At 32.4% G+C, this 72089-nt stretch overlaps 3 protein-coding genes across 4 annotated transcripts; 1 reads left to right on the forward strand and 2 right to left on the reverse strand.

Moving 5' to 3' along the window:
• Window positions 1-240: 240 nt before the first annotated feature.
• l(2)k01209 (lethal (2) k01209) lies at window positions 241-26888 on the forward strand. The gene is given in 15 exon segments (XM_067288059.1): window positions 241-476; window positions 11000-11283; window positions 11370-11476; window positions 20111-20281; window positions 23771-23842; window positions 23944-24133; window positions 25273-25334; window positions 25422-25438; window positions 25532-25607; window positions 25609-25725; window positions 25788-25850; window positions 25923-26045; window positions 26157-26322; window positions 26391-26489; window positions 26559-26888. Coding segments are annotated over 15 exon segments (1668 nt in total). The 5' UTR covers window positions 241-402; the 3' UTR covers window positions 26606-26888.
• Rae1 (ribonucleic acid export 1) lies at window positions 26877-44040 on the reverse strand. The gene is made up of 10 exons (XM_067288069.1): window positions 43907-44040; window positions 28758-28969; window positions 28586-28678; window positions 28410-28496; window positions 28241-28327; window positions 28101-28172; window positions 27923-28030; window positions 27662-27841; window positions 27398-27592; window positions 26877-27034 (listed from the first exon to the last, which is right to left on the reverse strand). The coding sequence occupies exons 2-10, from the start codon at window positions 28953-28955 to the stop codon at window positions 26948-26950; spliced, it is 1107 nt and encodes a 368-aa protein (XP_067144170.1). The 5' UTR covers window positions 28956-28969; window positions 43907-44040; the 3' UTR covers window positions 26877-26947.
• Window positions 44041-49093: 5053 nt separating this feature from the next.
• LOC136989748 (vesicle-associated membrane protein/synaptobrevin-binding protein-like) lies at window positions 49094-53962 on the reverse strand. 2 transcript variants are annotated; one of them, XM_067287999.1, is made up of 8 exons: window positions 53780-53962; window positions 53568-53720; window positions 52825-52928; window positions 52689-52760; window positions 52565-52618; window positions 49430-49516; window positions 49295-49351; window positions 49094-49218 (listed from the first exon to the last, which is right to left on the reverse strand). In XM_067287999.1, exons 1-8 carry the CDS (start codon window positions 53829-53831, stop codon window positions 49135-49137), a joined length of 663 nt encoding a protein of 220 aa, XP_067144100.1. In that variant the 5' UTR covers window positions 53832-53962; the 3' UTR covers window positions 49094-49134. The 2 variants fall into 2 exon arrangements, with proteins under 2 accessions (XP_067144100.1, XP_067144101.1); XM_067288000.1 differs by lacking the exon at window positions 53568-53720.
• Between the last annotated feature and the right edge of the window lie 18127 nt (window positions 53963-72089).

Here is a 72089-nt window from a genome sequence, read left to right on the forward strand (position 1 = left end):
TAAATTACTTATAAATTCGTCTCCGTTATCATTTGTATCGGAATTTTTTTTTTATTTCAAAAATAATTTAAATCTTTTTTATTTTTATATAAAATTATTGATTTAATTAATAAACTAAAAATTAAATCATGTTTGGGAGAATTCAAAAAGTTTATAATTTAAAAAAATAATAATTTAATTTTTGTTATATGTTAGCGACTTTAATCACTAGATGACGCTATAAATATTTGAAAGAAGGAATGTGCACGCTTTCTTCGTCACGTGTCGAGGTAGATTAGTGTTAAAAAATAACAATAAATAAATAAATAAATAAAGAGAAAATCAGAATGTGTTGCTACGACAACAGTAAAAACATAAACATTTTATAACAAAAGTCGTTATGTTGTTATAAATACAATTAACATGCCACCCATCGTTCAGAGCGAGGAAGAGTCGACGACAAACAATAAGTGCAGAGCAGTTACACATGGAGAAAGGTATGACAATGTAAAATTCAAATTTTAACCGAAAAGAGAGTAAAAAGTGATATCATTTAACATAATTCAGTTGATTTTTAATTCATTTTTATATATTACTCCCAAATACACACAATATTTATGACCTTGATATACGAACAACGTTGAATTACAGTATTTAGATTTAGGGAGGAAAGAAAAATGTTTTAATGGCTTCTTTATATTCATTGAAGTTTAATAAGAAAACAAGAATATTTTAACAGTTCTATTGTCTTTTAAATGAGATAAATTCGTATTTATTCAATAACTTAACGCCATATTTTACACACGTTAAAAGTTGGAAAATCTTGATAATAAAATAGGTGAGTTAACAGTTTCTTTCCTTTATTTTAATGTTAAAATATGTCTGATGTCGCCGTTGACATATTTGCGGTTATTATTTTCCAAAAATATTTCTTTCCATGTCAATAGTTTCCATATTTGTTATATTTATACAAAGCGTTAAATTTAAATAATTAGTTTTTAATGATGTTAAAACTAATGATAAACCATGCATGCTACGTGGGAGATTGTAAATTGCCTTTGCTATACATTTTTTTTTTTTACATTAAATAGTTGCGTATGAGTTAAGAATTGAGTTTCCCTTAAAAAATGGTGAGGTTAAATAATTTAAAATATACTAAAAGTCCATTATGTGAACTTTAATCATTATTAAAGTATTTTAAAATGATAAATTGTTTTACTTAAAAGTATTAATTGGTAATAAATTTTAAGCATAAAACTTGCTGTAAATTAATATTAAGCATGCAAATTTAATAGAAGTTACTTTGAAGTAATTAGGTTATTCAGTTTTATATTTATATATTGTCAAAGACTACTTATGTATTTGAACAAATTCAAAAAGTTTTTATTTAAAATAAATATATAGATTGAAATTTGAATCATTTGACTCATATCTAACAATATTTTGATAATTTAATCTGTATATTTGTATATAGTTTAATGTATTATAAAATAAATAAGAAAGATGAATAATGCTATAGAATTACAATGCTTAAACAAATAATTAGTACTTAAACAGTTTAATACACAAAATGTTTCTTTTTTTGTTTGTATCCTGTTTGAAGGGATTAGAATTAATAATAATTTAATTGTTTTTTTAATTAATTTAAAAAAAATAATTTAATCATCTATAAAAGATTTTGATTCAGATAAATTATTTATTATTTTTTCTATTCTGGAATATCATTTTTACCTGAAATAATCTTAAAATAGATTTAAAATCTTATTATTTTTTAATTATTTTATGCAACAATTCATTAGTTTCTAAGAAACTATTAAACTCAATTATTATATTTTGGAATTTTTGGTAAAAAAATCAAACATTGATTTTGATTTCTTTTTAATTGATTTTTTTTTCAAAAATTTTATCCAAAAAATATTTCTGGATCAAGTTTTTGGAGTTATCCACTGGTTTAAAATAATTAGAAATTTATTTTTTCAGTATTTTATCATTTTAATTTTTCATTGAGTTTTTGGAAATTAATTGAATTTTTTTATTTTGATAAAGTCAGCATTTTAAATGGAAAAAAATGCTCAAAAATTTATCATTTTCAATACTTTAATGCGTTGTTTCACGATTGAGTTTAAAAGTAAGAGAATAATATTTCACCTAGTTTCGCAATATAATGTAAAATATAAGCTGACTCATTGTTGAGATATGAATTCTGTTTTTTTTTTTTTTAAAGGAAAAATATTTTATTTGAGTCAAAGAATGATATTACATCATAAAAATTTAATAGTTTTCGAATAAATTTTTTTCTATTTAGCAAAATTACAATGTAAACAAACTCGTAACGCCGATGCGACTCGGTGATATATATTCATGTCGGGAAGAATGGAACTCGAAAAACTGGTGTTTCTCGCATCCTTGACCTAGCTAAAGTTTACCTCCGGGCTAGAAATTATAATAAATCTTATCGGAATAAATAATCTAAGAGAAATTTCAATCAAACCGACATTAATTACTTAATTATATATAAAAAAAGACAATTAATTAATTGTAATCCGCCAGGCGGTGCTGGTAGGCAATGGCGGATCGTTTCTGTTTTGATCCACCGAGTTCGGCCAGCTCGGACAGGTAAATAAAAGGAAAATAAAAAAATAAAAATTTATAAATAGGGATAAGAAAAGTTTATCGACGATTGGAATTCGTAATATTTGTTTTGGATATAAAATTGTTGAGTCTGGCGCCATTTTTTTAAATGTTGATTTAAAACTATCGTTTGGTTACGTTTTTAAAAATCCGTTTCGATCGATGTCTATGAATTTATTAAATAATTTTTTTTTTTAAATAAGAAGAATTTTAGGGATTAAGAATGTTTTTTTATAATTAGATTTTGAGGAAATTATAAATAATAATTTTAAAAATTATCTTGTTACGATGAAAGTGTAAATAACGAGCCATTTAGAAATGGTTGCGTAATTAGATCATTTATTTTATTTGTTTATTTTTTTAAAAGAAATTTTGGATTGCTAACACACAAATTGGGTTAAAATTAAAATATTACGTTTAAAGAATTAATTAATTCTATGTCATTAATTTTTTTTATTATAAAATTTTGGGGATTTTCCTAACTTAAATTTTTAATTCTTTTTCCTAAAATTTAAAAAGTAATGATGTAAAATATTGTTATTAAATATGTTTAAAATATAATATGGAGTAATCGCATGAGTGGTGTTTAGGGAAAATGTTGTTAACTTCTGTGCTGTGCACCAATTTAACTGGAGAAAATTTCATAGTCTACTTGGTTTTTTGTGTGTTCAATGTGGAATTTTGTGTTAAATGGTGTATAATATTTGTGCTTGTTGTATTCTGTGCAATGAGTGTGTATGCAAGAAAAATCTTAAATACTCGCATTGAACAGTTTCGTCTGGTTCATATTGCTTGAAATCAAAAGTTTTTTTTCCCCCACACTATTTTATTATTACAAAATTACACATCTACACATATACTTATATGATTTGTGTAATATATAATCGATATAACACACTTGTATATATTATTACTAGTATATAAATGTATAGATAAATACATACCACAGTGCATGGTGTATTTTTTCTTCTGTATAGATGTTATAAGTATATAGCAGAAAAATTTAATTAATTTAAAAATTACTAAATATTTTTTTAAAAAGTTTAAATATTTTAAAAAATTATTTAAATTTATATATAATTTTTTTTTTCAAATTATAAGATTGCCATAAATTCAGTTCATCTATGTTATTTTGTTTAATTACTTACTGTCTCAAAAATTTAAATAAGTACTTTTAACAAGATAGAATGGAATAACTACAAAATATTACTTCAAATTGGACTTTTACATAATCTTTATTGCTACTATATACTTGAAATGCATTGTTTTAAATAAGCTTAAACCATATATAATTACTTGTGTGGTATATTGAAATAATTCATTATAATTTGCTGTTTAAATATATTAAATAATTTGATACAAGTTATCATCTTATTGAGAGTTGATTTAAACTAACTGTTATGACCGTTTATGTGGAAAAAGGAAATAGTCTGTACAGTACATATCTTACTCAGTTGACAATAATAATTGAATATATTATTTTTAATCATCCTGTGTAGTCTTTATAAGAAGTTATAATTAATAATGAAATAATCTAGCTGATACTAGTGTTTTTTTAAAATAAAATAATATTGGGTTGCAAATAAGTCATGCAAGATTTTGATGATGGTTACATTTTAAAGTTTAACTTAAGATGGTGTTTATAACAACTGATTTGTGTAAATAGGTCAAATTGTACATGTTCTGAAGTATTATTTGTACACAAAATTAGTCAGTCCTTAAATTAGAAAAGTTGTTTTTATCATAAAAGCAACAGAAAATCTGAAATAATTTTTTTACAGTAAAATATTTTTAACTTTTGTACTTCATGTTTGTATATAATAATTTTTGTACTGTGAAAGATATCTTATGAATTCCACAGAACTTGTAAATGTTTAATTTTTTCAAAGCAGTGATCATAAATGTTCAGATGCCATTTTAAGTAAATGTTCATTTGTCAGAATTTCTTGTACTTATGTACTTAAATTTTATATTAATACATTATTTTGCATTAATAGAAAGTAAATAAAATTTTAAATTTAGAATTTAAAATATCCTGTTTTTTTTCAATATACTACTAAATGTTTCATAACAAAGGTTAAAATAATGTGTCACATAAACTGGTTATGACTGCTTTAGATACTCTCAAACCTTTACCAGTAAAAATTATTTATCTAACATTGTCAAGATAATCTAAGCACCATCTTCAAGATACATTATATGTTTGTTTTATCTTGTTTGTATTTTAATTTATTCACATTTATTTTACAAGCTTTTGCCAGTATCCTGATGATTTGTTCTATCTACTAATTTGGGTATTCTTTTCAAATTCAAATGTTAAGTATTCCATCATATGTTCTATACAACTAGTAGCCCGGGACGCCCCCTAGTGGGCATTTTTTACATTTTCCACTTAATGCGCTTAATTTTTAAAAGTTGGATACATATTATTTTAAGGTTTAAAGCATGTAATATTTAAAAGTTTGATGCACTTAAAGAATTGTATATATTTATATATATTATCTTAAAAACTAATCTTAATAAATAAGATTAGTATATATAGCCTATATATATATGTACGATATTGATAATATATGTATGTGATAATATTATGACTTATATATACAGATTACTTTAACAGGTGATATATTGTGCCTTATGTCGTTTTCTGCCACCTTCCCTTTGCCACATGGTGAGTCCAACTCGTGGAGAGGTGGTGTGTAACTCAAGGTGTATATCTGGGGTTGAGTGGATACTGTTACAGATGCTACAGACATGATGCAACAATGGCTTATATATATAGATGTATCCTGAGATGCTGCTTAGACAGCTGAAAATATTAAATAATTAAACAATAATTTTTGCTGGTAAAGATTACAGAGTAGTTAAAGAAAGGTTCTAATAATAAAGATTATTATTATTATTATTTTATTTTTAAAAATTATTTATGAAGTTTCCACATTAATATAAAATAATTTATAATTCATAATTTAGAATATATTGTAAATACACTGAAATTATTAGTTTCAATATATCATATAATGCTTGAATATTTCTGGAATTAAATTGGGATTCTTGATTTAGCAAACCTTATTTAATCAAAAGCATTTTTTTTGTGATAGTTAGATTTATATATCGGGTCTTAAATATACAAGATAAATCTATTAATGAGATTTGTGAAAGCTTAAGATTTATTTTGTATTTGTTTTTGAATATAGAAATTTAGTTACAAATGAATAATTCATTTGTGGAAGTTTGTTAGTATGTTGACAATGTATAAAGTCTGCTCAAAGATGAAAACTGTGCTGAGCATTAAGTAATTTGGGATGGATAAATAAGCCTTTAAAGAGCAATTGACTTCAAACAAATGCCAGAATTTGCTAAATTTAATGATCTTTGACATTTTTTGAATTTAATCTTTAAAGATTAATTACTAAAAATATTTAGATGTAACAAAAGATTTGATTTGCAGTATTGAATGTTTGTAAGAATGAAGCTGTTTAACAATTAATATGAAAACATTTCTAATCTATAATTTAAGTACTGTACAATAATTACAGGTCTATTACAACCTTTTAGTTGAGTAATTTTAAAGAATTGTGCGGTGACTAGTTATTAACATTTTTTAAATCATAAGTTGTAAGAACACTAAAAAAAACTGTGTTTATAAGCTGTGTAGCTACCATCTAATGCATCACACTGTCTGAACAACAGTTGAGATGCCCAGCAGAATCATCTGCTGTTCAGATCATATGACTTGTATTGTGGCTTAGAGAGAACATTAGTAGTAGTATCAAATTGATCCCATATATTGCTGCACCAGTTTGATAAATTGGAATATGATTGAAGAAATAGAAGTCTTGTTTGGCAAGTTAACTCATTCACACAACACTAAAATTGGATATTATAGCAACTTTTTCAAATTAAAATATGCTTTTGTACAGTTTAATTTTTTGTAATTTGGAATTCTGAATCAAGTTATGTTTAGAATCTATTTTTTAAATATGAATTTGATTCTGAAACATATATATCATTTTAAAACTAAAATATTGGAGTCTAACAAAAATGTGTAAATTTTCACAAACAGTACTGAAAAAACATAAGAAAAATTAGTACTAGTTTTGAAAGTGAAAAATTAAAATTGGACTTATTTAACCTTTAATTTTTCAGTGGATTTGAAAACTGTAATCCAGTTTTCAAGATTTTTTTCAATAATTATTTAATTTATTATAGAAATCTTAAGCTGTTGCATTATTAAAGAATGCTATGATTTTATAAAAATTGAGATGAAGATAAAACAAGAATGTTTGTCTTCATAACTACTTAGTATTTTAACAATGTTGGATTGTTGGATGCAACAAAGCCATTTTCTGTACATGGAAAATCAAAAATACAGTAGTGAACCGAAAATCGGAATCAATTGGGGACTGGGGTTGTTCAGATTAGGGATTTGTTCCGATTACGGATTATGTACGAAAAAATATATTAACCTGTCCAATGTTCAAATTTTTCTCCGTTGCGTGTCACTTCGTGTTGAATTTTTCTCCGTTGCGTGTCGCATCGTATTGAATTTTCATTGATTTTAAGCCTAACGAAATTTTTATAATAATCGAGGCTATCGTATCGTTAAAAATTATTTCTGCATTTTGTACAAACAAAATAAATATATTGAAGAATATAAAAACATGAAAATTATACTTTAGCAGTAAATTTAGTATCAAAAACGTTTGATTCAGCACGACACAGTCCGACTGAAAATTGTGCTGATTACCGGCGATCTGATTTACGAGTTTCCACTGTATATGAATATGAATCATTTTAATTGTGTTTTGTAGGCACCTGTAGAGCTAACTTCAACTTTTTGAAGTATTTATTTTAAAAAAGGAAGTTTTCACTTATTTTTATTCACAGATTTATAAGCATTTACTAGTTTTACAATTGGTGTGAATAAAACCAAGCTTTTGCTTTTACTATCTTTTTTACCTTTAGTAAAAGCATTTAACTTTTATTCATCAAATTCTGTTAAATGCTATAAAAGTAGTAGTAAAAGTATTTATTACTATACTTTCCTGATTGTTATATATAACAGAGAAAAAGTATGGCAATCGGTCAAAAAATGATTTCCTTAGATTTTTACATTTTTGAACTCTGGGGATCTTGAAACATTAAGAGATGCAAAAAATAATTGGGTTTTTTTTCTGTATGTATAGATGTTTATGTGCATGGAGGGCATGATTTTGTTCACTCTCTTTGAAGCTTAATAACAACTATATATTTATCAAAAATTTCTAAAATTTTATAGGGAGGCTTGTTTCTTAGGGGGATTGATGCTGTTACATTTTGATGATTAGAGGTCAGAGGTGGGGAGGATTGTGTTTATCTCCAGTAGGGTTGGACTTAATGACAATTTTACTTGTTATTAGCATTTACAATTTTCTTACTGTCCCTACCCTCAAAATTAAGCTTTGTCACATTTTATAATAATTAAAAATATAAAGTTTTTAAATTAAATATAACAACAGATGACTCCATCAAATGTTGCTGAAAAAATTAAGCAACTTGTTGCTGGATTTTTTATTCAACCAGCCCATTGTGGGGCCTTTGTTGCTGGACCCTCATGTGAGTATCAATATCAATCACTCCAATGCAACATTAAACAAGCTGCATGGGCCATAAAGAATAAGTGACCAGGCATGCTATCACATAGTCTGATTTTATTGCATTACAATGCTCGACTACATGTTGGAAATACTGTGCAGGACTCTTTAGCACAAAAAGGTTGGGAGGATCTGCACCACCCTCCGTAGCCCTAATCTGTCACCATGTGATTTTCATTTGTTTGGACCTTTAAAAAAAGCTCTTAAGGGACAATACTTTAACTGTGATACAAAAGTCAAGGAAGCAGTCACCCAGTGATTCAAATACCAGCCAACATTCTTCTTTGAGGACTGTCCCCAAGCAGTGGGATGCATGTCTGAATGCTTACATGCAAACAAAAGTGCATTCCATCTTCCTCATACATTACTTTGTTTAATTATGCCATACAAACGAATATGCTGTTTCATTTGTCTTAATAAATTACTCAAACTGGTTTCATTTGATCAATTGTAATCACTTACATAATAAATATTATCTTAAAGTTGATCTGATCTGAATAAATTTTTTTTATTTCCTTAAACAAACCCTTATTATTAAATATTTATCAAATTTATAATAATATAAAAGTAAATTGTGAATTAGTTGTGTATATATATATATATATATATAAACAAATAGATGGGCCAAAAAAAAAAATACTTAGTCTACTAAATATATCTGTAAAGTCATATTTAACCAATTAATGATTGTTTGTTTGTATTATTATTTGCTGAGAGAATATTTTTTTTTCTTCCTAAAATACTTTATAAAAGTGCTTAACAAGCTTAAAATTTATGTCTTTAAAATTCAAATATTTTCAAGTATATTGTCATCTATCTTCAGGAATATAATTGGAACAGACAATTGAAAAATTGTTTAATTTTTTGTTTAAATTTAACTTCAAATTTCACATTTCACAATGAAATTATGTTTTTATTACATACAGATCATATGAAGAATTTACACAGTATCTGGTGATTAAATGTTTCTTTAATACTTTTGAAAGAAATAAATTGTTTTTTATTAATTTTAATTAGAATAAATCTTAATTTTTTTTTATCTAATACTTTTAAAAATTATTTTTGGATTTACCTTTTTCTATATTTTAATATCAACTTGAAAAGTTTTCTAATAATTAAAATTATTAATTTTATATTAATTGTATTTAAATTATTCCAAATAAATTATTAATATTAAAATTATTAAAATGAATTATTAAAATTATTATTAATTTCTTTTAAATTAATATTTTAAATTCTTTTAAAATATTAATTTTAAAAGATTAATTTTAAAAGAATTAAATATTTATTTAATTAAATACTAGTATCTGTTTTGAATACAACAGCAAAAAAAAAAAAAAATCCCTTTTTCTGTAACTAAGGTTGGAATAAATTACTTGAAAGTTAAGTAGTGACTTTACAATGTAGGTGTAGTGGAGGTGTGAAATTACTAGAAATTTTTACATGTGGTTGTTTGCTTGCTTTCTATGGGAAAGTGGCAGATTGTAATAACCTGTTCAAATGCAGATAATTGTTCAATTTTTACTTGTCATAATAATTCTAAATTATATTTTATTCCATTTCAAATACACCCTGATGTACTGCTGTCAGTCACTAGTTATTTTTTGCTTGTGCAGTTGGCAAAATATTTACAATTGTTATTAATATGATAAACTAGCCTGTAAATCAAGTATTTTACTGTACAGTATGTATATACATACATAACCTAGTAATCTGACAATCTGCTGTAATTGGAGATCTGCCAATCTGATATATGTTGTTTTCTAGAGACTTTACTGTAATTGTACTTTTAATTAATTTTTTCTGTTGTTAATTAAATATATTTAATATTACTTAATTAATAAATAAATAAATTACATCATATATATACATTATAACTATGGGTTATTGGGCCAATGTTTGAAATGATCAGTCAAATGTACAACAAAGCAATCATTATTTTATGTTCACTGATCTATATTGTAAAATACAATAGATTTTTACTATTTATGGTACTGAATCGTCAACTAGATAATATGATTAGAAATTAAAATGATGTTATATGTACTATACACACACTGATATATATACAGTAGAGCATCAATTATCCGACTTAATTGGGGACTGAGGTTGGTCGGATAACTGAAAAGTATGAAAAAATACATTATTAGTATAGTGTATTAGACCTGGTTTAAATACTAGCCTCCCTTTCATGGTCAAGCCAGTGCTGCCAGCTAAAACATGCAAAAATTTAACAAAATAATATTAAAGTAGCCAAGACATAACCAAATATTGTAGTGCCACATCACTAGTGGACATTTGAATTTGCCGACTAGAACGCAGTCAGTTAACAGATAAGTCGGTTAATCGGGGGTCGGATAATCGATGCTCTACTGTATATCAGTGTGTGTATATGTGCAATGACTTTTTTTTTTTTTTTTTTTTTTTTTTGGCTGTTGTATTCAAAACATATAAATATTTATTTAATTAAATACCAGCAATTCTTTTAAAATTAATATATTAATAATTTATTTGAAATAATGCACATACACAATATATATATATATATATCAGTGTTGTATTATGTACAATACAAAACATTTTATATATAATATATATATAATGTTTTGTACATAATTCAGTTATTAAAATATCAGAGTTGTATAATTATGTTTATGAGCATTATGTAAGTGTAGTCAGTTGATAAAAAAATATTTATTTCAAGTTCTTGTAGCAATTTTTAACATGCTGAAATTTTTTTATTACTTTTCTAGTGGTAGCAGTGATGAATATGTATATGAAAGTAATACTCCAGATTCGAGAGATGAATTATTAAGTCCGACACCATTTTCCCTTTCCTCCCATTCTCCTGTTCTGTCACCTCGACCTCCGTGTTCTCCTCACCGTTTAAAAGGGAAAAGAGAGCGTACATGGTCCATGACGAAGTCGGGTTCATCTAGAGAACCGGTATTAAGGACACAGCAAAGAACAATATATACAGCTGGTCGGCCACCATGGTACGACACTCAAGGACAGTTAGTAGAGCCGTTCGTTATTGGTGAGATTTTAAATGTGACATTTTTTATGCAGCATATTGAAGATTATTGGTTGCATTTTATAGAAAATCTTGATCTATTGCTCTAGGTATTTGTGGGGGAAGTGCTTCAGGAAAAACAACAGTAGCACGTAAAATAATTGAAGCACTAGATGTACCTTGGGTTACATTATTAAGTATGGATTCTTTTTATAAGGTAAACTTTGCAAATTTTTTTTAAATTCCAAATTTAAATTTTTTTAATCTGATCTTTATAAGTTTGCATTAAAAAAAAATAGAATTTTGTAAAAACTATTTTGAAAGAATCATAATGATAAATTGGAATGTTCAACTTCTCCAGGAAAGGTCAAAAAAGAAAATTTGTGATTTATTTATTAAACATGTTTAACAGGAGCTATTACTATTATTACTAAATATGGTATTATGTTTAAACAACCTTTTTACTCCATCTTGAAAATATCTTTGCACAAATGAATAAAACTGAATTTAAGATCTTTGACTTCATATACAGTTTCTGTGGCTATATTTTTGTTGTTACTTCATCCTGGGTTATGGTAGGTTAGTTTAGTTAGTGAGTAATTTAATGTTTAAAAAAACATAAATACATAAAAATAATAATAATTTTGGGGTCTTGCTCGCTTGTCCCTTTTGGTCTGTTCGTCTCGTCTAGTTTGTCATTGTGTTCGTTTGCTTTTCACATTGTCTGTCTAGCTGTTAAGTAGTATTAAGATTTGCAATCAGTTTTATTAGTATTAAGTAGATACAGTCAAACCTGTTTTTATGCGGTCTTTTTTTGTGCAATTTTTTTATTTGTGTGGTATAGTCGGCGACTAGTCTCATGCGTTTTGTCATGTCTCATGTTGACTTATTATAGCTAAATAAACTTATTACAGCATAAATGAACTTATTTTAGAAATATTATTGCATGAATATGCGAAAAATGAAATAATTTATTTTTTAAGTCAACAAAACACCACCTGGACAAAAATATGTAAAACAGACGATAGACAAGACGATGCAGTCAAGTGCTGACATCTGTTGTCAATAAATTCTGTGTGTGTTTTAATTACGTTAATTAAACCTTCAAAGTACTTTCACATTCCTGGACCATTAAGATAAGATTCATTTCAAAGCGTAAATTGAAGGTAAATGTACTGTATTATTCTATTTAGATATAAAATTTTAAGATTTTTATTTTATGTTTAGACATAATCCATGAAAATGAATAAGGGCAAAAACAAAGCAAAAAGGAAGGTAATTTCCTTAGCGACTAAGACTATGATTTTAAAAAGAGTTATTTTCTATGTGAGACTTTTTTTATGCGGTCCCTATTCACTGCATAAAAAAAATATTTTTTTAAATTTGTGTTGTGAAAACTATTTTTTATAGCCACTCGTGAAGTTTCATGCAATTTTTTTTGTATGCGGTCCCTATCCACCGCATAAAAACAGGTTTGACTGTATAAGTCTTCCTACTAACAGTCACTTGGCACTAACTTCTACACTTAGCTATTTGTTGGGGGCACTCAATTATTGGTGTCCGCCACACTCAGGTTTTCTTTTAGACCCTTTGGGGGACTATGGCCTTGCAGTCTAAAAACTGCATGCCAACATCAAACATAGAGGGTACTGTAGCCTTATGTATACCGTTCAGAAGGGTCCTACCTTTCTCTACTATCTCCTCCCCCCTTTCCCTTACCCTCTTTTCTGCCAGCTAAACACTTCGTGTATGGCTGTTGTCTTTCTTGTATGTATGTATGTTTGTATGTTACTTCAAAGTGAATACACTTACAATCTGATATGAATGTAGAGTTATAATAAGGATATAAAGTATATGAATGTCGTCAAATTTTAGGATTTACTAAACTTTAAGAATTGAAACTTTTTGACCATAGAATATAATATATACAGTGTCTTCTTCCAAAAAGAAGTGTGCATTGTATACCAATTAATAGAGCATATGTGGCCACTTGCATTCAAACATCTTTTTGTCTACTGTCTCTAGGAAGTGCTGTAAACAAAAATGGCAACTCTGCAACAGAGAAGGCATTTCTTGTTCTGCAGTCCACAAATTTGGAATCAGTTGTCATTGTGCAGCAAGAATGTTTGCCTTATATGGTGGATCATGTTGAAATTGTCTGGCAAAATTCATATTGAACAATGATGAAGGATTCTGAACTGTCAGACAGTTTTGCAAACTGTGAAATACAAAAATGCTTTTACTGTTGCAGAGTCACCATTTTTATTTACAGTGTTTCCTAGAGGCGACAGACAAAAAGACATTTGTATGCAGATGGCAGATGAAATTCGACATATATACAGTAGAGCATCGATTATCTGATTATCGATGACCCCCGATCAACCGACTGCGTTCTAGTTGGCAAATTCAAATGTCCACTAGTGATGTGGCGCTACAATATTTGGCTATGTCTTGGCTACTTTAATATTATTTTGTTAAATTTTTGTGTGTTTTAGCTGACAACATTGGCTCGACCATTAAAGGGAGGCAGTATTTAAACCAGGCTTAATTTTCTATTTTTTTCTTTATTTTTGTATTTATTTTGTGCAAAATAAAGAAATAATTTTTAATGATACAATAGATTAATGTGCATTGGATACTTCTCAGGTGATAAACATTGATATCATTTTAAATTACTGTAATTTTTCTTTTTGAAGGCCTGTATTTTCTGAACTTTTAAATATTTCAACTTAATTGTTTGAAGTTAAATTTTGTTTTACTATGTTTTTTGAATTACACATAACAGAAAAAAATTAAAAATTAACTTAGGATGATACCTCATCATATAACAATCACTCCTTTAGAAATCCAAATATTAACTTACTGGCTCAAAGGTCTTTGGGTCACTCAGGATAAATTATCAGTACAAACTATCTTCATTCCTGATACATGCCATCAAGCCCATTGAAAATCAGCTCTCTCTCATAATGGGTGAGTTGGAGCTGGCCATTTTGACCAAAGTTGAAACATGTGAAACCAAACAAAACCAAAACTATCATGAAATTAATGAAGTCAATAAATAAATAAAATGGAAATGTTTTATAATGTTAATCTTAATAAATAAGGAAGATGTTCAGAGATGAACGATTTTGTTGACCAATGTTAATATTTTAACTGATCAACAAATCATTTTCTAGAAAAGGACATGACGTGAAGACGTGAGTAAAACTTTATAAATATACATTATAAATATATCTTATATAACTCTATATCTGGACTGCTGTATGTTACTATGTATATAATTTGTCTCTGTAATCCAAAAGATTTTTGGTAGACGGTCTCACAGCAAAACTTTAAGTTAGGAACTCTCTTTTATTCCTTAAAAAATGACACATGCATTTCGGGTTGGTATATTCATCCCAACCCCTCCTCAGTGCTAATTTTTCAAAGACAAAAAAAGGGGAGGAGGTATAATACCCAATACATGAAAACAAATACATTACAAGATGTCACACTTACTTACTCTTAAAGTAATAGTTGTGTATGAGCTACCACTACATCAACACACCAAACCATTTGCTTTCCATTAAAAATGCACTTGAAGTGTTTGCATAACGTCACTTCTAAAAACCATTGTACATTATGACTATTTTTGTAAACAACCAGTATATACAATAACTAATACAATACATACCTCTAAAATATAAATCACATGCGAACAATCAAAACAACTAGTGATACACCAGAATACCACTTTTAAATCAATTGCAACAACAACACAATTCCATCACTATATAGCGCCCTCTATCATTTTGTACCATCTAGAATCTATTTGCATTCCATCAGAAATATTTATTAAATTATTTTGGTTTTTCTTAATTTCTAAATGTTCTTTAAATTTACGTTTATACATATCCCGTTCATGATGTAGAATTTTAATATTATCGCAATTAATTTTACATTTATTACTTTCTGTGTGTTCATACCAAGGTAAATTTTTATACCTCAACCTGATAGCCGCTTCATGTTCCTTTATTCGTATATCTAATCTCCTACCAGTTTCTCCTATATAACTACATGGATTCATACAGTTACACTCTATTTTATATACAGTACCTGTCTTATTTAACTGATCTATATTATTAAGGTTACTTCTATTAATATATCTAGAAACATTATCTATGATCTTATTAGTCAAAGTCGGGGCCAAACATATATTGTCTTTCTTAAGAATTTTACTAATATTTTCAAATATATAACTTATAAAAAACCTTGTGATGTTAAAAAAAACCACGAATTACAATTCTTACATTCCTGATTATATAAATAAGAATACATACCTGATGGAATTAAAAAAGATTTATACACGTATAACAGAAGAATATAATATTAACCTTAAATTAGAAGAATTAGATAATAAATTCATTTTGAATGATTACCCAAAATTTAAAATGAATAAGTGGAGAGCTGATTTTTTGAAAAATAGATTTAATACAAAATATAAATCTGAAAAACAGTATAAAAAATTCCCATACATAAAAGATATATTTGAAAATATTAGTAAAATCCTTAAGAAAGACAATATATGTTTGGCCCCGACTTTGACTAATAAGATCATAGATAATGTTTCTAGATATATTAATAGAAGTAACCTTAATAATATAGATCAGTTAAATAAGACAGGTACTGTATATAAAATAGAGTGTAACTGTATGAATTTATGTAGTTATATAGGAGAAACTGGTAGGAGATTAGATATACGAATAAAGGAACATGAAGCGGCTATCAGGTTGAGGTATAAAAATTTACCTTGGTATGAACACACAGAAAGTAATAAATGTAAAATTAATTGCAATAATATTAAAATTCTACATCATGAACGGGATATGTATAAACGTAAATTTAAAGAACATTTAGAAAATAAGAAAAACCAAAATAATTTAATAAATACAGTCAAACCTGTTTTTATGCGGGGGATAGGGACCGCATTAAAAAAATCTCACGAAACTTCACGAATGGCTGTAAAGAATAGTTTTCGCGACACAATTAAAAAATATTTTTTTTATGCGGTCAACACGGACCGCATAAAAAAAGTCTCACATAGAAAATAACTCAAAACCGTACGAAATAGAATTTATTGACAACAGATGTCAGCACTTGACTGCATCGTCTGGTCTATCGTCTGTTTTACATATTTTTGTCCAGGTGGTGTTTTGTTGACTTAAAAAGTAAATAATTTCATTTTTCGCATATTCATGCAATAATATTACTATAATAAGTGCATTTATGTTATAATAAGTTTATTTAGCTATAATAAGTCAACGTGAGACATGACGAATCGCACGAGACTAGTCGCCAACTATACCGCACAAATAAAAAATTGCACGAAAAAAACCGCACAAATTAAAAATTCGCATTAAAAAATCGCACAAATAAAAATCGCACATAAAAAGAGCGCATAAAAACAGGTTTGACTGTATTTCTGATGGAATGCAAATAGATTCTAGATGGTACAAAATGATAGAGGGCGCTATATAGTGATGGAATTGTGTTGTTGTTGCGATTGATTTAAAAGTGGTATTCTGGTGTATCACTAGTTGTTTTGATTGTTCGCATGTGATTTATATTTTAGAGGTATGTATTGTATTAGGTATTGTATATACTGGTTGTTTACAAAAATAGTCATAATGTACAATGGTTTTTAGAAGTGACGTTATGCAAACACTTCAAGTGCATTTTTAATGGAAAGCAAATGGTTTGGTGTGTTGATGTAGTGGTAGCTCATACACAACTATTACTTTAAGAGTAAGTAAGTGTGACATCTTGTAATGTATTTGTTTTCATGTATTGGGTATTATACCTCCTCCCCTTTTTTTGTCTTTGAAAAATTAGCACTGAGGAGGGGTTGGGATGAATATACCAACCCGAAATGCATGTGTCATTTTTTAAGGAATAAAAGAGAGTTCCTAACTTAAAGTTTTGCTGTGAGACCGTCTACCAAAAATCTTTTGGATTACAGAGACGAATTTATATACATACCAAATTATAAAATTTATATAAGATATATATATATAAAATCAATTCACTGTAATGAACTCAGAACAAGATTTATTATTTTGTCATTTTTACATGTATTAGGTTGTTCTATTAGTCTTTTCCAAACTTTCTAGCTAGAGAGAAGTTTTCAGTAATTTTTCTTATGGCTCATCATGACATAATATAAATATATTATGTCATGAATACTTGACAATTTCATCACATTAAGATTAAGATTGAAATGTTTCAAACATTAGAAAACAAGCAAAATTTTGAATATAAACAAATTCAAATTTTTTCTGTTTTATATTAATATCCTCTGAGGATGATGACAATACATTTTCAAAAGTACTTGTATGAATTTTGTTTAGTTAGTGTTAAATTAAAATCATTCTAACTCTGAAAAACAGTCAGTTTTCATCACAACTATCATTTAACATTATTAAATAATCATAAATATGATACATAATAAGATATTTAATATGAATAATAATATTTTTTTAAAGCATCAAGCTTTATTTTATATTATCAAAAAATTAATAAATTTCTGCTTTTGATAGACTAGCATTATTTTTGTTTTTCTCAGATCCGTATTCAGCTGTGAATCATACTGGTGAATGCTGTTACATTATATTTTCTTTTTAGTAGCATTCTTTGTTCTGAATTTTTTTTATTATTTTATATAAGAATTTCATGAAACATCTGAGTTCCTAAAATAACATATTATCAAATAATAGAAAAAAACTTACAACAGCTAACATCTGAATAATGATGTAATTATTTATTACATTACATGGAATTGTTAAGAAATCTTGTTATATGATATTTTATTTATTACTGTTTATTTATAAAAGTTACTAGTTTGTTATTAGAAACTAAATCAAAACATTTAAAATATAACTGATATTTCTATTTGTAACATTATATTTGTTTTGAAGATGATCTCATCTCTTTGTTTTTGTTTATAATGTGATGATTCAAGTTATTGGCATCTAAATTTATTTATTTATAAATGTACTAAAAGTTGATACAGGTACTCCTCACTTTACGACCTATCTGCTTAATGACCACTCGCACTTACGACCAATCGAGTTTCGATCTGTAATTCGGGGAATCCCCTTTCTCAGCTTGAGTGTCGGTCAGTGGCGAATGGTGACATGCGCACTAAGCTTACTATAATAGACTTGCGCTACTATAATATTCTTATAGTACTATAATAGTCTTTTTATGAATAAATTTGAAGTTTGTTGCATAATTTGTGTAATTTTACAACGATCCTATATTCCCGGCGCAAGCTCCTCGCTTATCGACTAATTTGCGTAACAACAGTCGTCGGAACGGAACTCGGTCATAAAGTGAGGAGTACCTGTAATGAATATCTGGAAAAAATCCCCGTAAAATATCTCAGGCTAGCTAAAAGAAATAATTTTTAATTATGTTGCACATGCTATAATTTGAAAGCATGTGGAATGCTGTAGAACATTTTACATTTTTTTTCCCTGCTTTTTTGAAAATGATAATGAACAAAGATGTTTATGCCTAAGAGTGTACAACTTTTACACATTAAATAAAACATTAGGAAAAGCTGTAAACCATTTTGTAAATGAAGGAAACAGATTGTATTTTGCATTCTTCAATGTTTTGAGAGAGAATTATGACCACAGAGAAGAAAGATTTTTCACTTTTCTACCAAACCTCTAACAAAAGACAAGTTGGAAGGATTGAAGAGGACGTTCGAAGACAGTGAAGATTTGTAGCCCCAAAACTAAATATTTTACATCATTGGTTCTATGAGGCTTTGAAAACAAAAACAAACGAGCTTCTTTCAATATTTAATAATTCCTGGCAGAACAGACAGGCAAAGGACAAACTATGGAAGTTATTGCAAAAGTTTTTAATTTTGGATGACAAATATTTTACCCTTTGTACTCAACAATCCATGATAATGATGGATTTTTGAGCAATTTCTGAGTCAGCCATTTACAAAAAGTGGAGAAGGCAAGAACTCAGATTGGCTGATCAGTCACATTAAGTGCTGTTTGAAAAATGTGAACAAGCTGCATACAGAAACTTGCATTGCACATCTGAAGTTGATTTGATTGCATTTCACAATGGGAACTTGTAGAATTACAAAAATAAAAGATAATATATAGCTTTTCATCAGTTTTTAAATGACTATTTAGTTCATAGAAAAAGAAAACTAAGGTAAAAACTACATTACAGAAATTTGTGCAGATTTTTCCAGACACCCATTACCTTTTGTCATCCTTTTTGAAAAGATTCAAAACATATGTGACAAAAGTTGTTTAACTACTTTTCTTAACTCTACAAGAAATTTTGTATTAGTAAGAGTTAATTTTTGAGTAAACATATTCTTTATATATATATAGTTTACTGATTATTCAAAAAAATTAATTTCTGCTGAAAGCTATTTAAATTTTATTATATCTCACTACAGATATTTTCAATATACCATATTTATTGTAATAGGAAAATAAAAAATTTTTAGCTAATAATCATTGATTTTTCAGCAGTGTAATTGTGTAATTTTTAATAATAATGTGATAATTTTTAAAAATTACTTTTACTAAAATACATGTTTATAAATTTTGTTGAAACAAAGAAATAATTATTAGTATTTGTGATTTTCTGTTTTAATTTTTTAACCATTTAAAACAAATAGAACATGTAATACTTTAAGATCATTCTTTATGCTGTTACTTTTAGCTCATTTTTAAACATATTTCCTTTTTTATATTGACAGCAGGCAGATAATAGGAAAAACTTTTAATAAAACCAATTTTCATAACATTTATTATTACTTTTATTTTTTAAGGTTTTGAATGAAGAACAACATAAATTGGCCCATCAGAATAAATATAATTTTGACCATCCTGATGCATTTGATTTTGACCTGTTGATAGAGACTGTAAGAAAGTTGAAAGAAGGCAAAAGAGTTGAAGTCCCTATTTATAACTTTGTGTCACATTCCAGAGAGAAAAGAATGGTAATTGTTGTTTTTTAAGAATTTTGAGAATGAAATTATAACTTGAAAATTTCTCATTAAGCATAATTAAATATTAGCTTAATAATGAAAGTTCCTTACTGATTGAATATTTAGAACATTCAGAATTTTATTGTTTTGACAAAAAGTATTAAAAGTACAGAAATCATACAAAAACACTGTATAAACTAAAAATATTAATATTCAAATTTACTTCATATGAAAAATTTGTAAAACCAGTAATTTACCATGTTACCTTGATTCAAAGACATGGTTTTCTTTTACTGCTGGTTTGCTTGTTCAAAATGTCTTACATTTGGAGGCCAAGAACAAGTCAAGTAGTCATTGTTAGTCAATTATGTGATAAGTCTCTCATTGATATGATCATAAGTTTTTTCTTTACTAAACAGCAGAGCTTTTATTCAGCTAGAACATTGGTATGCCATACCAGCAGATAGCATAAAAAAATATTGATAGCTAGTAGCAGCAGTTGCTCAGTAATTGTTTGTTTAGTAGTTCTGGTGATTAGCATGACAGAAATGAATTGGGCTAATTTGAAACCAAAATAAATAGCAAAGGAGGTAGAGATTTTCCCATTTTGTCTGGTAATTGCTTGTCCTGCTGCATTCTTATTGAGAAACAAGGTAAAGAAAAGCACTAGTGATATTTTGAAAGGAAAAGATAAGAAAACTAGCAAGGGTTCAACTTTCCCAGCACTTGACATTAAGGAGACCATTAGGAAGTCTGATATTTTTCAGTTATGCTAGGATATAAAATTTAAGTAGTAATAAAAGCTTAATCATAATTCCACAAAATTACTCCTTTTAACATTTTTTTAATAAAAATTTTTAAGTTTAAAAAAACACCATTATACTAGAAAATTCTATGGTGCCATTTATTATGAGATGTTATTAATTAATAATTTAAAAGTTATTTTTTATTATAAAATGACAAAAAAAATGCGTAATACTGAGTAGTAGAGATGAGTTTTTCAAAATAATGAAAATTTTACTCATTATTGGTACAGTAGACCCCCCTATAATGGTAGATACATTCCATGTTAATCTGTGTTATACAAGTCACTTAAATATATGAGCCAATCACAGCCCGGCATGTGTGCAGTTTAGGGGCTACGGCTGTTTGAAAGGTTTTCTTCCATAAAATTAATTGATTCTAGACTAATTTGACTCAACATTTCCAAATTGTGTATAATGTTTTGGGAATAATCCATATAAATTATGCTATAAACAAAAACTTGTAGGATTACTTACCGAGTGTGCACCATTCGACGACGCCATTGCTTAAGTTTGTTTTCGTCGCGGAGCAGCTCATCGAACAGCGTACGCGTGTTTCCTGATCAACAAATTTTTCACAGAAAAATAACTTAACTTTAGAGACATCATTAATAAAAATATAATTTTTATGGCCATTGAATAATAAATGTTTTTTAGTAGGTCCAGTGCTCATTTAAACTCAACGGTTTGTACAATATCCGCTATTGGTCCAGATTTGACCAATCCTGTCATGACACGAGTTGGCAATGATGTTTTAGCGTGTTATATGAAAACGATTGCAATTTTTTAGCTGTGTTATACGAATCTGTGTTATATGAACCCATGTTATAGGGGGTCTACTGTATTTACAATAAGTCCAACACCACTCGAGGTAAGACATGTGATCCTTCTGTCCTCTCATCCCCTCAAGTTCCATACTCCAAAATTTAATAGCATCAATCCCCATGCCAAATTTTGTTTCTTAATCTTTACCTCATTCTTGAGATTAAATGAATTAGAGCCAACACATACTCGAAGAGTTCTTCCCCTTTTTTGACTTTTACTTTCCTGGCTGTTATGTATATGTCATGGACAAAGTGATTAATCGGGCATTATGAATAATGACCAAAAAGGACATGCAGTGTGATAAATATTGATTCATTTATCAAATTGACCGGTCATTATGAATATTGCTACCACCTAGTCAGGCAAAGTGATAATAATACATTGAGGAGTGATCATCTAACATACGCTAGCCAATTGGCGCTCAGTCGCGCGTGTGTATCGTGTTTAGTACCAAATTTTAAATTTGATAAAAAAAACTCCACTTATTTCATTTAGAAATATTTATTTTTTGTGAATTATTTCAAAGTACTATTAACTGATATTCTTTCAGTAAGTTAGAAGTAACTTCCATTTTTGACTCTCACTTTTTCTATCATTAACAAATATGCTGATTTTGTAAAAATTTAATTGTTTTCACCTTTTTCTGCTATTAACTCATTTAATCAGTTGTTCATGTCACTTAATGATTCCTCCATGATCGTTACTTTTGTCAAAGAAAAAAGATTAACTACTGGTCACATAAATTTAAAATGCATACTAAATGCAATACACATGCGCAACTAAGATGTAAGTTCTGATTGGCTAGCGTATATCGGATGATCACTCCTCAACGTATTATCACCACTTTGCCTGACTAGGTGGTAGCAGTATTCATAATGACCGGTCAATTCGATAAATTATTGAAATTTATTACAATGCCCGATTTTGTTGGTCATTATTCATAATGCCCGTATTAATCACTTTGTCCATAACATATACATAAGAAGGGAAAGTAATGGAATCTTGCAAAAAACTCAGAGGGTCAAATTTGACACATCTCCATGTTTTGAGACCCCCTGAACCCAAAAAAGTAAAAAATATTCTGGGTATGTTGGCATCTATTTTGCTGAATATCTCAGGATGGTGGAAGATAAAGAAATGAAATTTGGTATAGTAGCTTCTATACAAGGGGCATTGACCTTTTACAACTAAAATTTAATAGTATCAAAGAGATGGAGAGATAGAGGGTGGTCACATGTCACATCTTGCTAGGGATCCCTTGCAATCCATAAATGCTAGCTAATAACAAGTAATAATTTACTTGTAATTAGCTAGCATTTATAGTGTTTATAAAAACTATAAATGCTAGTGTTACCCTCAAAATTAAGTCTCTTGCTATTTTATAATAATTAAAAATATGAGATTATATAAAATTTTTATATGTGGCACCATCTGTTTTATGTATTTTGATTAATTATGTATTATTAATTTGTTATTTTTAAAATAAAATCTCGCATAACTTTCCTAGCTTTTATAACTCATTGGTTGATATTTTTTGGATTTGGTGTATCAAAACAATACAAGACTTGCCTTTCCAGACAGTTAAATTTGATATGATTATAGTACTTTCCTGTGTTATAACAGCTAGGAAAGTAAAACAAAGAAGAAATGCAAAGAGAGATATAAATGCTAAAATATAAATGTGTACAATACTTTCCAAATTTTTCTTTTATATCTTATGAAGAAAATATTTTTGTGTGGCAATACATAGTTAAAATTGAAGAAATTGTGTTACAATAAATATGTAGATTGCTTATTGTGTGTTTATTTCATGTTTTGTCTAATTATGAAATTGTTAGATACTTGTAAGTTAAGTTTTAAAAATATTTTTCAGAAAATAATGTACGGAGCAAATGTTATAATATTTGAGGGAATATTGGTGTTCAGTCATAAAAAACTCCTAGAAGTAAGTTTGAAATTTTCACTCTCAAAGCTAATTGCTTATGCTGTTTTGATGCAATTAGTCAAAATGAGATTTGTTATAACATTAAAAATTTCTTACGACAGTTGATGGACATGAAAATTTTCATCGACACGGATTCAGACATCAGACTGGCGAGAAGACTAAAGAGAGACATAATGGACAGGGGAAGAGACTTGGAAGGAGTCTTGCATCAGTACGAAAAATACGTAAAGCCCGCTTTTGATTATTACATCGCTCCTTCCGTAGTGCATGCCGACCTCATTGTTCCGAGGGGTGAGTCCAGACTCCTTAAAATCTATATATTAACGTCTTTATCCAAATTAATTGTCTTCGTTATTGCCTTGCTACTTTATGATTACGGTTTACAACATTGTCAACATAATGCTTAATGCTTCCAGTGATGTTATGAATGGCTGTAAAACCTTTCATTTTACATGTATTAGTTAGGCCGAGAATGCTAAATACTGCAATAAAAAGTTTACTCGTATTTAAGATTTATCAACAATTAAAATTAGTCGCTATAATATATAAACATATTAATCTTAAGTGTCTGGACCAAATTATGCAATGTTTCAACTGCAGCAACATTTACTGCTACAATTAATTGTCTGTTGCTTTTTATACAAACGAATTGGATCCTTACTGCTTTTGTGAAAAATTTCGAAAAGATTTTAAAATCGTTTTTAGTCCATGACTTCCAATTCTTGGTTATTAATTATACATTACAATAAACTGTAAATCAATCTTTGATAGTTTCTGTAAATTTTATACAAAATAAAGGTGGCTTTTCAGGTGGAAATTCTCAATTCCTAAGAAACAAAACAGCGAAATGACTTTGTGCAGATTAACTTGCAATCAACAAATTGCATAACTGAATTCTAATACTGTATATGTTTCCAAATGGTTGTAGCATGTGCTCATTACCAAGTGATTGCAAAATAGATACACATTGCAATGATTGAACTAATGTGTCTTTTGTATTGGGATTGGCTGCATTTGTCAAAAATAAAAAAAAAATCCTATTTAATAGCACAAGATTGACCAACATATTTCAATGATAGTTTGCCAAATTTATTTAGTACATTGACTAACGACTCTGCATTTATCCAATGCAGTTATTGTAATGTGTACCTTTTATGTTACTCATGTTACTCACAGACAAATGCCACACATGAAAATTATAACTGGAATGAAGTTGCTTTCTTTTTGGATAACAGAGCTTGTAAACACCTTTATTTTACTAAGAAATAAAATGTGAAATGTTATGAAAATTTTGAAACAAATTGATTTTTCTGCCTGACATGCTTTGCTTATTCGGGAGCAATTTTTTTTTACCTGTAAGAGATAAAACGCAATCTGTTCTTAAAATGAAATAAATTTATATGAGAACTAGTCTTCTGAAATTTTTTCAGGTGGTGAAAACAAAATAGCAATCAGCCTCATAGTTCAGCATGTCCACACCCAACTGCAATTGGTACGTATATGCAATTTATTAAAGTAGTCTCCAAAAATTTAACTTATTGCAATAATAAATTGTTTTTATTTTATTGCTGGTGTGTAGAGAGGCCTCAAGCTGAGGTAAGTTCGTATTTCATATGCACAAAGTTACTTTTTTAACTCTAAAAAAAATTATTACTGATGTCTCTGATCGATTCTCTTTTCTTGATGCAGGTCGAAACTTGCACAGTCGCATGCTGGCCAGCCTCTCCCGCAGACTCTGCACATCCTGCCTTCCACACCTCAGATTCCGAGGCCTTCACACTTTTATCAGGAACAATGATACTTCTCGTGACGAATTTATTTTCTATTCCAAACGCCTTATGAGACTCCTTATAGAATATGCTCTGTCGATGCTGCCTTTTAGAGTGAGTGTCAATGTTTCTGGCTTGTTTGATTTTAGTTTAATATTAATTTTAATTTTTTGCAGGACATTATAGTGGATACACCTCAGGGAATCCCTTATCAGGGGAAAAGAATATCCACTGAAAAGGTAATGATTAATTAATTGTATTTGTAAGAAAATGTTTTTAATGTTTTGTCAAATGTCGGTGACATATTCTAGATTTGTGGAGTGTCGATACTGAGGGCAGGCGAAACAATGGAACAGGCACTCTGTGATGTGCTGAAAGATGTTCGGCTTGGAAAAATTCTCATACAGACCAATTTCGATACTGGAGAACCAGAAGTAAGATATTTACATGTAAAATATGTAGAAAATTTAAATGTAACAACCTTAGTACATTATTCTCTCGGATGACTTACCGTTAAACTCAAATAACACCATTCCTTGTTTCAGTTATATTATTTGAGACTTCCCAAAGACATCAAAGACTACTACATCATATTGATGGATGCCACGGTAGCCACTGGAGCTGCCGCCATGATGGCCATAAGAGTACTTCTCGACCACGACGTGTCAGAAGAAAACATATTTCTCTGTTCTCTGTTGATGGCCGAGTCAGGTAAAGTATTGACGCAGTGCAATCCGTTCCTCTTTAATTCCTTGGCATAATTTCTTCTTTCCTTTCAGGAGTCCACACCATTGCATACGCTTTCCCCAAAGTACAAATTATTTCGACTTCAGTTGATCCAGAAGTGAATGAGAGTTTCTACATTCTTCCAGGAATCGGTAAAACTTCCAAAAATATAAAGCCAAAATTATTTCTTGTACTTTTTACTAAGTGATATTCATTTTCAGGTAACTTTGGAGATCGCTATTTTGGAACGGAAGCTTCAACCAGCTGACGTCTCCACTGCAGGGCAAAAAAAATCATTCGTTCCTTAGTAAAAGTCAATTCTGTGATAGTATATCCTCCGAGATAAATTCAGCCAGTAATACATCTATATTTTAATTGACAAAAATATTTTCTAATATATAATTGTTTATAAGTCACGAAAGTAGTCATTTTCATATTTATTAGTTTGTTTCCCTTTTTGTGCTGACGGTACGCCGCAAAGGCGAAAATTGTCGGTCCTAAACATATGCCTTTTGCACAAAATAAATAAATATCAAATATTGAATCAATTATTATTTGAGGTACTTTATTAAAACAAATATTTTACACGCTCAAATGATTTTAAGGATTATTACTTTTTGCTTCTTGGTTTTAATTCTTCAAAACAGGGATGTAGGAAAATATAGTTCTTCTTCTGTGGATTATAATATTCGTGCCCCTGTAAGGAAAGAAAAAATAAACGTTTCTAACGTGGCACTTAGAGGGGTAGCAGTTCCAAGCAGAGCTAATCTAATCTCAAAAAATTACTAGCGACAAGCCACAGACTTCCAACAAAATTGTAGTCGGTCTTGTTTCTGCTCAAGTCAATAAAGTGACAATATGTTCTTATAGCAAAATAGTACCATTGTCAATGCTTATAAAGCTATTTAATGAAATTTAAATCATTACTAACAATATAGATTTATTTCTCGTGCTTGCTTCCACTCATCTTCCCATTCTTTAAAATTATTAAATTAGCATTGATGGCACTTTTGCACTATAGCTGGACAGGTTTCACAAAGAATATACAAAGTATACTTACTTTTGACCAGTCGTAACTAATGGAATAGGCAAATATTTCGCCCCTGGCATTGAAACAACATCTGCTGATGGGCTGTTCCATTAATTCAGATGTCTTTAATTTCGTGCGCGCGTCTTTGTCCCAAAAGCTGAACCGTCCATCCGAACCGACGGTGGCCAGAGTTCCATGTACAGGATGAAAAGCTATGTCATTTACCTGTGAGAAGAAAATGCATGGTTACGGAGGGCGTTTGATGGCAGAGAATGACAGGTGCCAAATACATACTGCATAAATGTCTTGGTAACCGTTTGCAGTTCCATTGGATCGGTGACATTTGAAAGTGAAATTGTCTTTCGGATTCTGAGGAGAGACGTACTGTATTGCCACTCTACCTTCCACGCTTCCCAGAGCAAACCCGCCCGGTCCTGGTGTTTTCTTGTCGATAAAAATAGAAACGCATCGATGCTGAAAACCAACAAGTTGTTTTTAAGCAATAGAAAATTGAACTAAAATAGCAATTTATTTTAATCCTTATAATATCCTTACCTGATATTTTAGTGGTGATTCAATTTTTCTAAATTCCTGCGGTTGTCCTTCCAGCTGATATATGATTATTCCTCTTCCCGCCGTTCCAACGACAGCCATAGGATATACCTATAATCGAAACGGCCCAGTCGCGATAAAGAATATAAACAAAGATTGATATGGTAAATAGTTTACGTACCACATCTGCACAATAACACCTTTCTGGTAAATTTATAGTCAAAAGAGGATTGGGCGTTCTGGTATCCCAAAACTAGGAAAGAGAACAAAGATCAATTCATCTGTTTACACGAAAACGCTTGTGTCAAACAAACAACCAACCTTTAATGTTTTATCCCAACTTCCAGTCATGATGCAGGTGTAATTGGAAGCCTTGATCCAGTGAACAGTCTTGATCGGAGCATCATGCTTAAATCATAAAATGTATTTTAATACTATTTTACGTCCATCAGTTGCCATAGAACGAGTATAAATAAGCATTTGTAATTACCTGAGCAACTGGTATGGCCTGATTGGTGTTTAAATCCCACATTTTGACGGTCTTGTCGCAAGATGCCGAAAACACTTTCGAACCATCCTAATTTTACATTTTAGTATTAGATCTGTCATAACACCTTTTCATAATATTTGCAAAATTTATTTTTACAGAGAATTAGTTGCACTTACGTCACTCCAGGCAACATCCAATATGGGTCCTTGGTGTGTCTGTTGTGCTTTAGGAATCGTCCGGCCGGAGTTTTCCACTTCCCAGCATCTCAACTGAAATCATCATCAGGCCATGATTAGAACGGCAGGATTTCGTGGGGCAAAAGAATAAAGAATGGCAAAGCACAAATACCTGATTGTCCCAACTTCCCGCGATGAGGAAATTCTGAGTCACGGAAACTGGACTAAAGGCCAGGCAACTAACAGAATCATCGGGCGGCGACACCACTTCGTAGTCTTTCATCGGGTTGTGCGTGGCATTCTGGGTGGATCCAAACACGCCGCCGCTACTAGTACCAAAATTTCCGGTCGTTCCGAATAAACCGCTCATTATTTAACATTTGTCTATAAAAAAAGACCTTAGATTAACGTTAACGTTAATTTCTATATGAGTGTTATGGGGCTCTATCGCCCCATAACACTTATATAGAAAATTTTTGTACACAGACTTTGCCAGCCATGCAGTGTAATTTAAGCCAAAAATTCTGGCCAGTGGTTCCTGGTGAATGTAGACATTTCTCGAACGATCCTGGGAAATTCAAAGATTGGATTTTTGTCTCGATACCGTGGACCTCGTGCCCTTAGCGTGGGAAGAATTAGGCCGAGACTCCACTAGCATAAAAAACCCTTGCCATAAATACCTGTTTGTGCTTGGACTCCACTAGCAAAGTTTTTACTTTGATGGTACTATCAAAGTTACAGTTGTATACGTGATATATCAATATAAAGACAATGATTATATTCTACGAGTTTTTTTCTGTACTATAATTACAAATGTAGTAAAAATAATATCTTTCATATATTAACTTCTATTATCATATTATTAAGATATTCTACTGCACTTAGCTTTTTTATTATATACTCATCTAAACTGAGGGATTTTCCTTTGGCTGTTCATATCGCATGTTTAGGCATCCATTATTATAATCAGGATACTTCTTCTGACAGATACATGAATACATTTGGATGTTTTTGATAAATCTTTCCAGATCTATTCTAGATCTTTTCTAAGTAGCCATGACAGAACATATATAAAAGTTCATTTTTTGCACCATGTCACAATGACATAGACTCTACTGACTTCTGATTGGTTGGTGGTACCGTTTTACGGATGTATTCATGGCAAAAGGTGAACACTGCTCAACTTTACAACCTGCTACAGCGTAAAATATCATGGTCACGTTATTAAAAGTATTTATGGCGAGGGTTTTTATGCTAGTGGAGTCATGACCTAATAATGCATAAAGTATTCGGGATCATGAAATCGTAATTCGGGTATCAAAGATTTGATTACTCTTAATTTTGAAATACCTTTCTTACCAAACTTCTTTGTTTTTATGGCTTTTTCATTTGTGACAAAATCATAAACTTATAAAGTTAAACTGATACAACAAGGCAATCTTTGTCGACACCATTTCCAACTATTCACAGTAGCCATTTATATTTATGGATGACAGGATGGCACCCATTTCAACAATAATTTCCATACATGTACATGCCAGGCTGAAAGAGGACAGAATGGCAATTTTTAGCTTCGAACTTAAAGAGTTTGATTATACGATTATATTTAAATGTCATTCTATATTCGAATAACCATCTAGGAACAGTTAAGAACCTGATGCAGAGCCCAGAATGGGTTCAAAAATGTCTGTTTTTCAATGTTTTTTATCACACTGTAATTTGGTTTCGAGTGCATCATTATAATTTTTAGCTTACCATCTCCATTGTCCCTTTTCCACATGCGAGTACTAGGCTTTAGATTATTTTCTGGCTCATGAGAGACAACGCCAGAAAATACGTCTAAAGCCCACAAAAGAAATTATTGCATATATAATTACTAAGGTCCGGATTTTTGGGTGCTTGTTTGGGTGCTTTTAAATGCTGTATTATTAAGACAAAAATCAACAAGTACACTGTATTTACACTAGGGCACTTGAGAAGAACCATTTTCATTTTCAATGAAGTCGCTGGCCTTGCTTTATTCTACATGAATACATTCACATACTTGGTGTAGGGCAAGTCACATGTTTTAGGTTGTTGTAGATGTACTTCAAATTTGAGAATGCTGACATGTAAGATGTATCTGCTTGATCTGTAATGACAAGCCAAACCTTTTCATACTGGACACCATTTGGCCACAACTTGACACAAACATCATTGAAAGTGGGGGACACTGTAGTCGAGTTTGTATTTTTAAGTTGGTACATTTTGAACAACATTGGTAGCATCCGGTCAGTGGTGCAACAAGAACGTTCAGCATGTACCATTTTGTGGAATCTGTTGTTTCTTCCAGTATAAACACTACAGGCAGGGCTGGATTAACCCACTTTGGGGCCCTAGACATTTTCTTCTTACTGGGCCTCCTCCCTCTCCCACAAGAAATAGAGCGCACAAAAAATATAAAACAATAAATTTTAGTTTTTCTAGAAAAGTGTGAACAGTGTTTATAAATTTAAAAAAATTGAAATTTATTTTATTAAATGTCTAACAAAAGTTGTTACACAATAACGATATTACGTTAAAATATTAATTGTTTAATTTAACCTTTTTGGTTAATATTTAAATGATATAATATTTTACCTAAGAGAGGTAAATTGAATAAAAGCCAAGATAGTTTTAAAAAAGTAAGTATATAAATATGAATAAACTTTATTTAAAAAGTTCAGAAAAGTAAAGTATCTTATTTACAAATCTTTTCAAAATAGACAGTTTGACCAGGCCCTAGACATTTGTCTATGCAATGATCCGGCCCTGACTACAAAATTGTCTCTGACAACAATCCACGATTTTAGATATTGTTTGATCATAAACTGGTTTCACATAGTTTTTTCTGAGTGCTCTCGTCGGGGACAAGCTTTCCTGTATATTTCTGGAGAAATGACTTAAAGGCTGGATTGTTTACATTATATAAGGGTATATTTTCCTGCAGAAGAGTGGTTGTTAAACTGCATAAAATGTATTATTAGCCTTATGAGATTCTTCTCCTCTTTGAAATGAGTCCCTATAAATATCTGCTGGAAATTCCTCTTTTTTTATTTTTAATTGTCTACATGGACATTACTCATTAATAGGACTTTACACTGGTGTTTAGATTTGACACAAGAATGAGAACTTACTTATTTTACTTATTTATTTTGAATTATACAGTGAAATGTTATGTAAATTTAAAACGAGAAATGTCATCCTGTTGTTGTACTCAATGTTGGAATACATATTTATTGTAAGTTTTTTTAAAAATAGTATTTTATTGTCGGGAAATTATTAAACACATCTTATTTTATTATTATTTTTAGTGTTTTGTAGTAATACTGCTGATGAGGGACATGCAAGCCCGAAACATGTGTAATACTTGTACAGGGAAAATTACATGTGATATAATAAAAGAAAATTTGTTTTTTCTGAACTAATTTCTCATTCTTGTGTCAAATCTAAACACCAGTGTAAAGTCTTATTAATGAGTAATGTCCATGTAGACAATTAAAAATAACTTTAGAAATAAGGACTGTAAGGCAATTATAATTACTCCTTTTTTGTTTGCCTTCTCTATGCTTTTCCAAACTCTTGTCGCCTGGTTTTCATTTCTTGGTGTTTCACATCAACTGAAATCACATAATTGCAAATGGACCAGCAAAGAACTTTTCTATCTGTGCATACACCCTCGTCTTTAAACTTATTTGCTAAAATGTTCAGTTTAGATGAGGACAATTTTGTCATTTTCTAATGTCGCCGACACCAAATTCAAAGGAAATTGGAACTGTTGCACTCACAAGTCAGGGTAAGGTGACCTCAATACAGAATTTTCTAGATTGTTCTTTTCTTAGAAAAGAAAACACATGTTGCAGATTTTCAGTGAATCTGATTACATTCTTAGAACAACCCTAAAGTTTAGTTGTTTAATCTAGAAAATTCCACTTTACCCCCTTTTCTCTCAACAAAAGAGAGTAAGCTAATTATCATATTTTTCCTCGTCATATGTGGTCCGGTTTAACAAATTTGTTTTTCCCCTTGAATGAATAAAAACTACCAAAAAATTGATAATTGTCAACATATTCTTTGAAAATGTAAAAAAAAGAAGAAAGTTGGGCACAAAATATATAGTTTGGGTGCTAGTCACCATTTTCGGGCAGGTTTGCAATTTGGGTACTAAACAATTTGACAATGAGTGGGCCTAATTAAACCGACTTAGTTTGTCTTTTTACACTCTGCCCCTTTCAAAAACCAAGTGGGTACGGCACCCAAAAATCCAGACCTTAATAATTACGTAATCCATGGATCTACATACCTTTGTAAACAAACCTTTTCAAAAACAAATATCGAACATTACCATCCAGTGATGGGTGTCACAAAATTCATTCCCAATCTTTGTAAGGCTATTCATGATGGGAGTTTTGCTCACTTTTAGAGAAGCCAAATTATACAAAAGCTTTAATTCTTGAACAAGCACGTGGACTGGATGATTTAGGTAAAGTAACAAATCTAAAATTTTTCAGCATTGTTCATACTGTACATGACAAATGTCATAATTCTCATTTCGTTTTTATTGCATATTTTATTGGTTGGCATTATTATCTTTAAGAGTATTATTTTGTTCCGTTTCTGTATGTTTTGAAAACATACAGAAACAGAAACGACTAGTCCTTCAACAGATTGGAAAACGTCACTCCGAGGCAGCTTTTCTTTAAGCCGATGACTTTTTCCACAGAACACAAACTAACGAAGTCGAGATGCAAAGAAGCAACATTTTTGTGACTTTCGAGAAATCCGCAAGTAAAAATATGGATCATGAATACTCCTTAAACCTTTGATATACAATCCACAGACTTGTATAAGCCACTCTGTATAAGAAAAAAAGAATAAGAAACTTCTGATAGATTCAACCAAAAAACAATTTTATATCAAAAGAAATTCCAGGGATTTAATGAGTCTGATTAGTTAGCTTTTTACTCATTTTACCTGTCAAATTTCATTAGACCAACTTTCATAAACACTCAGTTTTGACCATTAATAACTGCAAGATTGCACCTATTGTATTCAAATTTGATGGTTCACTTCACACCCCCTGCCTCCAGACAAAATTTCGTATTCATGCTTAATATCTAACAAGTATTAACTGCAAATTATTTACTCTTGCAAATAATAATATAATTCTATCAAAGCTTATAAAATCAAATCATTTTGGAAATAGAAAATAATCAATATTGTTCTCGGGACTATCACGAATTTACATATAAAACTAGTGTCAAATTGGTACATTGTCTTACATGACACTTGAATAGATATTCGATTTTATATGTATAAATTTAAACAAAAATAACAAATTTAAAAAAAAAAAAAAAACAGTATATACAATAAAACCAGGATTGCCACTAATTGCAACCTTATTTACTTACCTCTCTTAACTCTATTGTTCATTGCCTATATTGATAGTGATTACACTAACAGGGTTCTACTTTGTGTAAGTATCAAATAAGTCATTACTAATTTTAAAGAATAGCAGCCCTTTCTCTCATTAAACACCTTCATTTTAAATTAATATACAATGCATCCAAAATGCATTGTGCCACAAAAATGAGATTTGCAATTTTCTATTGTTAAATAAAGTTTTGCAAGTTTTATGCCACACATTACTGTGTGAAATGTGGGGTTACTTTATCTGGCACTACAAAGTCATTGGGATGCCCTATGCAATTGCCCGAGTTGGTTGTTTTGTCACAATAGCTCCAACTATTGGGTTGAACCAAAAGTTTTTTCAGGTTTCTGAAAGAAATAAAATATACTATTTTGAAATAAATAAAAACTTTTAATCCACAATGCATTCACCCTTCTGTTTGATAACCTGACACCATCTGACAGGTAGTTTCATAATCCATCTGTGTAGAATTGGGTGGGTTTCTGATTGAAGAAATTATCAATGTGATTTTTGATACTTTCTAAAGATCGAAATCCTATGCCATTTAAATTATTTTGCAATGAACGAAAAAGATGATAGTCTAAGGGAGCAATATCTGGAGAATATGCAGAGTGACTCAAAACATCCCAGTTAAAGTCTAGAAGTTTTTGGTATACGTTTAACGATATGTGCAGTCTTGCATTATCATGATAGAATACCACTCTGTGTCAATTTGCAAGTTCTGAATGTTTTTGATGCATTGCAGCATTTAGTTCATTCAGTTGGAGAGAATATTTATTGGAATTAATTGTTTGGTTGTTGGTTAAAAGCTCATAATAAAGAACCTCTTTCCAATCCCACCAAACTGAAATCATTAGCGAAGTTTTCAACACAAAAACGTGTATGTCGGACATTCAGTGCCGCTTTCCTGTAAGTCTAGTAGTTTGACAATGGCATTTGGAAAGTCAGTGGAATCATGCTTGACATTCCAAATGCCATTGTCAAACTTCTAGGTTTACAGAAAAGTGGCGCTGAACGTCTGATGTACATGTTTTTGCATTGAAAACATTGGCCTCGACCTCGCTATTACTTTTCTGGGATGCAAACTACCTTTAGGTTGCAGTACTGGCAGATCACCTGGCTTACTCCAAGATCTCGTGCATTAAATAATGTTATAAATGATCCATTTTTATTACCTGTTATTAATCGCTTTAAAAATAGATCATCTTCGTTGCATTTTAAAGTGAATCACAAACAAACACGTTCAATAAGGTTTCGTTCACTTAACTGATGGGGAACCCAAACATCATAACGGGATGCATATCAAAGGTTAGCCAAATGTCTAACAGACAACAGATGTTTGGTATATTTTTAAAATGTTGGCTATCTGTCATGTTGTTCTATGGTGATCATTTTGGATTAAAGCCATTATTCTATGGTAGAAGGCCATCCTGACCGAGGTGCTTCTTTGAGAGAAAAATCTCCTGCCCTAAATATTGAAAACCATTTCTGGCATGTTTGATCAGTAACTGCATCCTCTCCTATACAGCACAAATCTTCTTTTGAGTTTTTGTCGCATTTTTTCTTTTTCGGAAATAATAGAGCATGAGATGTCAAAAATACACCTTCTTATCTTCCATTTTAATGTTTCTTTTTCTTAAAAGATACAGCTATTTTTTAAAATTCTGTTAACTAAACTTACATATTAAATATGCAAATATTCGTAGTGTCCACCTAAACAAGTTAAAACTTGATAAGCACGATAGAGGCAACACAGACAAGTGATTATGTAAATACCTGAACAAACTTTCAGTTCAACCCAATATAATCTCCAGAAAGATAAATTTGGAGTGAAGAAACTATTCTAAGGGATTGTTTGGATTAGCAGATTCATATGTCTACTCTAATAACCTTAAATAGCTTTGCAAAGTATTGTTAGCCACAAACGTTTTCAGTCCCCTAGGACCTTCTTCAAGTGGGATCTGAGTAGAGAGTGACCCTACCTATTTATTATTGCTTCGTTTCTTAAGATGGATTTTAGCAGATTCAATATAAAAAGTATTAAGGAAAAGGGCTATTGACTATTTTTTAAAAATTTTTATACTGTGTGTATGTATTTGGTACATGTACAGCATGTGACATTATATATTAAGTTTTTAAAAAATATTTAGGAATTTTCTTTTTGACTGGTATATTTAGTTATGTAATGAACAAAGTTGGTTTGGATAAGCAAGTGTGAATCATATGTAAACTGAGACTTGTCAATTAACTATGTCATTGTTTGAAGCAGCTCGTTTGCATCAATAAGACCATACAAAACATATTTGTTCTCCAAAATTTGTACACTGAAGTATAACAAAGAAAACAATATTTGTCACTTCTAAATATCTAATGAGAGGGGAATGACATCTAATCACGTACAAGTGTCTGCAGTTATAAATACATTAATTGAGTGTAAATAACTAATTCCAATCTAATTCTGAAACAGATAATTGAAAGAAAAATATCAGTTTTAGATTATTTTGGAATGATATCTATTTTAGAAAATGCATATAGAATTTTAATAACACTAGTGGTCAATTTCATCAGTCTTCGTTAAAATAGCACTCGAATGGCACCATTTTCTAAAGACTAAAAGAATTAACGTTAAGAATTCATTAGGAATTTTCATTTGCCAACATTCTTTAACTATGTGATAAGGTCTCTGATGTCATATCAAGAGATTGGTTCTTTAAAAATTGCATCATAGTTCTACAACATTAAACTTCTTGTATGACTAACTGAACACCATGCAACATGACAAACCAAAATTGGAACAAATAACTTCCAATTATAAAAATGGAAAGAATATTTTTATTGACTCAATTCAAAACTATAAAAGTGTAGTTAACAAATTTCATTGCTCAGCCTGATTTTAATTGTTATAAAAATACAAATTAACAGCATTTAATTGTAAAATGAAGAGAGAAAAAACATGAAGAAAACTTACACTTGATTTTAACATTAAAGCAACAATGAAGCAGTCACAATTCAAAAGTTCAAAATTGCCATGTCCAAATGAAAAATCATTTTTTAAGGTCCTATATCTTAAATATATTCTATGTACAACAGTTCTGCATTAACCGCATCATAATCTGCCATCTTGATTTTAACTTAATAAGGCATTAGAAACTTTGCGATTCCAGAATCTAAAATAACGGTTTAACACTTTCTTAGTAATAATGACGTTTGACAAAATACTTTTGATTGTTAAAAGCATTAACAGCTGAATTTGTTAACTTTTAACAAAAGTTGGTGAAACTGTCCATAAGTGAAAATAAACAGTAGGGTAGATGTACCAGTTTTGGCCAGTGTAGTACCAGTTCTGGCCAGAAAACAAATTTAACTTAAAAATATAATCACCACATATTCAAATCTGTCCAATGAAACAAACTTTTATTGTTAACTGTTAACAGTTAACAATAAAAGTTTGTTTCATTGGACAGATTTGAATATGTGGTGATTATATTTTTAAGTTAAATTTGTTTTCTGGCCAGAACTGGTACATCTACCCTACATATATAGTGGACCCTCGATATAACACACATATTGGGTGGGAAACAACACCTGCATTATAAGGTGAACCGCGTTATACCAAGCGGCGCAGTGGCAACACAATAAATTTACTCAGAACGATTTGAGCTATATACTAAAACATCCCATCAACTACATACATATTATGTATTTTAATAAAAAAACTGATTTATTTATTCAGTGTTTTATTAAAATTTACATAACATAGTTATACATCTTAATAAGTACATACTGTATATGTATTATTTTATTTACGTACATAAGGTACACTTGAAAATACAGTACTGTATGTAAAAACAAACACTATCTATAACTTGACTAAAATCTATGTAGGGTAGATGTACCAGTTTTGGCCAGTGTAGTACCAGTTCTGGCCAGAAAACAAATTTAACTTAAAAATATAATCACAAATGAAACAAACTTTTATTGTTAACTGTGTGAACAGTTAAGAATAAAAGTTTGTTTTATTGGACAGATTTGAATATGTGGTGATTATATTTTTAAGTTAAATTTGTTTTCTGGCCAGAACTGGTACGCTGGCCAAAACTGGTACATCTACCCTATTCAACATCATTTCAATTACAAAACATCACTTAAAAAAGCGAGTAATTTTTGTTTGTTAACTTTTTGATAACTTCTGTATCATTGTCAATGTCACAACCAACCGTCAGAAGCCTTAAAATCTTCTGCTTTTAAGCTTACATGGAATTTTTCAGCCTGAAACTTTAAAGCAGTTCTAGATACGGGAATACCTTCACTTCTTTTTTGCACAAAGCATACATAGAGGCAATCGTCAACATTTTGAACATTTTGATTTTTTCAAAGTCTTGCCTTATTTCAAGTAAGCCTAGCATCTTAGTCACACTTATCAACAAATGATTTCAGTTTTGTCTCCTCTGCCATCCAACCCCTTACAGTTCTTTCAGGTATGCCGTATTCTCTTCTTATGTTTGCTTTCGAAACTCCTCTATTTACTTCAGCAATAATGTCAAGCTTTTTTTTCACACTGTAAGCTTTTCTTTTACTCATCATGCATACAATAATTAAACACTATTCAAAATACATGCAGGAACTCAATACATACACAATTACTCAATACGCAGTAACAATAAAATGGGCTACTCACTAACACCGCACGGACCTGTATAAATGTGTTTGAGCTTATCGCATCGCAAACATCACCCGCACTATAACAGAATGCGTGGTATAGCGAGCAGCACTATTACGAAGGTCCACTGTAGATAAAAATGGACGTGTTTGTGCCTATACGTCACTCTGCAGCCAAAACTACACATCGCACATGAATGGTGTTTGTGTGTGGTAGTAGCCCCAAGTCTCCCATCGTGCACTATGGTGGTTGTGTCTCCGTAGCTATAAGGGTGTGAGAGATATGGGGTTTGAAAGTGGTTGACTTTGAAAATGTGTGATGCTTCAATGAGAATGTTCCAGTTTTTTCTAGAAAGTTCCAGAACCTAGAGGTGAAATTTGGTACACAGGGTATGTCATGAAAATGCACACTAAGAAGGTATTTTTCAAAATTCCCCCATGGGGGAGAGGGATAGCATTGAGTCTTAACCTGAAGAATGACTTCTACTGTACTATTTTAGATGCAATTTTTTTGTTTTTAATTACATTTAGTCTTAACTGAGTACTTAGGGGTATTAAATTGATAACATTTCAGACATTGTTATAAATATTTTTTATATATTTCGATTTTTTAAACAAATGTTCGAACCGTTTTAAATTCGAATTTATTTTTGCATATTGGTTCGATTATAGAACAAACTGGTACTTGCAGCTAAAGTCAAATTAAAAACAGTTTTTTTGATTCTCAGCAATTCTCATCATTCTCAGCGGTAGGTATTAAATAACAATTACTATGGTTGTTGAAATATTGAATGTAAATAGGGTTTGCTTGCAAAATCCGCATGAGCGAAGCTGTGGGTAACAGCCAGTATACTATAGAATGGGCTAATTAGCAATGGAAGTGCATGACATCCTTAGTGCATTTCAGGTGTCCCTCTAGAACCATAGTCATGCAAGTGTAAAAATATATACAGTAAGACCCTGCTTAGTGCAGGGGATGCATTCCTAGAAAACAAAGTGCTAAACAAGGTCATTTTAACAGAGTAATTAGGAAAAAGGGAACACGCGACCAAAAACAAGCAAATTTTTCTATAATTTTAAGTTATTTTATATTAATTTGCATAATAATATATGTTAAATAACACAACATAACACAGAAATGTAAATTCATTTTTTCTGATGAAGGTCCTGGCTTTTCTGAAATTCTTGTTTTTTGCGATAAAGTCGTGTAGTTTCATTTGTTGCTTTTTTTTTTCTTTTCTTAAGCAAATGTAGGTAGCAGAAGATTGCATCAAAATGCCTCTTCTTGTTTTTGCACTCTTTTCAAAATCTGGATCATTCGCTACAATTTGATAAACGATTTTGGTTATCGTTACCAAACTTTTTCTAAGGAAATCTGTCTGTAGCAACTTCTTTGGTGGGTACTTCATTTTCAGAATCTCTATTTTCCAGTTCTACATGAATTCCTTGTTCTGTCAGTTCTTGAAGGTTGTCATTGGTAAGGGTCTCACCAGAAACCTGCAGTAACTCGTCAATATTCTGCTCGTCTACCTCTCTTAGTCCTGATGTATCAATTAGTTGACAATTTGGTCAACCTAAAGATACAACGATACGCTCTTCTCGTTAAGAATCCTTGGATGCCTTCAGCCATAACTTCTTACAAACTCCATTCATGCATTTATTAGTTAATTTTTGCCAACCAAAGTCCATATTTCCTAATGCATCCATGATGTTATATTTTTTCCAAAATTGCACAAACCAAACATAGATTTAAGGAAAGTACAGCACTATGACAAATTACCACCTTTTGCTGATTGGTTTGTGTTTGGGAATAATCGTATTATATACGAATCAACGAAATGCCATGTTAATTTGAATCAGCATAAATTTTGAGCGTTTTTAGGCTTCAAGCAGACCGCATTATATTGAATCAGCATTAAGCGGGGTCTTACTGTACTTGTAATTTTATTTAATTTGATTTTGTGTTATTTTATGTACTATATATACTGTTAATTTTCAATTTACTTTCCCAGCTGTTATATATAAGAGAGGAAAAGTATGGCAATCGGTGAAAAAATAACCCCCCAGCAGAGGCATTTCAGCCTTCACGATATGTTAATGCCACCATTGCCGCCCTCATCAGAAGGGCTTTCTTACTATCATCTTCCTTTCTTACTATCATCTTCGCAAGCGCTGGTAAACATTGAATTAGACATCAGTTTGGCAGTGCACACTGCTGGTTTTTCACGTGCTAAATTTACAAATGTGATCAATATGGTAAAAAAAATCACTATTTCCAAGCACTACGCTAGGCAGTAAGTGGGAATTTTCTGTGATCCAAACATCATTGCCATACCTTGGACCCCTTTCTATACGCATTTGCCATATTTTTAAGCAGCATAACCTTGTCCTACCACTATCCCCACTTCCAAACCTATGCAAGCTCATTTGCAATGATAGGGACAAGTTTTCTACTCTCGAGAAGTCAGGGGTCTGTGCTGTTCCACTGGAGAATCTTGCAACAAGAGTAAACACAAAGTATATCGGGGGCCACTACTAGAATGCTTGCCAGCCACCTTGCGGAGCACCGAGAGGATGTTATGAGGGGTAGGCACACCACAGAACTTACAAAAAAGGTACTTGAGCAGGGTTATAACCCACTATGGTCCCAATCAATTATGCTCAAAAGCTGTAAAAATCAGGAACTCATTTTTTTATATGGAAATCTCTTCTTACTACCACCTTGGATACATGCCTACACGCCTACCCTCAACCTGCCCAGTGTATGGGTCATGCTGTACAAGCAATTAAGCAACTATTAGCATCCTCCAGTATACATATAGCTTGAGCCTGGATCCATGCATGTGCCACTTCGCATATCACTGAGCTTACTGCTTGTTCAATTTTGAAAACACTTGAAAATTTGTTACATGTTCTTAACAGTTTTGACAAAAGTTTTAATTTAAATTTGAAGCATTATGTTCTTCGTCGAATTATTTCCATTTAATTTTTAGTAAATTTCCATATTTGCCTGATGACGATGACTATAGGTTCATCGAAAGTGCTTGTGATAAGAAAACGTATATATAACACTGATCTCAGTGTTTTCTCCATTTTATTGTACAGTATTAGGCATGAAAATCATCCCATTGATCATTAAAATTAAACTGTTTTGTTCTCTACTAGTTTTCTATTGAAAATGCATGCTCAAGTCAAATATCCACAATAATGAAACCAGAAGAGTACCACAGAAAACCTGAAAATAACAGCAAATGCTATTTATTATAGATGCAAGCCAGATGTAAAGGCCTTTAGGACACAGCATTGCTAGAAATTCTAATTCTAAGTCTGCAAATACTTGATTAATTGTAGTTTATGTATTTTTGGTTTTGTTTGTGAAATTCTAGAAATAAAAATTATATTATGCACATTAATGTTATTTGTCATACTAAGTAGCATTCTGGTACCTTTTTTGTTAGCAATACATCACTGCTTGCATGGAAAAAGACAAAAAATGCACCACAAGGAGAACAATCCAAGCTAAATTAGTGTTCAGATCCATCTTGACTTCATATCCTACAGAAACAGACCATTGACTGCATTCAGCAGACCCAACATTTCCAGAAAAAATGAGAACTTTTCTATTGAATAATCTCTATTTTGAAACTTGTGGAGTGTGTTGCCATCAAATTTAATAACAGACTTCATTTACGCTACCTTTAAGTAACTATAACTGATCAAAGATGGCAAAGTCCGTATAGCAAGTGAAATAAATATTATTTACACATATAAAGGTGTACATTGGTTATTAACAGCTAAAAACTAATGTATGCAAATAAAACTTTAAAAAAATGAATTTAATTTACTTCATCAAATGTTTTCAAGTTTGTGGAAATGAACAGAATCTACTATAGCACCATTGTCCACTTGCATCAACTCATAATTCATTGTTTAGCAGCTGTGTTAAAGCCTAGTAAAGAGACTTAATGCAGCCAGATAAGCGAACCAATGACATAGCCCATTTTATTTGAAACAAACTATGCCATCAGTTTACTTATCCAGCCATATTAAAGCCACTCTACCAGGCAACAGTTGAGCAAAGACATAATTAGAACTCATTGTCTCTGCTCAATTAGAACTGCTAAGTCTGCTGAATGGAGCCAATGACTTATTATAGAGCCATGTTAATATACTTATATACTACTCATATTTGCATATACGAAGTGTGCAATGTCATAACATTGTAAATGCCATTTTCCTCTAAATACATTTAATTGAAAAATTAAATTATAAATGCAATGTTTTCTGCTGCAAAAAAATATTGTGGGGATAGTGGTACTGTAAGTGGCTGTATTTTGAAGTTGAATTTATGTGACACTACAATGTTTAAAGTAACAAAGTACAAGTCACACGTCTTTCGGTGTTTAAAACATTACAGCTTACATCATTTTGATCTTCAGAATTTGTAACCTAATGAATTTTTTACCATTTTATTAAAAAACTGAAATGAATTCATTCACTAGAAAAAGTGTTTTTGGTTCTTTTTGGTTAACGGCATGCCAGAAGACTATTGCATTTAACAATTAAGCCCACGTGACAGTGCCAGCTTCGAGTAGCTCACTCAACTATTTGTGAAGTACTCGTCGATGTTATATAGTTTTAACGCAGTGTGGGGCTCACTCGCACCAAGGCATGCGTCTACACGTGAAGCACATAGACTGATACTTGTTAAAAACTGAACTTTAGAGAATAATATCTGGCGAAGTGTCAACAATTCTGGAATGGCAAAAACCCCTCATTCAGAGCTCGAATCTTACCTGTTGCCGTACATATCGGCTGGCGTCCCATTAACCGAACAGTACCACGTTGTCTTACCTCTCCCAAAAAGTTTGTTTTTTGGCATTATATATAATGGATTACTATACACATCAGTTTATAATATGAATCTGAGAATAGAAGTCACCTTTAGGTGACTTATGAATAAGTGTACTGTACATGAGATAATAATGTGGAAGTGAAAATAAAAGCAGAGTATAATCAATTACTCAATCTGGATGACTGTTTATTAAATTGAATATATTGTAAATTTAACCAATGGAAAATATAAATGAGATCATCAATTTTGTAAATGTATTTAAAAACTTTGACGATGATAATGACTAAATTTAAAATTCTAAAATATCAAATCATTTACAAGTAATGATATTAGAAAGTATCAAAAATGAAATATTTACCAGTTTATATTCTTGTAGATAAACGATTTATCCAATATTATTATATTTCTAACTTTTGTAAAAAAACGACTGTAACACTAACACTCGAAACAAAATAAAACAAGCTCTTGTCGAAAATCAAACTTCGTTTATTTACAAAACTCCCTCTGACGGCAAAACTTATTGTTGTCTTGAGGTAAGGTGGTGGAGATTATTGGTAAAAAATGTACTTACAATTTTGAAAGTTATAATCATATTTTTAATTAAAATAATTCTTTATAAATACGCAACATTATTAAAATTTCATTAACTTTATTTTTGTGTTTTAAATTAAATTATATATTTATAACTAAATTAAATAAATTTTTAGCTTGAAATGTATCATTTCTAAAATTTTCCATAAAATTTTCATTTCCTTATATTAATATTTTATTTTTATAAAATGTTCAGATTATAGACGCCATTTGGCAATATTTATATAGCATTGCATGAATCTGGATTCGAATTCTTTTTCGTGTTAAACGAACCGAGGTTCTAATTCAAGATCAAAGACGACATGCCGAATATCTTTAACATATTTTGGCACCAAATGTGCTTCAATTATAATTTTAATTTATTTACTCGATTTTTCTTAGCACCGTAAACACACAGGGTTTAGAAAATTTGAGTGTTTTACGATTTATAGTACACTAAATAGTAAAAGTTTCGCTTTGGATAAATTTAGTCATTGGTTAATTGGTCTAAAACACGAAAACAATCGAAATGACGTAAAATTAAAGATTTAGTGATTGTTTAGTGTATAAACCAGATTCGCGGTCACATTTAAACGCTGTGTGAATTACAATAAAATATTTCATTTTAGTGTTGTAGAAAACGTAAAGGCAACAGAATGCCGCTTTGGGTATTCTTATTTGCCTCATTCATTGCCTCTCGAAGAACACGGATTCGAGTCCGTCCCGACTCCAACTCAAATTTCTTAGAGAGGCAAAATAGCATCTATAATTTTCATAAGTAATTTGGCTCGAATACACTTGTTTCGCATCACCCAGCTGTTCCCATTGTAGACTCAGCCAAAGCCATAATGGATACGAAAAAAATTCTCTTTACTAGAGAGAATTACTGTAACTATTGTATTGAAGTTTATATAAATTTTTTAAAATTTCATTTTGTAGTCACTAAAAGAGTCTTTCTTAAATCTAATCATGGAATTGGGTCCAGATTACAACGGGAACAGAATCCAACATGTCCAGATGAGATCAACCATAAAAAAAAAAAAAAATGTCTGGGGATCAATCCCAGGTCTTTCACGGCGGATCTTTTCTGCCTCGGCATCTGCTGGTATTCATTCTGTAATTGTAATAGTTCCGTTTTGCAGTTTTGCGTTCTTTTATTTAATGTAAATGATAAAGCTACTTTCTAGCTCCTCCTTTGATTATTTTTCTGCTTTATTTGGAGAAGGTTCTTTTTTTAACTTTTTGCCCTGTGGGCATTAAAAGGCCCTTTTTTAACTGGAGATTCTCTGGGATAACTTGATAACTTATAGAGCTTCTTTTTCTCTATTTAAAATACCTTTATGTAACCGTTTTCTGGCTGGAAAATCTTATAAAGACTATGTGAACCGCTATGGGTTCACATAGTCTTTGTAAGATTAAAAACGACATTTATCATCTCTTAAAGCCTCGTTCACATTAGTCGAGTTACTTGAATTCAAGTTTGTATTTATACTATAAGCAAGTATCAAGTATATATTTAAAATGGCGTCAAATGAGTTAGTGCATGCTCCGTAATAGCGACTGAAATTGCGAACGAATTATTGAAAATCTTGGAAAATTACGGTAATAGGAAACAGTCAATATGGGCGAGAAAGTGGAATAGCAGAAGAAATCGCCTCGGTGCCTTTGCGACTCCGTTAAAAGAAGTGGCTTCAGAAGATAGAGAAGCATACAAAAATTACTTACGAATGTCTATACATCAATTTGATGATGTACAGACATTCATAATCTATTCAAAATAATGAATTTATAAAAAACAACATCTGTATTTGTAGCGTTATTTAATACTACAATATACATATTTATTCATATTGAATAGACTTTTCCAGGCAACCTGAATCACATCATTCTTTTTGGTATTGGTATTAGAGCGAAAGTATGACGAATTGGAATTAGAAATTGTCGACGAAAGATAGTTCCATAAAACATCATATAGATAAGTAAATTTCGAGAAATTTGCTTCTCTTTTCATTACTTCACTTATCTTTATTCTTACCATTCATGTCTTGTCGCTAAGGCAATAACAATACAAAATCAAAACGCAGCTGTCTTCAACTAGCATTAAATGGAAATAGTTCACATTATGCAAGTTGTTATTCAAGGCAAGTAAAAAGTTGAAACAGCGAGCTGTAATTGAAACTTGAAAGGATATTTCCAGTCAAGTAAATTATTGATCAAGTGGTTTCAAGTTACTTGACTCAGGAAGTCGCTTGAATTCAAGTAACTTGACTAATGTGAACGAGCCGTCAGGCGGCAGATTGTGAGGCCCGGAAATAGCCCCCCCCAAAAAAATGGATATGTACAAACTTGTTAAGTTAAACCCCAAGATTATAACTTTTATAAGTGTCGAGTCGACGACACCGGACTTTGACGTCGACGCTCATAAAGAGTAACGGGAAAAACAAAATTTTAGGGAAAGAAAATTTAGAAAGAAAAATATTAAAAATTTAAGACGCAGTTTAGAAAGCAAAACGAAACTAGAAAGAAAAAAATATCAAAATGAGCGTAGGTGTCATAGTCAACGATTAAACGCGATCATAGTCTAAAAAACGGTGTCGGATAAACCTTCTCTTGTCGACCTTTTCCGCGACCTACACGGAGCTCCATTTACACCTGGAGACAGGCGGGAGACCAATTAGGAAGCGCAGAAGAAATATCTGCCCAATTAGCGCCAAGTTAAGCTGAAAAACTAATAAAAACTCCGACTGCAAGAAAGGGAGACTTCCTCCATAACATAACAGATCCTTTAGGAATCGTCGCCCTCTTCGCTCCGTGCTTCTGCTCGCCACTATCTTGTGTTACTTATCAGTGCCGAACTGTAATATGCCGCCACCCCGGGATCCGCCATCGCCAGGACGAAAGAAAACCCTTGAAGACATCTAACGAACTGGACGGTGCTTTTAAGGACCTTGTCAATTATATGTAAACATTTTTCGACAAAAATAAACGGTTTCTTTGTGAAACGCATGTCTTTTCTGCCTCCTGAAAACCGCCACCCACATACGTATAGCCCTTAGCCATCCCGACGGTTGGAATAAAAACTCCCCCCATTTCGGCAACCTTACAAGATTCCAACTTGAAATAAAATAATAAAAATAAAAACAAAACGACTATTAAGGCTGATTGTAATTTCTTTGGTTATGCACGCGATTTTCCGCAGATGTCGTTAAAAATTTAATGCTCTTTCTGAGGAAAAATCATTCCAAAAATTCTTGAGAACGGAAGTAAATACAGGGTGACAATAATTAACCCGTACAAGTTTTTTGTATCATAAATTTATTAAAGAAATGAAAATTAGCAAAACAACAGCATATAACAGTGACAATACTTTACGTATTAATCGGATATTCAGCCAGTTTTAAAGTGGCCTACTTTTGCTTTGATGCAGAGCCCCAAACGCGTTTTGAAATTCTCAGCGATGGGCCGCGCTCTTCTGGAGACAGTTTGTCTCACTCTCAGCGCAAAGATTGCTTCAGCGACTCCAAACTTTCATGGCGCTTAGAACAGACCCTGGCCTCCAAAATGGACCACACACTGTAGTCCATTGGGTTCAGATTCGGCGAGTACGGTGGCCATTCCGCAGACGAGATGAAATCGGGAAAATGAGCCTTGCACACTCCTGAGTCTTCTTCGCCCTGTGTGTCGGCGCCGAGTCCTGCTGAAACGTCCATTTCGCACTGCCAAAATGCTGCTGAGCCCACAGAAGTACCACAGCCTCGAGAATGTCATGGTGGTACACATCTTGATTGATTTTGGCCCCTTGATCGACGAAAACAAGGGGTGTCTTGCCGCTCGCACAAATTCCGCCCCAAACCATGACTGACATTGGATTTTGTGATGTTCGATGACGGCTGAGCGTCCAGGAGCCCCCGCGGACCAGTTCCTGTCGTTTTGATGGTTGTACGGAGAAAAGCTTCTCGTCTGTGAAGAGAATGCACTCCCATTGTCGACCTGCGGCCCGACGCTTGAGTTAACGGGATCTTTGGAGTCTCACGCACTTGTTTTCATCGGTGAGGAGCTGAATCTTTTGGAACTTGTAGGGCTTGAGTACGAGTTCCTTTTTCGCCATTAACCGCACCGATTTGCGATTGATTCTGATCTCACGAGCAATTTTTCTCATGGAGACCTTCGCATGTCAGTCAACTCACTTTGTGATGATCTTGCGGTTCCTAGACGTGTTGACAGTGCGCTTTCTTCCACGTCCGGGACGGTCACCATTGTGGCCAAGCTCCTTGAATCGCCGAACTGCATCTGAGACTGTCATTTTTGGAACACCGAGCAGACGAACAATTTCACATTGATGCTTTCCTTGCCGGAATAGCTCCAAAATTGCACAACATTTGTTCGACACCATTAAAAAAATAAAGAACTAACCCTTATTACATCGAAAGTATATCTACACGGGCAGGAAATCATGGAGAATTAAACAATATTATGTAAATTGGTGACAGTAAAAAAGTTCAGGTGCAGCATTGCTACAAACTTTGTACGGGTTAATTATTGTCACCCTGTTAAAACCAAACCTTTTTGCGTTAGAATTCTTTTTGCGTTATTTGCATAAGGTTCGAAATTTTGAAAATCGAATTCGTTAATACTCTACGAATTTTCTGCGACTTTAAAAATTCATAGAATATTAACGAATTCGATTTTTAAAATTTTGAGCCGTGTGTAAATAGAAGAATTAAATAGGATTCTAACGCAAAAACTTGTTTGGTTCTATCTACTTCCGTTTCCAAGAATTTTTGGATTTTTCCATGAAAATAGCATTAAATTTTTATCTCATCTACTGGAGATTTCGTATATAACCAAAGAGGTTACAGCCTTAATTGTAATTCTTGTTACAAGACGGTATAATTGTAAGAGACATGAGAAATTAAACGAAATTTAAGAAAATAGCAGTGTGATTTAAATGGAAGATATTCACAAAATTTTTCTACTGTACCTTAGTTTATATAGGAATTTATTTTAAATACTTTGTCAATTTTTTAAGCTTTCATTCAACAAGTACAAAATAAACAAACCAAAGCAAAATTTCCACAAGAAGTTGCTGTTTTCCTGTTCCTAAAATCCAAATAAAAGAAAATTGAAATTCTAAAAGTATTCATTGACTTTTTTATTTAAATATACAAATTTTTACCTGATCTGGAGTCATTATACTTCCACTGTAACTCTTATTAAAATGTTTATATTTGTGCTGCCAAGGACAGTAACAAAAGATATAGACAGTACTACAATTCAGTTTTAATTTTGTTTGTTAGAAAATCGAGTTTACCTCTTTATTTTGTGGTGGTCTACACGGAGAGATTTCTGTTTCTAAAGTTTGTCCGCACAATACTTCTAAATGTGGAAAGCTGATAGTCTGAAATTATGCATACTTAACCTATTGATATTATTGAAAGCAGTAGCAGAAGCTTGTACTGTACAAGGCTCTGGGCAAATGTGGATTCCTGGAATCGCTATTAAATACTAGTCATTAAACCTACACCATAAAAGACGCGAGATGTAAAAGGATATTTTTACGGCAGATTACTTATGATATCTGCAAATAATCTTTGCAGAAATTCTCTAGTATCATGTTCCAAGTCTCTGTGATGTACGGTGGCCGGTCACGGTACCAGAAATGCATATGAAATGGAAACGGAAGTAGAACCCAATGGCATCCCGCTAGCACATCATCTGGAGTTGAATTAGAATAGAGCTGTAAAGTACATGTCTCCAGGGACTTCCCGCCGCGATGACCCTTACACGAATCTGTTCATCATGGCGGAGTTAATTGAACCGGGATGCGATGCTAGTCATCCTGCCATTGGCGACATTCTTAACACCATTACAATTATAGATACCTGTGATCGAGGGTTAACAGTAGCTGAAGCAAGACGGCCGGATGGCCGAGCGGTGAAGGTAGCAGCCTACCGCTCTGGGGGACCCGGGATCGAATCCGAACGGGTCGAATAATCCCCAGGAATTTTTCGGGGGGTGGTCCGTTCGGATATGTCGGGCCCCGTCCCTCACCATCCGGTCGCCCCATTGTGGGCCTGGCCGAACCCATAATGGGCCTACTAAAAGAGGCCCTCTTAGTGCCCACAGGGCGGAAAGAGTTAAAAAAAAAAAAAAAAAAAAAAAAAAGTAGCTGAAGCAATGAGAAGCGAGCAAAGGTGACCCTGGGATTTGCGAGACCTTAGTCAAAATTTACTTTTGAGTCTATTAAAAGACTCAAAGGGTAGATTTACTTAGTCTACAATAATATGAACATTTTAAATATAGAAACAAATAGTAAAAACCAAATTTTATTTTCAATAATTATCAATTTGTTAATTTAAATACTAAAATATTTGCGATGCCTCTGAAAACGCAAGGGTCTAGGCAGGGCCGGATTATCGAATAGGCAAAGTAGACAAATGTCTAGGGCCCGTAATTTGGAGGGGCCCGGCTTCAGTGCAGAAGATTTCTCTGTTTCAAAACGAGTTAAAATTATTCAAGAAATTCGATAGGACAGAAAAGGCTGTATTTAAGAATTCCTGCTAAGCTCCGCTCGACTAGCCATTTCCTAAAAGAAAAAAAAAAAGGTCAACAGCAACCTGTGCATCAGAAGTAATGTACGCTACGAGATCTCTCGCACCATCTAGGAATATTCCTGATATATGATTTGGTTTCTAAATCTAAACTCATACGTCGCGACATCGCATATTCGATATAGCGTTCAAGTTGCTCGAGTGTGAGGATATTACAATTGAATAGTGTTTTATAAAAGAGTTAAAAAAGGGTGACACCACGATATCCGCACCCGGTGTCACCCATGCTAGCTACGCTAATGTCACATTATATAAGATTTGTTTAGAAGCAACTTATTTAAATGGGGCCCCAATTTAAATTTTGTCTAGGGCCCGCTAGAGGCTTAATCCGGCGCTGGGTCTAGGTGTTACCTTTTTCGCCTGTATGTAGGACCATTTCTGGTGGCGAGCGAAAAGGTCCACTGTTGCAAATAACGTCTGACAATGTGTATGAACTACTTGTTGATGTGTGTAAACCCCCACAGTTTGGCAAGAATCCGTGATGTGGCTGCTCGGTTTATCAGTCATGAGCAGGATATGTTTGCTCTCCATTTGTTTGTGCGTTAGGGAGCTCCAGATCTATCATGTTGACGGGTTCGACCCTCTTCTTACTCACCGATGCCATACGATGCCTATGTTTGCACTTATTCTAACACGAACGCCGATGTCCCGGATGTTCTCCTCTCTATATTCTTTCAAAGTCCGAAAGCTGTATGTACAGTACGTATTGGTCTCGTCTTCTTCGCCGGGGCCGGTTTGGTTCGTAAGAATAAACTACGAGTTTTTTTCAAGCTCAGATGGTCCATAAAACAAAATAACAGAATGAATTTACTACCAAAAGTTAGGAACAAAGATGGTTACTTTTCGACATAATTACCATGAAGATTGAGGCATTTGTCTATCTGTGGACGAGCTTATCCATTCCCTTGACATAGAATGTTGCCGCCAGTGAATTGAGATGGCCTTAACAACGTTGTTTTGAAGATCGTCATTAATCTCTGGTCTGCTAGCCACGTTTTCAGTTCAGGAAAGAGGTGGAAGTCTTCATACATTGAAAAGTATTAAGGTTAGCGGAAGTCCTTTAAACATCCAGTGTATAGCCCCGATTTAGCGCCGAGCGCCTTCTACCTCTTTCTTGAACAGGAAAAGTGGCTAGGAGGGCAGAGGTTCGAAACTAATGACGATCTTTAAAACAACGTTAAGGCCCTTCTCAAGTCATTGGCGGCAAAATTCTATGACAAGGGATGGAAAAGCTCGACCACAAATATGACAAATGCCTCAATCTTCACGGTGATAATGTCGAAAAGTAAGCAAGTTCGTACGTAACTTTTGGTAATAAATTCATTTTGTTATTTACACTTGTCTTTTTTTATGGACCATCGGAGCTTGAAAAAACAGCCTACGTACAATACTCTTAAAGGCGTGAATTGCCATTCAATGAAGTTCTGGGAACCTGCCTGCCCTTTACAGTTGCTGCATTTTGTAGAACCCAGGGAATCTAACACACACTATATGTCTGCGCTTTTAATCACTTTTACACCCTGAAACGACTTATCCAGTCTGCAAATTTCGATAAAATATGGCGCGCCTTTTCCAACGTTACATTTTAATAACCAGTAACGTTAAGTTAATAAAATGTAAAACCAATACTCGTATAATTCAAATAATTATACAAGATCTAGGATTTTACACTAGAGTCCAAGTACAAGCCAAGAACAAGATCAAGAATAATATATTTGTGCGTGACCAAGACTAAAAGCACCAGACCTTAAGCTTTTACCTAATGTCTAGAGTTTTTAGCTGCTATTCATCACATATTTTATGCTTTTATCAAAGGTTATACCAAAGATATTTACGTGAAAGGACAATTGATGAAGCGTCGAAGCGAGAGAGAGATCCGAGAATGAAATCTAAAATTGCATTATAAAATTGAAAACTCATAACTATGTGATTTATTTTTGGATATTGTGGATAGTTTACCTGATCGACATCGTCGTGAAATACGCATTTCAATTTTCTTTCCGTAATATCATTAACACAAGCATTTTCCCACTGAAATTAGAGAAATATTTAATTTATTGTCAACTGTGATACATTCTTTTACTTTGAATCTTACAGATTCAAGTGGAGTAGCTTCGTGAAGTGGAGCATCCATGTACTGAACCATTATTTTATGTCTTCGTTTCTCTTTGGGGTTATACTTATTCGGAAGAAGAGAAACTGCAAATGATATAAAGTTCTTTATATCCTAATGTAAGGGATTTAACAGAACACTTATTTATTAGAAAACAAAGATCTAAACACAGTTTTTGTTGTAAGTTTTCGGTCACATCCCTCAAATAGAACAGACACTGCTAGTTAAGGCTGGTACTCGCCTACCGCATTATGGATAACAGTTTTGAGTATTGGTTAAGTCAAAAATATTCATGGGTGGGTCGAAGGGATATAACGGGCCTTATCTCTCAACATCCGGTCTCGCCATTATGGCGTAGAAAAAGACCAAATTTTAATTTTTAATTAAAAGTTAAAATGTTAGTGCATTAAAATAATATATGTTCTTATTGTCATTGGTTTTAAACTAAGAATGGTGCCAAGAAGACGTAAATGTCAAGATATTAACTGTATCACGATTGGTGGAAGAGATATTCGATTGAACGCAGCCAATCGCATCACGTGAAGTAAGTCGTTGTTACGCAGTTGACTCTTAACAAATGAATAGAGCGAAAATTTTTAAAGCAATTTTTTACAGAAATTCGCAACTGAAAATCGATTAAGATAAAGTGCGATTTGTTAAATCCGTATATCAAAGATTGACACAAAATTCTGCTTTTATAAAAATATCAATAAAACATGTCCTACTTAAGATGATGATTATTTCATCGGGAGCTATTGTTCCTTTCGGAGGACGAATGGAGTATTTATTGGGTTGATTAGTCTTTATTTTAAAGTGAATTCTTTTCTTAGTTACGTTGGTGAGAATTAATTCAGATATCGAAACTTCGTCGAAAGGACCTGAAAAACAAATTTACGGCCATTTGTTGATTTGAAAAGTTATTCTACTCCATGCTTACCCGTGAATTCGATTTCGTTAGGTGGATCTATTAATAAATCTTGTTTAGCCATTGCTGTTTTGAATGATCTATCTCATCAATACAATATATATTATAATGATCTATCTTATATACGGAGAAAAATGTTAAAATAACATAATTCTGTTGTAATATACTTGGGAAAGAAAAGCAATTGTTAGCAGAGACTGAAACAATCACGTCTGAGACTGCCAAGAATACTTAAAACAATTCCATAAATCAATATTGTCACAAGTATTTTCATAATATAAAATTCTTTTTCTCACGAAAGGAAAAATCACTCGCAAATAATTTTTGATAAATTTGTGTACAATTATGTGTCCATTTGTGTGTTGTGTGAATCCACACAACACACAAATTATGTGTACAAATTTGTGTCCGTTATTTTCGGGAGAAAAACACTAAATTATGCTACCCTTATGTGACATTACTTCTTTATTCTGATATTATGAAAAAAAATACAAAGGCCTTTTCAAAGTCTTGTGTAGGCAATGCCATAGGAAGGCCCTTTTACATTATCACGTCGAGCCAATAGGAGCAATCGGGTGACAGTAAAGAGCCTGGCGTATATAGTTTTGTCCGAGATTCAAACCCGGTTCCTTCAGAACGGCTGATGGTAAAGACTGGACTCGACTGCCTATAAAAATTTCCTGGATTCGATTCAGGGTCTTCCAGAATGCAGCCTGGCGCCTTTACTGTCTCTTTAGTAACCTGTTTAGTAAATTGACGAAAACGCATTTTAACTTTCTAACAACGTTTCAAATAAATTGGTAGGAAGCAAAAGATCCTATAATTTGGGCATCGATACTTATAATTAAATATAAAATGGAACAGAGAGGATTAATAGATATGTATATTGGTTCATAATTCAAATTTTTTGGAAGAAAACTATACTTTCGCTTAGAATAAGAGTGTAAGATTTGCCGACTTTCAAGGGGGTTACAATTAATCCCGCGTCAGAATGAGCCTAAGGGAACCTGTGCATGTGGGCGGTTGCGAAGGAGGCAAATGAAAACAAGTGTCTACATGCGAAAAACCGCTTATTTGGACGAATTCATGCTTACATCGAGTAGACTATCCCAAATCTCGGCGATCTTCCGAAACGTGAGAGTTCGGTCGGTTGATTGTAATCTAGTCCCGGGCGGACGAGAAGGGCCGTTGGGCGATGGGGACGATCGGAGATACCCAGAGATGTCTCGAGCGATGGGGACGAGCGGAGATACACTGAGATGTTCCGGGCGATGGCACTATACACACCGTCGGATTAATCCATAGGAGACAGTTCTTAATTTCGAAGAGACTCCTGTTCGACCTTGAAGTCCCAGTTTTTATACATTTTTCTCGTGTATTATCCACCTTTCGGATTGGTCCCTCGTCCCTTCCCTCGCTTCCCGATTGGTCTCCCCTTTGTTTTCAAGCGCAAAACGAGACCATGTCGGGTCGCGGGAGAGGTCCGATTCGAGGTGTCTATTTGACACCCTTTGTCGACTATGCTCGGAGATTGTTGATAGAACCACAACACCTGCACTCATAATTTAATCCGTTTATAATTGATGTCATTTTGGAATTCTAACGATCACGCGATATTTTTCTATCCTTCCAATTTTTCCCCTTTTCTGAAATTGTTTTCCTAAGTTGAATTTTTTTTTTGAGTACTTGTGTCTAACTTATACCTATTTATGAGCGCGTGTGTCAGAGTTCTACCTTTGGGTTTTCTTTTTTTTTTAACTCTTTCTGCCCTGTGGGCACTAAGAGGGCCTCTTATAGAAGGCCCATTATGGGTTCGGCCAGGCCCACAATGGGACGACCGGGTGGTGAGGGACGGGGCCCGACATATTCGAACGGACCACCCCCCAAAAAATTCCTGGGGATTATTCGACCCGTTCGGATTCGATCCCGGGTCCCCAGAGCGGTAGGCTGCCACCTTGACCGCTCGGCCATCCGGCCGTCTCTACCTTTGGGTTGAACATTAACAGGTCGTTTAACACGCGTTGGCATAGTCCCGAGACTCGTTGTTTACATTTTTCGTCACGTTGTTTTGATCAAGAGTTTTTTTTCTCTCTCTCTCTCTCTCTCTCTCTCTCTCTCTCATATAATTTAACGTTATTTTTTTACAATAGAATTCTGCATTTTTGCGATTTCTGACTTCGTTTGGGTTCTCACAAGAGTGGAACCGATCTACATACGTGGGGAAAACAGTTCCATGTTCATTACGAAGTAGACAATACTATGTATAGAACATTGATTAGAAATTATATGTTTAAACTATTTAACTTATGTTGTAAATAAATTATATTAGAACAATTGTTACTTTGTTTCTTACATTTTAAACTTGTATTCATGGTAAAGTATTATTTACAAACTCTACGGTACTATTAAGTACCGATCAGTTAGGTAAGATATTGGAAAAACTTATAAACGTCATTTTCAACATCCTATTAAAAATGCAGCTACACGCCATACTTAACTGTAAAGTGATATTCATAGTTAAGCATGGCTATAATATATTATTATAGCTGCATTTTCAATAAGGTGTCGAAAAATCAGCTAACCAGTGTAAAGAGAGAATTGACACCTATAAATACAAATGTATTCACGAGCGTACCTGGAACTGCGTAGTTAACTGACTTCGGTCCACACAAATATATTATGTAACGATATTACGATACATAATGTAGATAGATTTCTGTTTAAAAACTACTTTTAAATATATATATATATTTAAGGTCATTCCAGTTTGTTCTCTAAGAATTCAAATTACATAATGGAGTCTATCGGTTAATGCAAAGCGAAAATCTTTGTTTAAAATAGTTCTTTTATAAACATTTCCAAAAGGTTTTGTGCAAATAACTAAATTAGCTCTTTGCGTGCCATTTGAAAGAACTTCTTGATTAACTAATGTAAAATGAAAAGAAACCTTGAATAAGTTATCGATCGACTTAGCTCCCGATGAACAATTGCATCAACGCAGAGCGTAAGGAATTGCAAGATCGAAATGGCAATACGTGCTCATGTTTGGACTTCTGATAGAAATGTTGGAAAGAAAATGGCGTGGCAACGAGAACCGCCGAAATGTAGACTCCATTACCCAAACAGAGAACCAAACAGAGAAAAACACAAAACTATATTGCAGTATACAAGACACATTCTGGCTCATTCCTCAATTAATGGAATTAATCAAATTGCCCGAGCCAAATCGTGGATTTTAAGGCTCTTATGGTTTATTACGTTTACTTGTTGCTTAATGGGGTTTACTTACCACGCTACCATTTACTTTTCGATGTTCTTCTCTTATCCCACTTCGGTCGAAGTTAAAGTGGAAAATACGGGAATTCTAGAATTTCCGGCGGTGACTATATGCAATAACAACAAGTAAGTAGATTACGTGGTATTTATTGCTTATAACTTCAAAATGTTTATATTGTTTCGATATTTTTAAAGATTTCGGAAGACTCTCTATTGCCAAAATTATCCGTGTGAAACAGAGACGATTAATGTTGAGGTATTTTGAAATTTATGTAATTTTAAGCCAGTGTTTCCCAATCACTCTTTCTTTGCTCTAATTAAGACACCAAATCATTCTCTTTGCTATACTCGAACACAATAATAAAGTTTAAAAACTCATTATAGGGAGTATTTATTTGAAATCTTTAAATTAAATACAAGAATCACAGTTTAATTATCACAAAAAAAGTCAATTGAATTCTTGCCTATTATTCCTTTTTTGGTTGATAGTGAAGTTGACCAGAGTAATAAGCAACAGGACAACAGTGAGACTCCTTTTCAGTCCTATCAATGTTCCTAGTAATGTCAAGAGAATCTAACATTCGAAATAAATTTCAAATAAACCAGGGATTGGGAATACAAATTATTAACTGAAAAAAGAGATTAATAGGCAAGAATTCAATTGTCTTTATTGTGATTATGAAACTGTGATTTTAGTTTAAAAATTTCTAATAAATAATCGATATAGTCGTTTTTAAAACTTAATTGAAGCAGAGCGTTAGCGAAGCCTCTTCTATGTGGCTTGCAATATTGCGTTCGATCTCAAAATTTGAGCTCAACTCGTGGAAACTGATAATGTCCACGAGTTGAGCTCCGTTCTCACCACCAAGTTGCTTTCGTTGTAAACCATATTGAGTACGAAAAACTGTCTCCTAGTAAAAAAAATTGACAAAAAGAGGGATCAGGCATAACTTCGGACTTCTCTTTTGAACTTTAAACATAAAATTGTAAACGTTGTGAACATGTCTATTCCTTCTTTAATTCGCGAAGTTATGCCAGATCCCTCTTTTTGTCGACGGAAGAAAATGATGGCGGCTCCAGAATTTCGAACACAAAGAGGATTATTCTTTTTCATCTCGTATAAAGGCAATATCCACCATCAAGATTATTAGAGAAACCAAGGGATCCCTGACAAATGCTTAATTTGTTTAGATTTTTTTAAGCTTTTCAACATACCGATTGGGAAACACGGTTTCTCTATTATTAAATAATATACTTTAAAATTTAATACCTTTTCTAGGAGATAATGTGGCATTTGAACAAAAGTACCAAAATGAAATTAGGACACAAGAAAGATGATTTATTTCTTAGATGCAAATTAAAAGGAAGAAACGAATTGGAATCGGATGATTGCTTAAAGTAAGTCTACTACGAATTTCAGTTCTTTAACTAATTATGAATTTAAATAATGACATTATATACCCAATTTTAAAATATTATAGTATATTATTGCTTGTTATTAAAATTCCTGGACACAGTCAAACAATTTCAATGTAAGCATGTGGTTACACATAAAAGTAGTGGTGTGCGATGGGTGAAACATCGGTGATCGATGTCGGCAATCGATGGTAAAAAACATCGATGATGGTTTTCAGACATCGATGCTCACTTACATTTTTAGTTTTTCCGGTTACATCAGAAATAAAAAGAAAACGAAAGTCAACTCTTAACTTAAGTTTTATTGACATTTGTTATTGCAATAGGTATACGAGTACAACGGCCACACCTTCCAACATAAACCCACGAACAAGAATAAGAATAACAAGGTATACGAGTATAAGCAGCTCTTACAAAAGGAAAAAACTAAACTGATAATTTATAAAGATCTCCAAAATTCATAAAACTTAATAGTTTTTGTATGTGCCTTGGGCTCAGACTTGCTCGCTTTTTATCAATATTAAACCCTGTCTTAGAAAACAACCTTTCCGACGGCACTCAAGTTTCCAAATCGATTCCAAGCCGATTTTTCCAAATCTCGCGGATTGTTTAAAAACCATCGATCATCGATGTTTATAAACAATCGTAAACACGACCAATCGACGTATGAAACCATCGATGCTATCGCGCAAACATAAAACCAACCGATATATATTAAGTCGCGAATAAAATGACTTACAAATGACTGTGGCGTGATGAGAATGGTCTAGGGACTAGACTAGACCCCTAAAGTCCTTGAAATATCGTCTAAATATTATTTTTAATGCATTTGTATTTGAAACTTTTCACTAGAAAAAGGTGGATTTTTTCCATCCATCCTCCCCTCTTTTACGCAGAGTTCAACTCTTCCACGAACCAACATGAACACCCCTCAGGACTCCTTTAGTCGACTCGTCGACAAGACTAGCTTGTATACACGTGTTCCTCTCGTACTGTTGTGTTTTGTGCACGTCCAGGTAGTTCTTTAGTAAGGGATTTTGTTTCTTGGGTTTATTGAAAACAAAATTGCATTAGTGATTTTTGTATTTCTATTATCATAAAATAGTTGAAAGTATCATCTAAACTGTGAATCTTCTATGTGATTATAAAGTTTCGAATTCAACATGGAATGGGACTCATTAGAAGAAGCAGGTCCCTCTCGGCGAAACATAACGCAGTTTTAATATACGAAAGATGTAGCACGATCGAGATGAATCGTCACAGCAGAGTGAAAACAATCAACAATTTCCGTGCTGTATTCTGGATCGCCTTGTCGTTTGGAGCCTTAAGTTTTCAAGAAAAAACAGGTCATTAACGAGTTGATTAAAAGTTTCAGGCTCAGAAAAGGAAAACTTTATCGCCACTATCTCAAGACAGATCGCCCCGAACTGTAAGCCTATAAGTTTGACAATGGCGTTTGGAACGTCAGTGGAATCATGCTCAACGTTCCAAACGCCATTGTCAAACTTCTGGGCTTACAGGATGGCGGCGCTTAACGTCCGACGTTCGCGTTTTCGCGATGAAAACGTCTCTCTACAATTTGCCAGAAATGACTATTTTTATAATTAAAATATTATAAAGTGATGGATATATACTCACAATAAACACTCCAGTTGAACTAGCTGAAACAACTTACTACACAACAGAAACACAGGTCTAATACGCACTACCTCGGCTTGAGCGCTTCGGCTAATTTGCATATTTGTACATCTCAAGTGTCACCCATTATTACGTCATTAATTATTAATTTTTGTTTTTATCAATGAAATCATACCACCCTGCATCTAATTTTATTTCTAAATTGTCATTAATTCTTTTTTATGATTTAATTTTTAAAATTTCTATATATTCATAGTATTTCCTTTTTTAAATATTAGTTTCATATTTTATCGCTTTTATTGAATCTTTCGTTATTTCACAACCTTTAAAATTACAATGTTTAGCTAAAGCTGAATTTTGCGTATTATATTTGATTGAATTTATATGTTCTTTCACCCGTTTTAAGAGGTCTCAAAACCTGGAGATTTTCAAAAACTTTGAGGGACAATCATAATTTAAGTAATACAGGTGTAAAGCAGAAATGAAGTTATAAATATACCGTAATTATACTACCAGTGACGCGTAATCATGTATTATTTATAAAGATAAAGTTTCGTATCATTTTTCTCCTTTTTTGCTCTAATCTTTTCCCCCTTTCATTGCAATTTGTTTATTGTTTAATTTACCAGTAACAATAAAATCTGCCAGAGTAAAATAATTACTACACGTGAATTTATGCTTTTAAACACGAACATTTTAGTTAGTCACTTCTTTGCGTAAATTTTCATCTCGAAGGAAGAACGAACGCTGATATTACTACGATTTCTTTCGCTCTGAAGAAAAAATATACTGTTTTGTATTTTGTTAATTATTGTTTGCTACAGTATAACAAATGTCTTCTTTTTTACTATAATATGCTGTTATGATTTCGCTAGCCGCTGCGGTTTGGCCACTAAAGATTTTATTCACGAATAATCAAATTATACAGCCTGATCCTTACCGGGCTGTAATGCTACTAATGATTAAAATACTAAAAAATTTGGATTACAAATGGGCGATTAAGCCTCCATCCCGTGTTAGAGAACAGCCTATCTCATATTAATCAGTGGCGTGCCGTCATTGGAAGCGATGGAAGCGCCGATTCCACCTTCCAATGACCTTCCCTTGTATTTTATATAATATAAATTTTCATATTTTAACGTACTTTGAATTAATTAAAATGAATATTTTATTATAACTGCATTATGTATCTTTTACAAATTTCTATACTACATGTGAAAAAAAACGATAAGATTGCTATTGTATATTCGAATAATTCGGTGGCGGAAGGAATGTCGAAACCGGGTCAGTTTCTAATCAGCCAGATTATATAGGCATTAGCACATGCGGTTTACAGAGCACCAACCTCACCCGGTTTAGCTGGTAGAAGCGACACACGCGTACGGAGTCCAACTTTATAACCCGGACCGGTTCTGAGCTGTTAGCCGCCTGTTTGTCAACTTCCAAGCAGCCAGATTATAGGCATTGGCGCATGCGCTTTACAGAGCACCAACGTCACGGTTTAGCTGGTAGAAGCGACACACGCGTAAAGAGTACGCGACTTTATATCCCGGAGCGGTTGTGGGCTGTTAGCCGCCTTCTAGATATTCGGCCACCCTCGCCCGATTATGTGAATCATGAGCAGACTAGTTATTTTTCCAATTCTTTGTAATTTTCGAAAACGATAAAAAAATAAATGTAGTAATTAACTTTTTATTTATTTATTTCATATTTGCAGACTAAAAAAATTACGAGTCACAAGAAGGCGTCAATTAACTACTACGGCGCTGAAAAAAACGTAAAATTTATTCTGGCCCATGTTATAAAAAGGGTTGCCCACCCTAGACTAGATTTATAACAACCCAACCGATAGGAGTTTACTGGCACGTTTTTATGATAGTTCTGTATAGTTGACAGGAGTTTTAAAAAAATCCATTAAAATATTTGATATATTTATTCTGCGTTTATTCCTGCTCTCCCACCTTATATTACTTACGGATTTCAATGTTAAACCGGTGATATTACGATTTAGTATGTCCCATCTGTAAGGGGATGCAGAAAAAACGTGTACAATTCTAGTACAGTGTTAAAAATTAACTGTTACTTTGGCAGCATCATTTACAACCAAATTTAATGAATGAGACGTACAGTACATACAATGGTACAAAAAAAAGCTCTAGAATTTATTTTCCTTAAATTTACGATTTATATATCCGTTGTCATAAAAATTTGTCTTTCCACTGTGTTCCCAAGACTACAGATATTCAGGTACAAAGTAACTGGTTTCGACTTATTTCTACTTAAGAAGTGACTAAATAATTAAGAGATTAGGGAATGGGGACATAAATAAAATCCTGTTGAAAGAGCCAGAATTTTACTTCAACAAAAGCTTAACAGAACCAATCACTCGCTCAGTACAGTGGGAAACTGATTTCCGTGTACACCTGGTATTAAAACGAATTAGTTAGAAAACGAATGACTATTAAGTTTAACATAGTTAGATTTTTACAGCTACGGTGAGAAACGTTTAAAATTTACAACAGCCCTGTGGCGTCCTTTGAGATATACTAGTGATGCGACAAAAGAGGCATTTGACATTGACCGGTATCGGCACCCTCGGGATTTGGCACGCACACACTCACTACACACCTACCTGGACCGTCACTAGTTCCATCCATTAGCTACTCGTATCAAGATATTTGACTAAGTGGATTGTTTTAAGATTTAAAAAGTAAAGAATATTTTATGTTATTTTTATGTACGTTTCTTTACAAAGCTATATTTTAATTATAATTTTCTTTAAAAGTATATTAATACAATCGAACAATACATTGTACCAGGTATGTATATCCACCGCACATTTTATTTCACCGAGTAAGTTTTTATAATTTATTTTTAATTTTAGCCCTTATATCGTGGCTAGCGATTCAGAATGTAATTGTGATATTAAAAATACATTTAGAGAAGTCTACAGTTTTTACTGGCTTATCGAACAAATGAACACGAATGGACCCGACCAGTGATTCTTAACAGGGGGCCGCGGCCTCTGGGGGTCCATAAGAAGTTTGCCGGGAGCCGCCAAATTATGCAAAATTTCCTTCAGAATATAATAAAAAGAAAATTGATGTATAATCCAAATATCGTATTGAAAAGTGAAATAAGAAAGATAAAGTTTTCCTAGTCAGTTTTTATTTATTTATTTTGTATTTCTTCCTACATACAACTTTGTTAGTACATAAGAAATAAATGTAAATATGCTACTTACACCGCAGTATTTACTTCTTTTATTCCAAAGCAATTTTAAGAAACTATTAATGCTTGGAATTTTAAAAATAATTAGGAAAAATAGTAGGCTTTGAAAATTTAAATATTTTTGCAAAAGTTATGCAAAATCCTTACCACAAGTGGGCGTTTTAATTTTAGTTTAGTTTTAGCATCGACATTGGATCGATTTATCGACATGTTTCTTATTTTATTTTCTGTTAAAATTAATGAGTTTTCATGTTTAATTGTGAAGTTTGAATGTTATTTAAATAGATAATGAAATAATAAAATTATGATTTACATTTATTATATAAAAAATAAAGCAATAATAAAAAAATCAATTTATTATAGGTAAATTATCAAATTATCAAATATAAATTATTATTAAAAAATGGGGGTCACAAAAAAATTATGAAATATTTGGTGGGCGGCGAGTATAAAAAGGTTAAGAACCACTGCCCTAGACCATCACTGACGCGCAATTAACTGATTGCCCCTGGAAGTCGGCTTCTTACAGAAACACAGCTTCCCTGTCATCAAATGTCACGGCACGCCACTGATATTAATACTACGTAATTTGGACTAATTAATTAGCCATGTTATACCCAATAATAATCGGGCTGTATCATTTGATAAATATGTGATTTTTTCTTGAAAAGTTAGTAAGTTTCTTCAATTGACTTCTATCTCTAAGAAAAATTTAATATTAATTATGATTTATTCTTTGACATATTCTATTAATTTAAATGCTAAAATTCAAATGCCGTCAAAGTTCCAAATATCCGAATTCAAATATTCAACAGAATGTTTGGAATGAAATGGGAAAATAACTTAAATAATTTGAAAAATTCGAAGGAAAAAGAATTTGATTCTTTTCTTAGCTCTGATGAAGAATTAGAATCGAGTACAGTGCCATATTTTTCTTACATTCGAATTTATCAACAGCCATTTAACTTATCAGGCATTCACCTGGATTTACTTCTTCCGAATTATCCTCTCAAGATCAAATTTCTAACCGTGGAACGTGAAATTGAGACTCATCTCTTGCATAGAGACATTTTCTCAATACGAGTTCGTCACGGTAACTTCCAGTGGATCGTAAAAAGAAGTTTCAACGAAATCGAAAAGTTGTACAATTCTTTACAGAAATATAGTTTGGGTAATTGTGCATCAAATATGCCTAGTTTCCAAGCCAGGAAGAGTTCGATAATTCGATACGAAAACCCTGTAACCAGAAGGGCAAAGCTTCAACAATATATGAGAGCCATCTTGAATGATCCCAACTTAAGAAACCATAGAAATACCATGGAGTTTCTTCAAATTACGCCTTTATCTTTCATACGTGTGTTAGGACATCAAGGTAAAGAATGTTTATCCCGTGTTAATTGCATTGGTTATTCAGAAAACACCTTCTTACAACTAGAAAGATACATCGCGGGCCATTGCACAAGATGGAGGACGTTCTGGATAATAGCCAGAGAGAACTTTATTTCTTTGATAAATCCATTTAATGGTAAAATAGCGTACGTTATGCTAATCGATACAAGGTTCAAAGTGCATTACGGATTCTTTAGAACGGGATTTCATTCTCATATTGTCATTAAGAATTTGTCCATGAGGTTAGCGATAGATTTAGAAAACAGGAGGACGTGTAAAGAATGGATTGGTTTCCTTCAAGAGATTAAGGATGGATCTGCAAAAGATTTCATAAAAAAAAACAAGTTCAAGTCATTTGCACCAATCCGATATTGTACCCAAAGTTGTTGGTTTGTGGATGGTGCCAGTTACTTTGATTGTGTAGCCAATGCACTAGAATCTGCTACAGAAGACATATTCATAGCTGGTTGGTGGGTCTCTCCAGAATTCCATCTTAAACGTCCCTCTGATGAATCAGAATGGTGGAGACTTGATAATGTGTTGAAAAGGAAGGCTGAACAGGGGATTAAAATATTTGTTCTCTTGTATAAAGAAGTGGAAGGTACTTTAAGTATTGGTAGCGCCTACAGTGAAACAGTTTTGATGCAGTTGCACAGCAATATCAAGGTTCTTCGTCATCCAACTCTCAGCGATTTGAATATTTGGCTATGGGCTCATCACGAAAAGATCATCATCATTGATCAGTTGTATGCTTTTGCGGGAGGCTTGGATATTTGTTATGGTAGGTGGGATAATAGAGAACATAAATTAACAGATTTTGGAACTGATACAGTCTCACACAAGAAAGATGCGTCTTCTAAATATTTAAATAGCGACAGTCACAAGGCTCTGGCCAAAGCTGTAGCAGAATCCTTTCTTCCAGAAGAAATATCAAATTCTAAAATTCCAGAAATTTCAGATTGCAGGAAGAAATATCAAATAGCAAGCAAAGAATCATCAAAATGGGAAATTGGAGAAACGGATATTAAATCTCAGAGAGTTAAACGATTCGAATTACCATTTCATAAGAAACCAATTAATAAGAAATGTCCCTTACAAGACTTAAAATCAAAGAAGTTTTGGTTAGGAAAACACTACACTAATTTTGTCTATCAAGATTTGCACAGAGTACATAAACCATTTGAAGATCAGATAGACAGAAACATAATACCTCGAATGCCATGGCACGATGTATCTTGTCTTGTAACAGGAAGTGCTGCCAGAGATATCGCTAGACACTTCATACAACGTTGGAATAACATTAAATACGATAAATTAAGAAATAACGACGCATATCCGTGGCTTCTACCAAAAGCGTACGTAGATTTAACCACAATTAAGCCCTTTCCTCAATGCCCTAAACTATATTCAGTGAATTCTCAAGTCTGTCGTAGTGCAAGTTTATGGTCGGCGGGTATTAATACCTGCGAAGAATCCATTCAAAATGCTTACATATATTGCATAACGAATGCGAAGTATTATATTTACATAGAAAACCAATTTTTTATCACTCATCCACCCGGCGATAATTATATTTACAATGGAATCTGGGAAGCAATATACAACAGGATACTTCAAGCTCTGTCTGAGAATCAAACTTTTCGGATATACGTCATGATACCATTGATGCCAGCCTTTGAAGGAGACATAAGATCAGAGAAATCAATTATCTTACGCTCCGTAACCGATAATTTATATTCATCTATCTGCAAGGGTCCTACGTCTTTGCTTCAGAGGTTATGTGAATTGGTACCGGATCCAACGGAGTACATCAATTTCTTTTCGCTTCGGAATTACGGTTTCATGAATGGAAAATATGTTTCCGAAATGGTATATGTCCATAGCAAACTGCTAATTGCCGACGATAACACAGCAATCATTGGCTCGGCCAACATTAACGACAGAAGCCTACTTGGTAGAAGAGACAGTGAAATTGCCGTTGTCTTCAATGATTATGAAACAGTTTCTTCAACAATGAATGGTGCCGAGTACAAAGCTGGAAGATTTAACATTAGTTTAAGAAAAAGAATATTCTCCGAACACCTCGGATTACCAGAAAATGACCCGTTATTGAATGATCCTATATCACAATTTTTCTACAAACAGCTATGGTTAAAGACTGCTGTCACAAACACTGCTCTATACGAAAAAGTGTTTCATTGTGTTCCCACGAACGAAACTACTACTTACAAGGAGCTAATGGAATACACAAATCGACCAAGCCTTGCTGTTACCGATATAAAATTAGCAGAAATGTTATTGAAGAAGATAAAAGGATACCTTATTTTGTTCCCTTTATACTTTTTAAGTAAAGAAAGTTTGAAACCTTCTGGGTTGAAAATACAAAGACTGTTGCCAAATTCCGTTTATACATAATTTCTTTGTATATTAATTTTACGCGACTGCTTATGTGTTTACTCTATTGAAACCAGTAAAAGTAGTATGTAATTGCATAAAATTAAATATAATAAATTCAAAAATTACCGATTTCGATATTTAAGGCTTGTTTAATTAATCGGAGCAGGTGTCTACCACACGGAATTAGAACTAGGACACTTCTGGTGCAAACAGGACACGCTTCTATACTGTCATTAAAAAGTAATCAGAAGCGTAAAAGTTGAATACAGGAAAATTTTGTGGATTGGCTAACGTGGATATGTCGGTTCCACTTGTTTTCTCAATAACGAGCTAGGTCGAATCCAGGACGAATATGCAAAATATTCCTTAATATCCACAGCAGGAAGTATTTTTAAAAAGCGATATTTAATTATATGTATCTTTGCAACTTTTCAGGAGATGGCATCTTTATTACATTCCAGATCATGGTAATTGTTTTACATTTAATGCCGAGTGGAATTCGATGAAGAAAGAGATCGTCTACGCTTACGATTCAGACATGTGGAATCCGCCAACAGGTGAGATAATACAAAGTTAATCTGTCTTTATTCTAAGCAAAATATTCAAACTAGAATTGCTCGGTTACATTTTCTCAACAGTTTTCGGAAGCAGTTAAGGCATTATCCTATCGCTCTGGGATCCCGAATCAAATCCGGGTGCCGTCCCTCATCATTGGGCCCTCACCATAAATAATTATTTCCTTCAGAAACTACAAACATTTTTCTGGTAATTAGCAGTGGCGAGTTATAACTTCATTGGGCCCAGGCAATTAGTGTACAATATTGACTTCAGACATTTTTTGGGAGGAATTCTCTGGTATCCTCTTGTGTTCAAAACTGCCTATGTAAGAAAGAAAAAACCTAACGAACAATTTTACATAAAATTTTATTAAAATCAAAACAAAATTAGATGTATGACATTTATGAACAATTAAGTGTAATCCACAAGAAAGTATACATAAATAAGACACTTAATTGAAGTAGTATGTACAGTACTTATAAACTGCAGTCATTTAGTATAACAGTAAAAAACATTTTATAAATTAAAATACAGTAGAGCGTCGAAAATTGGCGTCAATTGGGGACTGGGGTTGTTCCAATTAGTCATTTGTTCCAATTTCCGACTTTGTACGAAAAAATATATTAACCTGTCCGATGTTCAAATTTTTCTCCGTCGCGTATCGCTTTCTGTTGAATTTTTCTCTGTTGCGTGTCGCTTCGTGTTGAATTTTCGTCGATTTTAAGCCTAACGAAAATTTTTATAATAATAATCGAGGCTATCGTATCGTTAAAAATTATTTCTTTATTTTGTACAAACAAAATAAATATATTGAAGAATATAAAAAACATAAAAATTATACTTTAGAAGTAAATTTAGTATCAAAAACGTTCGATTCAGCACGACACAGTCTGACTGAAAATCGTTCCAATTTCCGGCCATTTCAATTACCGACGTTCTACTGTAAATCCAACCACGATTTGCGTAATTTTCACGGCTGTTAAAAACAGTATACTGTTTCAGTATACTGTATTTTTAATTATAAATAAAATTGTGTATGGCGCCATTTGTTATGAGATTTTTGTTATAAAAAACTTTTTATATTTTTCAAAATATGAATTTAAGACTATTTACAAAAATTTTTACATTTTCGAGTCTATCTTTTAATCCTTTACACTACTCCAGAAGTAACAGTCACTATGGTTAAAGAACAAACTTCTTTTACAAAAAAATTTTTGTAAATAGTTCTTAAATTCATATTTTGAAGAAATAATATCCTGAGTTAACATTGGAAATTGTACTATATGCAAATTAATGCGAAAAACTCGTATCTACCACCAGAGGGCTTGAAGCAGTTATATTGGAAAAGGATAATATGGTGAGAAGAATTCTTTGTATTTTAGTGAAAGGTGTCAGAACCTCAAATAAAAGGCTGACACTGGATCGTTTTAACTTTGTGAATTTTTATCTATTTTTCCTTTGTAAAAGAAGTTTGTTCTTTAACCATATTGACTGTTACTTCTGGAGTAGTGTAAAGGATTAAAAGATAGACTCGAAAATGTAAAAATTTTTGTAAATAGTCTTAAATTCATATTTTGAAGAAATAATATCCTGAGTTAACATTGGAAATTTTTATATTTTTAATTATTATAAAATTATGAGTTTCATTTTTAAAAAATGTAAATGCTAATAATGAATAAAATCTTCAATAAGTCCGATTTCTCTCGAGATGTGACATATGACAATAATGACACCTCTTTATCTCCTCACTCCTAACCTTTCACCACTGAAATTTAATAGCATCAATCCCCTCATATACAAGCTTTCCCTCATGACAAATTTCGTTTATTTCGGGATGGGGTAATGATTATGATTAAACGAAATAGACAGATATACACAGGAAATTTTTTACCGTTTTTTATTTGACTTTTTGGGTTCAGGGGTCTCAAAACATGGAGATTTGCAAAAAACTCTGAGGATGAAATTTGATACGATTCCAATACTTTTCCTTGTTAACAACCGGGAAAATAAAAAAACAATTCTTAACAAAACATAAAACAAATGTTTTTTTTTAAAATATCAACTACAACGAATATTTAAAGAAAAATTTTAAGACAGACAAGAATGAACAAGCAAAATATAAACAAAATTTATTATATCTTCTCTTTTCCAGCTGAGAAATTGTTAATCAGTTCATTATAATCAACCCTATTAAATTGCCATTTGCGATGCAAAATACATAATTTTTCTTGTTCAATTGAATTTCTAATATAAGTTAAGGGCATTGAACGATCGCTCCGCTGATGCATTGGAAATAGACAGTTATATTTATGTTTGTCATTCAGGAGGCAATCTGCCAAGAGGATGCCTTCTGAAAGGGGAAACTAGTCTTTCTTCGTTGGTGTTAAACACATGAAAAAAAATCCGGAAAACTCCGCGTGGCCAGCCCACTGGTCGGGCGCGAACCCGCGACCAACTACTGGTGTTTGGCGGTTTTATCCATTAGGCCACTGGTGGCCATATGCTATTAGGCCAAGAACACACATGCGTAAAATTGTGTGGCAGAAAACTGAATCAGAAATCAGCTTTCAGTTCAGTTTCTGTTTTATGCTTTTATGCCAGAACACATATACGTAAAAATTCTGACCGAATAGGAAACACCACTGCCACTAACAATGCTAATTTTATTAATTTTTTCCTCTCATGTATCTATCCCATTGTACAGTACCTTCCATTCTTTCTCCGCTTCCTCTGCTATAATATAGAAAATTTAAATTAATACACTTGTATTCCGAATTCAAATAAAAAACGTGTGATTTAAATACTAGGCCTATATATCGATTCTACTAGACCTACCTGTTTTTGAAATTTTGCACCTATAGCCATCCATAAACGTTGTTTAAATACAGTGTCTTTATACATAACACTGATGTGGTCGAACGGATTCGATAAACCCTCTATTTCATTTATTTTTCGTTTTTTCGAGACCGTCACAATTATAGAGTTGACTCTAATTGCTGCCATTGTTAGAATAAAAACCACGTGTCTACTTTGACGTCACGGAAAAGACCTCTCTTTATTGGAGGAATTTTGGCGTAAAAAGTAGAGACATGCTCTACTCCTTTTCAGTTCTGTTTCAGCCAAAATTTCAGAAAAATTTTTACGCTTTCTGTTTTATGCTAGATTTTACGCCGAATTTTACGCATGTGTGTTCCTGGCCTTAGTTTGTGAAGTCGCAAAATTGTGTAGAGCGGTCCCAGGTCTTAATCCATCGCTGATACCGTTTTGTATTCCACACTCGCCTCCTTTTTAGTATTAGTATTTAATAAAATTTATGATGATTTATATTGTGTGTGGCTTCCTTAAAAAAGCTAGAGTAGGTACTTATATTTCGAGCACTTTTTGCCCTCTGCAGTCCTTTTTACAAATTCTTTTTTCCGGTTTCTACAGTTTTACTACCACGTTTAATACAGTATTCATTATTATTTTATAAAGCATAGTTTCCTACTATACTTCCAACCAAACTTATTCTGTATTAAACGGTTGAAATAATAAAATACAAAATCTTGATTTGATATCATGCTCATTAGTTATTGAATTGCAGAATTAATATTGGATATCAATGTGCAATACGACGAATATCTGGATGAAGAAAGGTCGGCCGCAGTCCTAGTCACATTTCACACGCCAGATTCTTATCCGGATCCCACTTCAGAAACGGTAACTGCCAGAGTCGGACATCAATATAACTTTGGGATGAGACAGGTGAATGAAGGCATCCGAGCCTTTAACCTTAAAAAAAAAAAATAAAGATTAAAGGCTTGCATGCCTTTAACCTTAATTTTTGGATGCTGGTAAATGAGTGTTTTTTTGTAGACCACTACGATTTTGTTACCGTTACCGTACCAAACGAACTGTACCGACTACCGTAATTTGCCTTGGGCCAAACACTATAAAGGAATACCTCATCCAAAAGTGAGCTGTTGTTCCATTTTTTTTCGTTAAAATGCTATTCTTTACATAGAATTTTGAACAAACGTCTCTTATAGATCTGCACTCAGGAATGTTCCAAAAGTTTTCAATTAAACAAATGTAATTGCATATCGGCAAACTTGTCAAGATTATACGAAGATGCTCCTTGCGAAGCGGAAAGAGGTACGAAACTTGCTTTACTTGCCGTATTTTCTTACGAATAACCCGCAGAAAATTGGCAGAAAAATAAACCTCCGCATAACCCGCGCCAACGAAAGCGGTCGTTGTTCCCTCAAGCAGACTCCATAATTGCAATTTAAAATTGGCATATAACCCGCGGGTAATCCGCACGAAAGTACGGTAGATAATATATTAAATATAATTGAAAATTACGCATTAATTCCAAAACATTTAGGATTCTGTGCGGAAGAAGTAGAAGAGAGAACGATGGATTACTGTCGAAGTC

Source organism: Centruroides vittatus, unplaced genomic scaffold (assembly GCF_030686945.1).
Source record: "Centruroides vittatus isolate TY-2023 unplaced genomic scaffold, ASM3068694v2 scaffold_769, whole genome shotgun sequence".
NCBI classification, from domain to species: domain Eukaryota; kingdom Metazoa; phylum Arthropoda; class Arachnida; order Scorpiones; family Buthidae; genus Centruroides; species Centruroides vittatus.

Coding starts and splice junctions, on each gene's coding strand:
- Rae1 (XM_067288069.1), bottom strand. CDS start 28,955: ATGAGCGGTTTATTCGGAACGACCGGAAATTTTGGTACTAGTAGCGGC. Junction 28,031..28,100: donor GGTGTTATTGTGCAGATGTG/GTACGTAAACTA, acceptor TTTCGATTATAG/GTATATCCTATGGCTGTCGT. Junction 27,842..27,922: donor AATCACCACTAAAATATCAG/GTAAGGATATTA, acceptor GTTGGTTTTCAG/CATCGATGCGTTTCTATTTT.
- LOC136989748 (XM_067287999.1), bottom strand. CDS start 53,831: ATGGCTAAACAAGATTTATTAATAGATCCACCTAACGAAATCGAATTC. Junction 52,761..52,824: donor AAGCTACTCCACTTGAATCT/GTAAGATTCAAA, acceptor CTCTAATTTCAG/TGGGAAAATGCTTGTGTTAA. Junction 49,352..49,429: donor GACCACCACAAAATAAAGAG/GTAAACTCGATT, acceptor TGTCCTTGGCAG/CACAAATATAAACATTTTAA.